The sequence below is a fragment of the Gorilla gorilla genome, chromosome 11 (assembly GCF_029281585.2).
Source record: "Gorilla gorilla gorilla isolate KB3781 chromosome 11, NHGRI_mGorGor1-v2.1_pri, whole genome shotgun sequence".
NCBI classification, from domain to species: Eukaryota; Metazoa; Chordata; class Mammalia; order Primates; family Hominidae; genus Gorilla; species Gorilla gorilla.
This window is the reverse complement of record NC_073235.2, coordinates 121,684,544-121,752,854: the sequence shown is the minus strand read 5'-3', so window position 1 is coordinate 121,752,854 and position 68,311 is coordinate 121,684,544. Positions and strand designations below refer to the sequence as shown.

At 53.1% G+C, this 68,311-nt stretch overlaps 3 protein-coding genes and 1 non-coding gene across 8 annotated transcripts in view; all 4 read left to right on the top strand.

Moving 5' to 3' along the window:
* IHH (Indian hedgehog signaling molecule) overlaps window positions 1-1,895 on the top strand; it is a 6,602-nt gene extending 4,707 nt beyond the window's left edge. Inside the window, exon 3 of the mRNA XM_031008417.2 lies at window positions 456-1,895. Within this exon, the coding sequence (XP_030864277.2) occupies window positions 456-1,114 (659 nt within the window). The 3' untranslated portion in view covers window positions 1,115-1,895. The remainder of the gene's footprint in view (window positions 1-455) is intronic.
* Window positions 1,896-14,771: 12,876 nt separating this feature from the next.
* Window positions 14,772-54,218, top strand: CFAP65 (cilia and flagella associated protein 65). 4 transcript variants are annotated; one of them, XM_019021625.4, is made up of 34 exons: window positions 14,772-14,822; window positions 15,749-15,794; window positions 17,714-17,917; window positions 20,620-20,804; window positions 23,702-23,804; window positions 24,614-24,783; window positions 24,968-25,167; window positions 25,438-25,583; window positions 26,063-26,285; window positions 26,603-26,868; window positions 27,870-28,070; window positions 28,262-28,621; window positions 30,117-30,254; window positions 32,004-32,249; window positions 32,833-33,057; window positions 33,935-34,093; window positions 34,334-34,484; window positions 34,984-35,112; window positions 36,542-36,755; window positions 37,082-37,210; window positions 43,100-43,276; window positions 43,559-43,625; window positions 43,775-43,885; window positions 46,160-46,351; window positions 46,452-46,610; window positions 47,071-47,214; window positions 47,612-47,725; window positions 47,918-48,025; window positions 50,559-50,603; window positions 50,846-51,048; window positions 51,507-51,635; window positions 52,610-53,113; window positions 53,792-53,929; window positions 54,043-54,218. In XM_019021625.4, exons 3-34 carry the CDS (start codon window positions 17,759-17,761, stop codon window positions 54,125-54,127), a joined length of 5,580 nt encoding a protein of 1,859 aa, XP_018877170.3. In that variant the 5' UTR covers window positions 14,772-14,822; window positions 15,749-15,794; window positions 17,714-17,758; the 3' UTR covers window positions 54,128-54,218. The 4 variants fall into 4 exon arrangements, with proteins under 4 accessions (XP_018877170.3, XP_018877171.3, XP_018877168.3 ...); XM_019021623.4 differs by lacking the exons at window positions 14,772-14,822; window positions 15,749-15,794 and adding an exon at window positions 15,990-17,396 and having other exon boundaries at window positions 47,612-47,716; XM_063695222.1 differs by lacking the exons at window positions 14,772-14,822; window positions 15,749-15,794; window positions 17,714-17,917; ... (3 more) ...; window positions 24,968-25,167; window positions 25,438-25,583 and adding an exon at window positions 25,621-25,723.
* Window positions 54,219-55,322: 1,104 nt separating this feature from the next.
* On the top strand, window positions 55,323-55,434 carry MIR375 (microRNA mir-375). Its single transcript, NR_106402.1, has one exon. It is a non-coding gene; the product is annotated as a microRNA mir-375 (primary transcript).
* A 7,560-nt stretch (window positions 55,435-62,994) lies between these two features.
* Window positions 62,995-66,887, top strand: CRYBA2 (crystallin beta A2). Of its 2 annotated transcripts, none has more exons than XM_004033236.5 (5): window positions 62,995-63,702; window positions 63,897-64,061; window positions 64,834-64,975; window positions 66,083-66,225; window positions 66,678-66,887. In XM_004033236.5, exons 2-5 carry the CDS (start codon window positions 63,901-63,903, stop codon window positions 66,823-66,825), a joined length of 594 nt encoding a protein of 197 aa, XP_004033284.1. In that variant the 5' UTR covers window positions 62,995-63,702; window positions 63,897-63,900; the 3' UTR covers window positions 66,826-66,887. The 2 variants fall into 2 exon arrangements, with proteins under 2 accessions (XP_004033284.1, XP_055235581.1); XM_055379606.2 differs by having other exon boundaries at window positions 63,288-63,624; window positions 66,678-66,882.
* Window positions 66,888-68,311: the final 1,424 nt, after the last annotated feature.

Below are 68,311 nucleotides of genomic sequence, written 5' to 3'. Positions count from 1 at the left end.
GGGCTCCTCTCACATCCCTACATTCAAAGGTCCAGCTCTGTTACAGAACCTGGGGAGTCAGCCTGAGAGGGCAATTTTTGGGAAGTGTCTGAGCAAGGGGTGAGAAATAACAGAACATCTAGGCCTCGGAGGAGCTAAGCAACCTCCCCCCTCCATGAGGTAGCCCTTTCCTTCTCATCCGCTGGGTCTTGGAGCCCCACTATGCTCCTCTCGTTGGCAAAGTATTAGGCTGGGGAGGGGAGTCACAGAAGATCACATTGGAGTAAGGGGATGGGGGCAGTGAAGTATGGGTTCAAGCCTGCATAGGAAGTGGGGGGCAGGAGCCAGGATATGGTGACGGGGGCTCTCTGGGAGCAAGAGGAGCTCTGGCTGGCTGGGGTGGCCAAGGGAGGGTCGTTGTGACCAGGAGGCTGAGCTGCACAGCAGTAACACCTTCATGTCCCTTTCTCCCACAGAGCACTCGGCCGCAGCCAAGACGGGCGGCTGCTTCCCTGCCGGAGCCCAGGTACGCCTGGAGAGTGGGGCGCGTGTGGCCTTGTCAGCCGTGAGGCCGGGAGACCGTGTGCTGGCCATGGGGGAGGATGGGAGCACCACCTTCAGCGATGTGCTCATTTTCCTGGACCGCGAGCCCCACAGGCTGAGAGCCTTCCAGGTCATCGAGACTCAGGACCCCCCACGCCGCCTGGCACTCACACCCGCTCACCTGCTCTTTACGGCTGACAATCACACGGAGCCGGCAGCCCGCTTCCGGGCCACATTTGCCAGCCAAGTGCAGCCTGGCCAGTACGTGCTGGTGGCTGGAGTGCCAGGCCTGCAGCCTGCCCGCGTGGCAGCTGTCTCTACACACGTGGCCCTCGGGGCCTACGCCCCGCTCACAAGGCATGGGACACTGGTGGTGGAGGATGTGGTGGCATCCTGCTTCGCGGCCGTGGCTGACCACCACCTGGCTCAGTTGGCCTTCTGGCCCCTGAGACTCTTTCACAGCTTGGCATGGGGCAGCTGGACCCCGGGGGAGGGTGTGCATTGGTACCCCCAGCTGCTCTACCGCCTGGGGCGTCTCCTGCTAGAAGAGGGCAGCTTCCACCCACTGGGCATGTCTGGGGCAGGGAGCTGAAAGGACTCCACCGCTGCCCTCCTGGAACTGCTGTACTGGGTCCAGAAGCCTCTCAGCCAGGAGGGAGCTGGCCCTGGAAGGGACCTGAGCTGGGGGCACTGGCTCCTGCATCTCCTCTGCCATGAAGATACACCATTGAGACTTGACTGGGCAACACCAGCGTCCCCCACCCCCGTCGTGGTGTAGTCATAGAGCTGCAAGCTGAGCTGGCGAGGGGATGGTTGTTGACCCCTCTCTCCTAGAGACCGTGAGGCTGGCACGGCGACTCCCAACTCAGCCTGCTCTCACTACGAGTTTTCATACTCTGCCTCCCCCATTGGGGAGGGCCCATTCCATCTGTCTTAGGCCCCTTTGGGTGGGCTTGCGCCTCAGTTGATGCTGCTAAATTCCCTGGGAGCCAGCATGGAGCTGGCTGGACCCGATGCTGTCCAGAACTGGGAAGGCCACAGGGGTGGGGCAGCCATCCTGGCCATTCTGAGGTATGACATTCCTCCCCGGCCACACTCCTCAAGACACATCCAGAGACTGTTGCTGTCTGTGGGCAGAGTTCTGTGTTCTGGCCAATGTGACCGTAGTGCTGGGGACTGGGGGAGGTGGGTTGGATGTGCTTGCCACCCCCCCGGCTAAGCTCCCCCTTCTGCTGAACCATGATCCCCACCCCCTCCGCCGGTCAGTCTCCCATACCTTATTTATTGGAGTGGAGGGGGAAGCCCATGGGAGAATTTTGGGGATGTTTTGGTCTTTTCTTCCTTTTGTAATAAAAATTATTTAAGTTGTTAGAGCACAGAGTCCAGGATGCTCACAGATAGTTTGGAGCCCTGGAAGGTTGTGTCCAGGGTTTTCTCCCCTCCTCGGAGAGGCCTGGCTCACCTTCCTCCAAGGACAAAAACTCCAGGCCTCCCACCCTCACTGCAGGTCCATTCCCACCCAGTAGCTCTGCAAAGCCCCTACAGAGAGCTGTGCTCTGCACAGGGCAGGGCCTTCCCACATTGACCTCACCATTTACCCCAAACAAGGATGGACCCAAGAGAGAACAGAGGTGACTAGTCCATGGTCACCTTACTCATCTATAACCATGCCCTTGTGCTCTCAGGGCCTGGGCTTCTGACTCTTCCCTGTTGGTAAAAGACCACAGTGTGAAAAGATTCTGTAAAATTCACATTTTCTTGTGGGCTATTCTGACTTCTCGGACAGGTCAGAGATCCCTAATCTAGCAGTTCTCAAATGTCAGGATCACCTGGGAAGCTTGTTTAAAGATGATTCCTGGCCCCACTTCCAGGATTCCACTTTTTTTTTTTTTCTTTAAGACAGAGTCTTACTCTATTGGCCAGGTTGGAGTGCAGTAGCGCAATCTTGGCTCACTGCAAGCTCTGCCTCCTGGGTTCACACCATTCTCCTGCCTCAGCCTCCTGAGTAGGTGAGACTACAGGCACAAGCCACCATGCCTGGCTAATTTTTATTTGTATTTTTACGGGAGACGGGGTTTCACCGTGTTAGCCAGGATGGTCTCGATCTCCTGTCCTCGTGATCCACCCACCTCAGCCTCCCAAAGTGCTGGGATTACAGGCAGGAGCCACCACGCCCGGCCCAGGATTCCACTTTAATAGATCCAGTGCAAAGCCCAGGAGCTTAGTTTTGCAAACACCCCAAACATGGCAGATGCTCCATGAGCCACACTCAAGAACTGCTGCTTAGTCCAGAGGAGGCCTGGTTTACTGCCAAGACAGCATGACCCCCTTCTTTACTTTCCCTCCATCTCTCCATCCCAAGGCAAGTTTTTCTATACTCGCTACAGATAAGCTGAGATTCTAGGTCCAGTGGTACAAAATTTTCAGGAGTTTTGTGAGTCAGTTGAAATAGGCACAGTGGCCATAGAACTCTGGAAACTGGCAGAGACTACCAATTAGGGTTTCCCCCCACCTTGGGGAGCCAGTTGTTGAAGTGTGCCACTGCCCAGTCTCTGCCCTTTTACACAGATGACTGTGTTGAAAGTGGTGGGGATGACTGTTCAGACTCTTAGTTTACCCTGTCCTCACATCCACTGAAGAAAATGCCAGAGAAAACCATTATTCTGGGGTCTGTGTCATCTGGAGAAATAGGGCCCCACTGGCTGTACTGATAACTGCTATCATTTTTGATGACTAACCATTGCTAGGCATTATTCTAGATCTTTACACTCAGTAGGCCACTTAGTGCTCATAATGACCCTATGTGGTGTGTACTTTATTTAATATTACCACTTTCCAGGAAAGAACACAGAGGCACAGGGAGGTTAAGAAACTTGCCCAAGATTACACGACAAGCGACAGAAGCAGAATTTGAATCTTTCCAGACTGGCTCTTGGGTCCATTGTTTTTATCCCCAAGCTTTTCCCCTGGGGAACTCAGGTTCTCTCTGGAAGGTCGCAATCAGCATTTGAGGTCTGGAAATCTGCTTTGTCAACACATCTAGAGTGGACTCATCTCTCTGTGGCAGACTCTTACTGACCAGGCTCACAGGGACCAAAATGTTCATGAACTCATTCACAGTAAGAAATAACAGGCCAAGGTCAAGATGTTCTTGTCCATTCATTCACACATTCTCTCCCTGTAGATATTCTACATGGGAGATCAGATTGCAACGACAAGTTGTTGGTGAGTGTGGATGCATGCAGTAGATGACTCTCCAGCTCATGGAGGAAGGAATGGAACCTCTCCTGCTGGGGTTGGGCACATGTGGTCCAGCAGACACAGAGCCATTTGGTGTCCTTAGACCTTTCTGTTCTAGATGGGCCTCCTCAGGGAATAAATTCATTCTTCAGACGAAGATTGCAAAGATTCAGCAAAGAACTTTGTAGGAATTCAGGCCCTCAAAAGAACAAATTTGGGGTGGGAGTGAGACCCTACAGCTTTTCCTGGAATTCTGGGCCCAGATATGAAGAAACAAGGAGACAGTCTGGAGATCATCTTTCACGTCTGCAGTGTGGTGGCCCAAATCTCTCCCATCCTCTGTACAGTGCTGAGACCCAGAGGAGGGTCATTTGCACCACCCAGACCCAGGCAGTGCAGATCCAATGCCTGCTTCTCCACTTGGGCCTAAGCTTAGCCCCCAAGGCTGCTGCATCCAGAACTGTGATGTTCGCTCATAGTCAATGCTTATTTTATTTTATTTTATTTTATTTTATTTTATTTTATTTTATTTTATTTATTTTTTGAGACAGGGTCTCATTCTGTCACCCAGGCTGGAGGGCAGCGGCATGATCTCGGCTCACTGCAGCCTCTGCCTTAGGTTCAAGCAATTCTCCTGCCTCAGCCTCCCGAGTAGCTGGGATTACAGGCGTGTGCCATACCAAACCCAGTTAATTTTTTGTATTTTTAGTAGAGATGGGGTTTTGCCATGTTGGCCAGGCTGGTCTCAAATTCCTGGCCTCAAATGATCTGCCAACCTCAGCCTCCCAAAGCGCTGAGATTACAGATGTGAGCCACCGCGGCCGGCCAATCTCATAGCCAATGTTAATGGATGCCACTCCATGTCAGGCACTGTGCCTGAGTTGGGGGAAAGAGGCAGTGCCTGCCCTCAGTAAACTCCTAAGTTGGGAGAGAGAAGTGTGGGAGACAGGGATATCCACATGGTGCACTAACTGCTGTGGCTGACATCCTCACAGTGGCTACTGAAGCACCATGGAGTGGCTGGTGACTAGGAAGACTTCCTGAAGATGAGGATGCTACAACATGGGGCAAGAAGGAGTTTTCCTGGCAGGCATGTGGCAGAGATCCAGGCTAAGGACATAGTTAAATCAAAGGTTTGGGGGCTTGAGGGCTTAGAGGAACCACCATTAGGCCAGCATGGTAAAGCTATGTGGGTCACGTGGGCTTGGCAAAAGCCAAAGTGGAGAGGTAGGCAGGAGGCAGATGACACAGAGCCTGTGTTGAACGCAATAGGACTCAATCCCAGGGGCCCTCAAACAGGGGAAGCTCATGACTAGGTTGCTTCCAAAAGCTCATCTGGCTACAGTATGGAGGGCAGACCAGAGAGGACAATCATGGAAGCACTACTGGGGAGTTGGTGTCCTAGACCAGGGAAGTGGCTCTAGGGTCATAAAGAAGGTGATGGATTGTAGATACTTAGGCAATAGAATGGCCAGGATGGAAGCCAGGGTTGGATGAGCGAGGGGGATGAGAAAAGGGCCCAAGTCAACTTCGGGGGTTTTAAGTAGGAAATCCAGCTCCCCCACCACCAGCATCCTTGACCTTGAACCTTGGTCTTCTTTGGCTTTAGTGGCTGCACCTGTAAGGGTGATGTCCAGGGCTTTCCTGTATAGATATACTCTCTCCCTGTCATCCAAGGGTCTACTGGGGTTCAAGGGACCCTCCAGGCACCTGTTCTGTCTGCCTGCCTCTCTGCTCTATCTTGGAAATGCATGGGAAAGAAATTCAGAGTAGCCTCTGCTATCCCAGTCCAGGCAAAATGCAAGAACTATGCCTAAGTCCACAGGTCCCTGGGAGGACCTGGAGTGTCAGGGTCCAGGAGTCACAGTGGGGGAACTTCCTGGCTGCGAGGCATCTGGAGCTGCCTGGGCCAGTTACCTTCTATAGAAGCTCACTGCACCCTGGTTCCCCTATCTGGCTGTGCTGGGGCCTCTCCGTAAGTACCCTTCCTCAAGCTAGCCTTACAGCCTTCTCTCTTTTGTTTGGAAAGCCCCACTCACTGCTGGCATGGCTCTTTGGAAGCCCTGCAGGCCTGCACTCAGCCATCTTCCCTAAGAGACACAGGTCTCAGGGTGGAATGGCTTCTGACAGTGAGTGGTCCTGTGTTGGAAAGGGCTGAACCCAATGCACACGTCCTTTAGGCAGCAGAGCCTGCTGCTAGCACCTATGCCACCTGTGTGGGAACTGGAAATAGGAGCCCTCCATTGAAATATTTAGTAAGAAGTGCCCCCTCAGGGATACTTAACTAGAAAAGGCAGCTCTCCTGGTCTGGTGCCAGGAGCAGGAAGTCCATTTAGAAGAGACTCTAGCGCAGGGTATATGCTGGGGCTTTCAGAGCGTGTCTGGATTTCAGTCCCCCTGCTCCCTCAGCCTAGAGCCCTTGTGCAGTGTACAACTTTTACAACCATCAATTCTGGTCCTGGTGGGCCTGGGCTTCTGCCAGGCTCAGCAGATTCTGCCAGGGATGAAGATTCAGAGAGAAGCTACATACAGTGTGACGCCAGAGGAAGTGCAGAGCGATTAGACAGGACTGGGGGCAGGATGCACAATGCTCAGAGACTTCCTGGGGTTGGTGTTGGCCTGGGTCTTCAGGGGTATGAGTGACTTGGGCAAGGACAGGTGGGTGGATCATCAGGAGCAGATGTACAGAGGGGAAGTTCAGGGCATGCCCAGGGACTGGGAGCCAGTGTAGTTGGGGCTAGAAGTTTGATGAGGGGAGACTTCAAAATGGGAGGTAGGGGAGGGAAATGCTGTATCCCATGGCAAGAGTGGAGTTGAGGGCCTGGAGGGAAATGCCCCAGCGGGTAGTGCCCCAAAGAGGGCTGGGCTCCAGCAATGGAGGCCTTCTCTGGAGAACATAGACCCAGCTTCCCACCTGGAGGGGCGCCCCTTCAGGGCAAACCTCCTTGGCAGGGTAGGTGGTGGCAGCTCCCCAGCCTGTGCCCTCTGGCCCCTGGGTGGTTGTGCCTTCTGAGGCTCGGCCCCACCTCCCACACCTCAGCCTGGTTCTCAAAGCCTCTTTGTTTTATGGGGCCAAGTGGTGGCGAGCCCGGATCTGATAAGGCTCAGTTGGGTAGATATAGCCCCTCCCTGAGTGCCTCACCGGCCTGAGTCACACCTGCTGCCTGGCACGCATGCACATCCCATCTACCCCAGCTGGGCCTACTGCCCAGCTGGGCCAGGGTTTGACCTCTGGGCTGGCCTTCCCTGCAGCCTATTCAAGAGCTCTCTCATCCGTATGGGGAAGCAGAATAGGGGAATTATTACCCGCATTTCAGAGATAAGTAAAGCAAGGCCCCAAGAGGGAAAATGCCTTGCCCACAGCCATTTCTCCCATAATCTACTATGCACCTACTATCGATTAGGTGCACTACGTGTGGAATTTACATGATCTTTTCTCATCCTAACAGTGTGTGACATGAGGTTGTTCCTAATTCCTACTTTGCAGTTGAAGAAACAGAGGCCCAGAGAGGTGAAGTCATTTTCTTAAAATCAAACATTAGCAGACCAGAACCCGGGTCTCCTGCAGCAGCAAACCAAGGGGATGGGAGGGACATACTCCTCACCTCAGCCTAAAGGACTGATGAGCCTGGGAGTAACCAGAACCCTGTTAGAGAAGGGAGTCCTGGAGGAATAATGTTCTAAGTGCTGTGAGGAGATCTAGGATAGGGTTGGGTGGCAGGGGTGGTGGGGGGGACGGTCAAAATATGTCCACAAATTCTTTGACACTTCTCCTGTAGAGATGCCGGTTCTACCTCAAATCTGGTCTGAGGCTAGGTCAGAAAGGCCATGCAGCTTCTGCCTGATTCTACACTAAGAGCGCCATGCTGGAGAGTGTGTGCACCTAACCTGTAGAGAGATGTTCCAGTCCGTGGTCCAGCTGACATCCCAGCTAACAGCCAGAGCCAATTATCAGCCATGGAAGTGTGCCATATTGGACATTCAGCCCAGTTGGGCCTTCAGATGGCTGCAGCCCTGGCCAACCTCTGAATGCAACCGCATGAGAGACCCCAAGCTAGAGCTACATGGCCAAGCTGCTTCCGAATTCCTGATTCACAAAACCACAAAATAAAATGGCTGTTTGGAACCTTGACATTTTGGAGTAATTCCTTACACAGCAATAGTAACCAGGACAAAGGGCAAAGAGGGAATGTGGACTAATGAAGGCATCTCCTGAGGCTTTCCAGAGCCTCAAAACACAGTTTGGCACAAAGGCTTTTTAAAATGGAGATTGCATGAGCCTGGAGGAGGTGTGGCCTAATGCTTTGTCATCTGAAGGGGCATCACAAGAAAACTCTGAAATGGAATAAACTTGGGGCAGATGGAGGTGGTGACAAAGGGGAGGATTGGATGAGCACATCTCTCCATATTCAGTTGATTGAAAAAATCAACTGTACGTCTGCTCTTCTGGCAGGACCTCCGCAGAAGCGAGGAGCTTTGCAGTGATTCTAGAAGGAAGGAAGCTCATGGATACAAGCTTGTGATTAGCAAGAAGTTATACATGGCTGATTTGAGAGAAATGCGATTAGAGATTTTTAAAACCCAAACGTCAAATGTTGAAGAAAGTGCTCAAGGGTTGCAGACAGAGCTGGGAATGGGGTTGGACATGCCTGTGGTCCATTGCTGGCCACATTTGCTCAGAATGTCCCTGCAAGCAGAAAATGCAGGACCTCAGCAAGAAGGTTCAGAAAGTACCCTGTTCCCCTAACAAACTCCAGGTGCATCTGCATCTGGCTTCTGCACACACTTCTGAATGGCCAACTTGGAAAAACTCAGAGGAAAGGAACCAGGTAGATGATAAGGAATGGGTGTGGCTTGGGAGAGTGGGAGTGTAGGGGTGGAAAGGATAGTGTGAGGACAGGGTTCTTGGTTTCAACCTATTAATCCTAGAGAAGCAAAAGATGGGGATGACCAAAATCTAAAAAGAGAGAGAAATAGCAACTTTACAGTGGAGAATCCCAGCAGATACCACTTTAGCCAAGTTATCAAGTTAGCATCACTGATAATACATATCAACACTATGATATAGTGCTCTGAGAAGGTAATATCACCTCTGTGTTATCCTCACTCTAATCATAAGAAATCATGACACAAACCCAGAATGAACCTTTTACAAAATAACTGACAGTATTCTTGAAAAGAGTTAAGTCATGAAAGGCAAAGAAAGACTCAGGATACAGTGAAGGATACTAAGTAGGCATGAAAACGAACTGCCAGATGGGATCCTCAGTTAGCTACTGGAAAAGGAATAGAACACTAATGGACAAACTTGAGAAATCTAAATGCCATACTTTTGTTAATAGCGTTTGTGTATCAACATATCAAGGTTAATTTCCTGGTTTTGTTCTATGGTAATGTAAGATGTTAATGTAAGGGAAAGGTGGGAGAAGTGTTTATGAAAACTGTCTGTACTATTTTCGTGACTCTTTGGTACATCTAAAATTAACTCCGCAGGAGCGGTGGCTCACTCCTGTAATCCCAGCACTTTGAGAGGCCGAGACAAGAAGATCACTTGAGCCCAGGAGTTGAAGACCAGCCTGGGGAACATGGCGAAACTCCATCTCCACAACAAAAGTCCAAAAAAAAAAAAATTAGTCTGGCATGTTGGCGCGCACCTGTAGTCCCAGCTACTGGTGGTGGCAGATTGGGTGGGGGTTAGGGGGTGATGAAGGAGGATCGCTTGAGCCCAGGAGGTCAAGGCTGCAGTGAGCCATGATTGTGCCGCTGTACTCCAGCCTGGGCAACAGAAGAAGACCCTATCTTGGTAACAATAATAATAATTTTAAAAAGAAAAATAATAAAATGAACTTGAAATTTTTAAAATGCAAAAATAACTAACAAACACAGAATCTCATGGACCAGTCAAAGGTGGGCTCTCTTGCCATACCTGAGTCCAGGCTGACTTCCACACTGAGGAAGGCCAGCCACACTGAGCCGGTGAGATGGCTCTAGTCAGAAGTGGACTGGAAAAACGTTTGAGGAATTAAGTAAGATGGAAAGTCACAGAATAATAGTGTTCTTCATTTACTCAGAACCTGTAATGGACCAGGCACTGTGCTAAGTTTCTTAATTCTTTTGTCTCCCATAAACCTCATAACCTTTGAGGTAGCAGTTATAGGTTTGCCTGTTTACAGATAAGGAACCTGGTTCTTATAGAAATGAAGGAAAAGATTATATAGTTGATAGCTGATGGTGTTGGGATTAAAATTCCAGTCTTCTTGGCTCCAGAGTCTTTTTCCTAGCCACTCCACTGTACTGTCTCCTCAGGGGTGTTCTCATTCAGTTCAGACCTCGGGATTTCTGCATTAGGGTAAGTGGAGAAAGAGGCGATAGAAGGTTGGAGGAAGGAGGAAAGGGGATGGCCTGGCCAGCGGGAGCTGTCCGTGGTGCTGGTCATAGAGCCAGCTGGAGACTGCGTAAGTGAAGGCAGCAGAGAGAGCTACCACAGAAAAGGAGCAATGCTTAGACCAGAAGAAAACAAGCAGTTAGCTGTGCTCACAGTTCCTCCCCCAGTGAGGAGGATCAAGAAGGGGAAAGACTTCCAGTTGAAATAACCGTGTATGCAGTAGCTAATAAGGTAGGGATTTACCCCTAAGTCTGACTTGCACCCAGTACAGTATGGCTATACTGGTTGTTTATATCTGGAAATACGTCGGTGCCAGTTGGCACGCAGTCACTTACTGAGCCCTACATTGCCCTGGACGCTCTTCCAGTCCCCTCCCTAAACTACTCATGCTTCCTTATGACCCTGGCACAATGTGGGCTTCCAGGACCCTGGCTCTGGCTCTAAGGCCAGCTGGTGTCCAGCTCACAGGTCCATTCTCATGCTCATAGGTGCACACACCTTCCCAATTGTTAAGTATTTTGATTACACTCCTGTTTGTTCCCATTTTACAGATGAGGAAAGTCAGGTTTAGGGAGGTTTAACCATTTTCCTGACATTGCTCAGTTATTAAAAGCTGGAACCAGGATTTGAACTTGAGTTTTCTGAGATTAGACTTCATGTCATTTTTCCTCCTTCCCCCTACTATTAGCTTGTATGTCATTCTACCCTGTGGTGGAGACAATGAATAGAGGGAGAAAGTTATCTATGGAGCCTGGTTTGCATAGGAGAGTTAGAAAATCCTGGCCGGGCACAGTGGCTCACGCCTGTAATCCCAGCACTTTGGGAGGCCGAGGCGGGCGGATCACGAGGTCAGGAGATGGAGACCATCCTGGCTAACATGGTGAAACCCCGTCTCTACTAAAAATACAAAAAAAAAAAAAAATTAGCTGGGCGTGGTGGCGGGTGCCTGTAGTCCCAGCTACTGGGGAGGCTGAGGCAGGAGAATGGCGTGAATCTGGGAGGCAGAGCTTGCAGTGAGCCGAGATTGCGCCACTGCACTCCAGCCTGGGCGACAGAGCGAGACTCCAACTCAAAAAAAAAAAAAAAAAGAAAGAAAGAAAGAAAGAAAAGAAAATCCCGTAGGGGTCCCAGGCAGAAAGGAATGCTTTCCTTTAAATTTTCTTTCCATTTGGCAGTCTATCCCCAAACCCTGACAGTTTTGGGTCCTGGCAGCCCTTTCAGGCTGGAGTTGCAACCAGTGTCTTAACACCCTCCGATACAGTAGCTGCAGGGGACCATGACCCTCTAATGCAGAGAATGTCCTCTGTCTGCTCCTAGATCCAGCCCTAAACTACCCAGTGGCCCTCTTAGCTACAGCCTTTTCTCACTCTCTATCCCCCACCCTAGACTGGGCTGAGAACACTCACCTCACTCATTGCTGAGGACGGGAGCTTCTGTGGGAGGGCCTACCTTCTCTTTTTCTGTTTTTCTTTAAAGGTATATCTTTACATTTTATTTTATTTTATTTATTTTTTATTATACTTTAAGTACTAGGGTACATGCGCACAACGTGCAGGTTTGTTACATAGGTATACATGTGCCATGTTGGTTTGCTGCACCCATCAACTCATCATTTACATTAGGTATTTCTCCTAATGCTATCCCTCCTCCAGCCCCCCACCCCCTGACCGGCCCCAGTGTGTGATGTTCCCCCCACTGTGTCCATGTGTTCTCATTGTTCACCTCCCACCTATGAGTGAGAACGTGAAGTGTTTGGTTTTCTGTCCTTGTGATAGTTTGCTTATAATGATGGTTTCCAGCTTCATCCATGTCCCTGCAAAGGACATGAACTCATCTTTTTTTGTGGGGAGAGCCCGCTTTTTCACCTCCATCCCTCAAGTACAACTTGAATGCAAACTGATTCCAGAACCAACACTCAAAATGGAGTCAGAATCTCAGGATGGAGAAAGGCAAGAGAGGGCTTTCTAAGTGCTGGATCTGGGTGACTTGTAACTGGATAGCCAGGCACCCTGGTGTCTCCTTTTGTCTTTTTCCACCCAGAGCAGCAAGGTAGGCTCCTTCTTGGAGAAACAAAGGAGGAGGACATGGAGATGGCAAAAACTTCCCACTTCTCCAGCATGCAGCCAAGAGGCTGGATGCTTGTAGGAGGCGCAGGTGTGCAGAAGGCTGAGTGGCTTACTTACAGAGACCTCCCATTTAGTGAATATTCTGTGTGTGTGTGTGTGTGTGTGTGTATGTGTGTATGTGTGTGTGTGAGAAAGAGAGAGAGGTTTTGTTGATTGCCTACCATGTGTCAAGTACTTTACACATACCTTATCACCCAATTTTCCCACCTGCCTTTTGAGAATTATCCCCAGGTAACAGATGAGGAAACTGAAGCTCAGAGAGGTCATGTGACTTGCCTAAGGTCACACAGGCAGTTAGTAATAGAGTTGGGATTAATCTTAGGTCTGCCTGATTTCCCAGCCCTGGGTCTTCTCTATATGATGGGGGGCATAGAGGTGTGGGAAGATATCTGGGAAAAAGAAGCTTAGAAAACATATTTGTATGTGTGTCGAAGTTCAAATCATGGAGTGTGCTTTTACCTTTATTATTCCTCATACCAGCTTCCAGGCCAGGAGGATCTGAGGCCGTCTCCCTTCCAGCCTTCCTCCCTTCTCCTATATCCTGATAATCAATTTTCTGTATTGTCACCTAGCCTTGAACCAAACAGCAAACCCTCCCCAATGATTTTTTTTTTTTTTTTTTTAGATAGAGTTTCGCTCTGTCACCCAGGCTGGAGTACAGTGGTGCGATCTCAGCTTACTGCGACCTCCGCCTCCCAGGTTCGAGCAACTATCTTGCCTCAGCCTCTCGAGTAACTGGGATTACAGGCATGAGCCACCATGCCTGACTAATGTTTATGTTTTTAGTAGAGGCAGGGTTTCACTCTGTTGGTCAGGCTGGTCTTGAACTCCTGACCAAACTCCTGATCCACTAGCCTCCACCTCCCAAAGAGTGGGCATTACAGGTGTGAGCCACCGCACTTGGCCGCCTCTCCCATGATCTATTTTTGGGTCCAGGGAAAATATGATCAACAGGTCCCAGGACCCATTATTCCACTGGTTCTAGGCTCCTGGAAAGGGAGAGTTTCAAAGCAAACTCAGCTTCCTCTTTTCCCTCCTCAGGCTCAATCCCCTGTGAAGCCTCTTTCCATGTGTGTGCCTCCCTGGGCAAAGTCCAGCACACAGGCTTCTCCCTGGGAGTCCACTGATGTCAGCTGTGGTCACTAGGCATCAGGGCTTCTAGGAGGCAGCTAGATGCCTACAGAAGCAGAGGCTACAGGGGCCCTGCTAAGAGGAGGAACCATTCCCTTTAATTTTTCCAAACCCAGAATCCACCATTGAGCAGGCAAGAGCTCAGGAAGGAGACTCCCCGGTGAAGAGGCACGAGGACACCTTTAGCATGAGCTGTTCTTCCTCCTTGGGGTTTTCCCACTGAGATTCCTGGGGCCAACACCAAACCCTGCCCCCAAAGTCCCTATTTCATTTTTGCCTAAGAATGAACCAGTTCCTTTCCTTGTCCCTAAGGTCCAGCTGAGTCAGGCTGACCATTTCAAAAAGAATTTGGGGAAAAACAAAAAGGAAATAATTATAGAAACTACAAACAGCATAAAAGTCGTCATGTCCAAAGTGCAGGTTTCAGATTCTGAGAATCCTGTTAAATCCAGGGAAAAGCTCACTGAGTTCCACATTCTTTGATTCCCGGAAAACTCCTGATCCTGCTGGCGTAATTTACCAGGCACCCTGCCTGCCCCTTCCCTCCAGCCCTGCCAGTCTCTGGCCATGTGATCTCCCAGGCCAGCTCAGGCCACTTTGCCATCTCAGTCCATCTTTCACCTTTCACAAGTCAACTCCAACTCTCCCAAAATGATAGCTTATTTTCTGTGTTTACCCCTAGACTCACTAAGCTCTCTCCCCCTAGTCACATCCCCCCTTCCATCTGAAAGGAAATAGGGTCACTGTCTTGAGGAGCAAAACATCCTTAGTTACCCAAGAGTGAACTTTGAGACTTTCAGCTTCACCTACTAAGGAGTCTTCACAAAATAGGACCCTTCCTCCAACACACATACCAACAAATGAACCAATGGGCTTCCGAAAGTCTACATTATGTATAATAATTCCTTTATACGTTAACCTTCCGATACCTTCAAAAGAGTTATTTTTCTTGTTGCTGACCAAGAAGAACTGCCGGGAGAAAACGCAGAGGACGCATTCCCTCTCATCAGCAAAAGGGATCTATTTGCAAAGCAATATTCAAATAAGAAATAACTGCGGGCTGCTTTTAAGTTAACAATTGCAATCACAGAGAATGAGCTTCTGTCTCTATGCATGTCAGAGTGCCAAGCCCACAGAGTAGCTTCCTGTGAATTTGGTCGTCAATTAAAGTCATGATTGCTGGAACGTCACGACAACTAGGAGGCTCTACATTACCATGTCGCGACAGGTAGAAGCCCACAGTTACTACCAGCAGGAAAAGTCAGGGAATCAAAACTGAATATAGGAAATAAAATTGGGCGGCGCATTCGCCTTCTACGAATCTTGACTCACTCGGGCTGCCGTCGTTGCCCTGGGATATCTGAAGACGCCGTTTCCTGCGCGTCCTGTATCTATGGAGACGGCAATATGGAGGCGATGTAAGTTCTGAGCGTTAGTCCCAAGGTCCCAGGGTCCCAGGGAGCGGCGCGAGTGGCCAGGGAAGGTATCTTTCCCGGGAGACCCTATCTTTCGGGAAATCGTGGCCAGAGGTCCCCTCTATGCCCTTCAGAGAGCCCCATGGGACTGAGTCTTGGGCGAGCTCAATCAGACTAAGGATCCCGAAGAGAAAGAAGAAACAGCTCTAAGTATATTTTGTCCCCCTTTGTTTCATCTATTTCTTTCTCCCTCGACTCTATACGACGACCTGCCACTTTTTCTAGTGGTCATCTTGGAGATTTTTAGATCAGCAATTAGGCAAATAAAGGAAGCTCATGATATATATATTTTTAAAGTCCTCGAAATTGGAAACTTCAATTTAAAACAAAACAAATCCAAAACAAAACAAAAAACTTTGCTTGCCCAGTCTCTTCACAACGACTGCAGTTGTGTGAGTCTTTTGGAAGAATAGTGCAGGCTAGTGGGAAAGTTATGGTTGTTAATTACTATAACATGGGTTTGTTTAGTGCTTTTTGAAATCCTCTGTTTCATTCGAGCTGCACACCAACTTTGTGAAATCGTCAGGATAACCCACATTTTACAGGCGAGGAGGCTGAGGCTCCGGGAGATGGAGAAATTTGCCTATCCCCGTAGAGTCTGAGAAGATGCTGGCACCCAGCGTCCCTTGCTCTGGGGCCACTTCCCTAGCCCTATGACCTGTGTTGGACCAGCTTTCTACCCCATCATCTCTCATCTCTTCCATGCACTCTCTGGAATAGTTTCATGTGTTGAGTGGAGACTTTTTCAGAGCTCTGAGGCAGGAGCTGTCTGTACAGTCCCCTGAGGTCAGAGGCATTAATGAGTCAGGACAGGGCTGCAAGACCATCCCGTGGCAGAAAAGTAATGGACTCTCTCTGTGTCTCCTCAGCTTACATTTCTTTGATTTCATCTGAACGTCCAGTTCACAATTGGAGGTAGGAGCCTTGCCTGCCTTGTCTGGTGCCTAGCACAGTACCTGGTACATAATAGTAAGTGCTTTGTGAATGAACGAACGACTGAATCTAGATAGTCCCCTCCAGGAGGTTTAGACATGTTGCCAACTAGGAAAACCAGGGTCAACAGAATCTTCCGCTTTGGAAGGGTGTTGGTGGGTGGTGGGGGAGGGATAAGAGAGTGTCTGACGGAACTGTATAAATTGCTAAAGGGTGATCATGAAATTGTTTGCTAAATCTGAACACATTAAAATAAGGAACTGAACGACAAACTTGAAAAAGGATCATTTTAGGCCAAATAAATGGTCAAGTCACACGTAATCATAAACTGTTGTAAGAATTAAAATACCTGTAAGGGAGAATTGCTTGAACCTGGGAGGTGGAGGTTGCAGTGAGCCAAGATCTTGCCACTGCACTCCAGCCTGGACAACAGAGTGAGAGTCTGTCTTAAATAAATAAATAAATAAATAAATAAATAAATAAATAAAATCCCTCTAAGGACTTTACAACACTGCCTGGCACATGGATTCTCAGTACATGTTAATAGACATTATTATTTTTGAGATTGTTATTTGAAGAAGTGAGGGAGGATACTGAGTAGTCTGAAAAATAAACATATGTTCAAAAAAGGTATTAAAGTGATGCTGTCCAATGTGGTAGCCAATAGCCATATGTAGCTATTCAGCACTGAAAATATGGGTAGTCCAAGTTGAGATGTGCTGTAAATGTAAAATGCACACCCGATTTCAAAGTCTTAATACAAAATAAGAAAGTAAAGTACCTCAATAATTTCATATCGATTACATATTCAATGTAGTATTTTTGATATGATGGGTTAAATAAAATATATCATTATAATTAATTTTACCTGTGTCTTTTTACTTTTTTAATGTGGCTACCAGAAAGTTTTAAAGTACACATGTGGATTGCATTATATTTTGGGGGGCAGTGCCATGTTCTATGATTTCGTGCATGATGGCTTCATGTCAAGTGTAAAGGGAAATCAGAGATGAACCATTTGAGGTAAGTCATAGGGATCTGCAAACCACTTCCACACGTGCCTGAGTGGGGCTGGCTTAGTCTTGGTGTGTGAGTGTGAAAATTGCTGTCCTTTTGTCGAGGTAACAAAGTCACACTTGAGTGTGTGTGCTAAAGGAAGCCAGCTAAAGGAAGAGGGGATTCGAGGTGATGGAGCCAGAGCTAGTCTGAGATACTTTGTGTCCCTTAGATCGAGGTCAAGCATCCTCTTGAGCATTTGGTGAAAACTGTGGCCATTCCTCCTGGAAAACAGACATGTATGCATACATAGCATCTGGCATATATACAAATATATGTGTCACATATATTTGCATATGATTTCAGCTACAGTCATCGAGGATCCCTCTGCTCTAGAGATGGATTGACTTATGCTTTGATTGATTTATTTCAGTGATGTTTACCTTAACCGGTTGTAGACTGGTGGAGAAAACCCAGAAGGTAGAGAATCCATCAGTCTCATTTGCCTCTTCTTTCCCCCTTATTCCTCTTCTCACAAGAGGCAAGAGTGTTCAGAAGAAACAAGCAGAGAGTAAAACCCAGATAAAGGTAATGCACACACTTCAGTAACTCCCACTGGAGCTTGCTGAGCAGTGCCAAGTGTGGCCATGGAGGGGCACAGTGGGGTGGGCCTTGTCCCCAAGTCCCTCTTTGGAGTGCCTTTCCTGATGGTGAGTCCCTAGGCTCCCAGGCAAAGCCCTGGATCTTGTGTACAGCCTCATTCCTCATGGTGCCAGGTAGCACCTGTTGCCAGAGCTGGGAAGCAGACCCTCTCCTCCATGACAAGGATGGCCGTGAGAGTCTCCTCCCTCAGCCTCTCTTTCTCATGTCACTCCTGTCTCCCCTCCCCTCTGCTCTCTTCCAAGCTCCATACTCAGAGTGCTCCCTTTGGACTGTGTCCCAAGGGCCTGATGCTCACCCAGGCTCCAAGCTCCATCGTGAGGTCCAGGAACAGCAGGAACCACACCATGAACTCTGGTGGATCCTGCCTGAGTGCCAGCACAGTGGCCATCCCTGCCATCAACGACAACAGTGCAGCCATGAGTGCCTGCAGCACCATCAGCGCCCAGGTAAGGATACAGCCAGGGCAGGCAGAGCAGGGTGTGGCAGGGCCAGGGCGGGGCGTGGGTGGCCGGGCAGTGGGGTGGGAATCTGAGAGGCCCTGACTCTTCCCTCTGCATCTTAGCACTAGACCTTGTCTAGACTTTCCTTGTCACCTTTCTTCCATGAGTCACTCAGAAAAGAAAATACTATATTGGCCATCGAACACACTCAGTAAATATTGAAACTGAGAATGTAAGCTCCAAGGGAAAAGGGATTTGTCAGTCCTGTTCACCATTGTTATCACCAAGCACACTGGAGTGCTGGGAGCAGTGAGTGCCCGAGAGGCCATGGGGTAGGAGAGTGCCAGGGAGGAACGAGTCAGAGGCTGGTTGGATAGCCAGGATTTCTCTTTCCTCAGGAAGTTCTTCCGGCCTTGACCCCTAGGACTTTGTGTTTGACCAATAATGTATGGAGACTGTTTACTTTTTGCAGCTCTTTGTAGTTCTATGTGATGATGCAGCTGTCCAGGGGTTTGACTATGGGTATGGCTTTGTGTATGATGCAGTGTGTGTCTGTGTTGTGTGGTGTACGGTGCCCAGCTCCTTAGATGTGCTGCCCTTGCCTCCCTGTGGACTGAGGGTCATGTTTTAAAAGACATCTCTGTCCTCTGTGCCATTCTGGGCCTGTTTGCCCTTGGATTCACTCACTGCCCTTCCCTGCTCTGCTCTGAGCTAGGAGGAGATTGGAAGATGGGATGAAGGGAGAAGCCAGGGCATTTCTCTCCTCTTCCTCTCTCTGTTGTTCACAGTGTCTCTGTCAGCAGCTGCATTTCCCCTGTGGCTCCAGTTCCCACCAGACAGGCCTCAAGGCTGTATTGACCCCACCACTTCTAACCTAGGTGTGGTGGCAGTTTCTTGTTGCCAACTCCCAGGTTCCTTCACTACTCATGGTTATGCAGTAAATTTCCTTGTTGTTTGTTTGTTTGTTTTTCTTTTTTTGAGACGGAGTCTCGCACTGTCACCAGGGCTGGAGTGCAATGGTGCAATCTCAGCTCACTGCAACCTCCGCCTCCGGGGTTTAAGCGATTCTGCTGCCTCAGCCTCCCAAGTAGCTGGGATTACAGGCGCCTGCTACCATGCCCGGCTAATTTTTTGTATTTTTAGTAGAGACGGGGGTTTCACCATATTGGCCAGGCTGGTCTCGAACTCCTGACTTCGTGATTCACCCACCTCAGCCTCCCAAAATGCTGGGATTACAGGCGTGAGCCACTGCACCCGGCCACAGTAAATTCCCTATTTTAAACATTCAGAGTGGCTTCCGTTTTCCTGCCTAGACACTGACTGATGCACCAACTGATATTATAGTAAATTACCTCCCATCATGCATGTCACCTTTCTTCCATAGGTGACTCAGGAAAGAAAATAGTATATTGGCCATCAGACACACTCGGTAAATATTGAAACTGAGAATGTAAGCTCCAAGAGAAAAGGGATTTGTCAGTCCTGTTCACCATTGTAGTCCCAGCACCTAGCACAGTGTCCGGTGCATGATAGGTACTCAAAAAATATTTGTTGAATGAATGACTATATCCTTATATTATGCAACAATATAAAAGCAATACTTGGTCAAAGATAAAATAAAATGCTGGCCGGGCATGATGGCTCACACCTGTAATCCCAGCACTTTGGGAGGCCAAGGTGGGTGGATCACCTGAGGTCAGGAGTTCAAGACCTGCCTGACCAACATGGTGAAACCCTGTCTCTACAGAAATACAAAAATCAGCCAGGCATGATGGCGGGTGCCTGTAATCCCAGCTACTCGGGAAGCTAAGGCGAGAAAATCACTTGAACCTGGGAGGCAGAGGTTGCAGTGAGCCGAGATTGTGCCATTATACTGCAGCCTGGGCGATAAAGCGAGACTCTTACAATTAAAAAAAAAAAAAAGATAAAATGCCAATGAGTTGAGTGCTCATGGCAGTGACTGTGGTAGAAGGAGGCATCCAGTTCATCCTCCCTCCACCTTACTGCCCCAGGGGGGTTTCCATGCCCCCTCCTTCTTCATCTAGAAAGGGGTGATGGATAAGCAAGCCTATGGAAAGATTTTCCATTATAGATGGAAACGCCGCACATGGCAGCACTAGCATCAATCACCAGGAGCAGCACTTGGAGTGGCCCCAGAAGGCAGGGGATGGGTGGGGTGAACAGCAAGCAAATTGGCTCCTCCTCTGCCCCACCAGCCAATTGAGGAATGGGAGAGGGAATGGTGCAGAGGGAAATGTGGTCTGGAAAAGGGCCTGGGATAGACTGCTCTAGCTAGGAGAGGCATGTGTAGCAAGGGGCAGGACTGGGAGGAGGAAGAGGGGAGGAGGCACCTGATGGGGTGGTATCTGAGGGTGCACTGAGGAACAGAACAGAAGCCTGCATTTGTGTGTTTGCACAGAGTGGCTGATGGAGCCTCCCAGGGAAGGCTTCAGGGGCAGGGGCTCTAGTTGCAAAACAGTTCCAGTCTTGGAAGAGGTGATGTCTGACTTCAGGGCCTACCTGCCTCTCACCATCTGTCTCCAGACCATCCCCAAGGGGTGAGGGGTGGTGTCAATCATCGTTTTTCTGTCTTGTCTTTTATTTTCTTGGTGGTGGAGGAGGAGGACCTTCACCTGTTCTCTAGGTCTTGGCATCCCACCCTGCTGATACATCCTTTCTGCTCCCCCTTCTCCCTGCCACCTGAACAGCCTGCAAGCTCCATGGACACTCAGATGCACTCCCCAAAGAAGCAGGAGAGAGTGAAAAAGAGGGTCATCTGGGGCATTGAGGTGGCTGAGGAGCTGCATTGGAAAGGCTGGAAGCTAGGAAAGGAGACCACAAGGAATCTGGTTCTGAAAAATCGATCCTTGAAACTCCAGAAGATGGAGTACAGGTACCAGTATAAGGGATCAAGGACCCAGTGCCACAGCCTTGAGCCCTGAAAGCAGGCTCTCTTCAAAACAAAACAAAACAAACAAAAAAACCTTTAACATGCCATATAAAAGCCAGTGAGTGTTTACAACACGTGCAGTATGAATAATTATGCAGCTATAATCCATTATTTTTCATTGTGGTATAGTGTCCCAATGTGTGCCTGTACCATAATGTATTCATCCAGAATGAAGGAAGTTTGGGCTGTTTCTATTTGGGACTGTTACCAACATTCGTGTATATGTGTCCAGTTACATAAGTACAAGAGTTTTTCTGGGGAATACCAGGTACTATGAAGGCTCACGTGATTTTGGAGTCTTATGAAGGTTTTTTTTTTTTTTTTTTTTTTTTTCTGAGTAGTTGTTAAATTGGTGACCTTGCGGGATGGAACCTTCTATTCCACAACCTTGCTCCACCTTCTGTCTTTTCTGGGGAATAGATGCAGGAGTAGAATTGCGGAGGCTTGGGCCATGTACCTGTTCACTTGCTATAGATAAACCAAACTATTTCCCAAAGTGCATGGATTTCTTTAGACACCCACCAGCAGCATTAGAGAGTTCCCATTCCTCCACATCCTTACCAATAACTGCTATTGTCAGAATTTAAAATTTTTGGTAACTTGTGGTTTTAATTTGCATTTCCCTGATTACTAATGAATGAGGATGAGTGTCTTTTTGTAGGTTATTGACACTTTGCATTTCTTCATGTGTGAAATTTATGATCAAGTGTGTGGCCATTTTTCTCTTACATTATCTTGTCTTTTTTCTTTTTGGTATAAGTTCTTATCCCAGTTACAAACTCTTTGCCAGTTATGTGTTGTGGATATCTTCTCTGATCTTATGATTTGTCTTTACTCCCTTTATTGTGTCTTTTGAAGAATAAAAGTTCAAAGTTGAATTTTAAAGGTATCAACTTTATCAGTCTTTTTATTTTATGATTGGTGCTTTTTTATGCTTCTCCTAAGAAGTCCTTCTCTACCCCTAGGTCATTAAGATATTTTCCTCTAGTATCTTCTAAAGACTTTATATTTTTGCCTTTTATATTTGTCTTTTGTCTATATGGAATTGATTTTTATGAATAGTAAGTCTTGATAGCTGGTAGTATACGTCCTCCTACTTAATTCTTCTTCAAGATTGTCTTGGCTATTCTTGGCCCTCCCTTTGATCTTTTATTTAAATATTCAAATCAGCTTATCACACATGCACATAAAACACTTCTTGAGATTTTGATTGGGATTTAATTGGACCTATAGATGAATATGAGGAGAAATGATATCATTATAATATTGAGTCTTTTAATCCATGAACATGGGCCATTTCTGTATTCATTAGGTTATCTTTCCTGTCTCTCAATAGAGTGTAAAGTTTTCTCCATAGACATTTAGCACATCCTTAGTTAGATTTATTCATAAGTATTTTATATTTTTGCTGTTGTTATATATGACATATTTTTTAGTTGTTTTATTTCTGTTTGTTGCTAGTTTTTAAAATGTCATTTTTATATAGGTATTATGTTCAGTGATCTTGGCAAATCCTCTTATTCTAATAATTTATTTGTTAATATTCTTGTTTTTTCATGCACACATTTGTATTTTAAATGGAAAATGACATTATTTTTTTCTTTCTAGTCCTTACACCTTTTGTCTTTCCTTACTGCATTGTCAAATAGAAAAGTGTTGAACAGAAGTGGTTATAGAGCCATCTTTGTTTTGTTTATCATCTCAGAGTAAAGGACTGCAATGTTTCACTATTAAGCTGTCTGGTAGGATTGATTTTCTGTAGGGTTTCTGTAAAAGTGTACACCTTGTCAGATTATGGGAATATTCTTCTATTCCTGCTTTGCTGAGAGTTTTTCTCATAAACACGCATTAAAGTTTATCTAATTTCTTCTTTCTTTTTTTTCTTTCTTTTCATCCTCTCTCTCTTTCTTTCTCTTTCTTTTCTTTCTTGTTTTTTTGAGACAGGGTCTCACTCCCTTGCCCAGGCTGGAGTATAGTGGCATTAACATGGCTAACTGTAGCCATGACCTCCTAGGCTCAAGCAATCCTCCTACCTCAGCCTCTCAGGTAGCTGGGACTATAGGCATGCACCACCATGCCTGGCTAATTTTAAAAAGAAATTTTGGTATAGACAGCGTCTTGCCATGTTGCCCAGGGTGGTCTCAAACACCTGGGTCAAATGATACTCCCGCCTTAGCCTCTCAAAGTGCTGGGATTCCAGATGTGAGGCACTGTGCCTGGCCTGTGGAAAGATTGTTGACCACTCATTCCATTTCTTTGGTGTTTTTAGGCAGAGCAGCCATAATATTTGTTGTACAATTCTTGGGTCAGTTTTGGTAAATTATATTTTATAGCAATTTTTTTTCATCTAAATTTAAACATTTGTTGGTGTAAAGTTGCTGACAATGTCATTGTCTTATTAATGTTTTGAAAGTCTGCAGCAACTGTGGTTCTGACCCACTGTGGGATGCTACAGCTCTGCTGAGGTCCCTGGAAAGGCATCCCCGGTCCCACCCTCCTCAGCCTTGGTTCCCCCACCTCAGTGCTTGCGGACTCTTTAAAATCTGGGTAACCCTTCACTGTCCCTGTCCCTCTCAGGCCTCCATGCTCATCAGAGGTACAAACACTACTCCCCTTTTGTTCAGAGTGAAGATCTCTGAGAATAGGAGGGGGAGGAGGAGGGTGGCTCCTCTTGTGACCAACCCCTGAGTTTCCATCTCCATGTGCTCATCTCCTGATCTCTTTCTCTGTGGTCCCAGGGACTCAAGCTCCCTTGGCTGCAGGGCTTCCCTCGTTTCCTGCCTCTTCCAGTTGTTCTGAGCCCTGATCTGAGGTGCTCCCCCCCCGGCTCTCTCCTGCAGGCCCCCCAAGACCAAGTTCTTCTTCACGGTCATCCCTCAGCCCATCTTCCTGAGCCCAGGCATAACCCTCACGCTCCCCATCGTCTTCCGGCCTCTGGAGGCGGTAAGGTCTGCCACAGCGAGTGAGGGCAGGGAGGTACCTGGGAGCAGTGACCTCAGAACAGAAAACAGGACAGAGCAACCAGGAGCTCCCCGGCACACACACATGCTGCCCGCTCCAGCAGCAATCCAGCTTGGGAGGCCCCGTCAAGGGCTTAGCCCCTCATCTCATTAGACAGAGGGCATTCCCCAGGAGATGCTGGGGGTAAAGGCTGCGATATTATATTGGCCATCAGAAAGTCCTACATTCCGTGGCCGGGGACGGTGACTCACTTCTGGAATCTCAGCGCTTTGGGAGGCCGAGGCAGGCAGGTCACTTGAGGCTAGGAGTTCGAGACCAGCCTGGCCGACATGGCGAAACCCCACCTCTACTAAAAAATACAAAAGTTAACCAGGCATGGTGGCACATGCCTGTAGTCCCAGCTACTTGGGAGGCTGAGGCAGGAGAATCACTTGAACCGGGAGGTGGCTGTTGCAGTGAGCTGAGATCTCACCACTGCACTCCAGCCTGGGTGACAGAGCGAGACTCAAAAAAAAAAAAAAAAAGAAAAGAAAAGAAACCCCTTCTACATTCCTTGGCCTCTTCCTGCCACTCCCCACCCACATTTCCTCAAAATACTTTTTCCACAAAAGAGGCTCTAATCTTTGAGACCAAGACAACATAGGTGCCCAGCTCCCCTCAGAGTCTGACGTGGGTGCCACGGCCTGGCCCTCCCCTCAGCGGTTGTGTTGGGGATGGCTGAGGATGGGCGGGATGTGCAGTCCCTGAATGCCACTGATGGGTGACTGCCCCTGCCCCGCCTCACACTGCAGAAGGAGTACATGGACCAGCTGTGGTTTGAGAAAGCGGAGGGGATGTTCTGTGTGGGCCTACGGGCCACCCTGCCCTGCCACAGGCTGATCTGCCGCCCACCATCCCTGCAGCTGCCCATGTGTGCTGTGGGAGATACGACTGAGGCCTCGTTCTGCCTGGATAATGTGGGGTGAGGAAGAGGCTGAGGTGTGGGGGGGGAGAGCAAGAGCTGTGAGGAGGGTGTCTGGAAGCAGGAGAGACAGGCATACCCTTGTGGGGGTAGGGTAGTCTGAGGTTCTGCCCAGCATCCCTGACTTGCTACTGCAGGAGCAGGGGCCGGGAGCCCAGTGCCCTGACCTGCCCCCCACCCCCAGGGACCTGCCTACCTTCTTCACCTGGGAGTTCTCCAGCCCATTCCAGATGCTGCCCGCCACGGGGCTCCTGGAGCCAGGCCAGGCCTCTCAGATCAAGGTGACCTTTCAGCCCCTTACAGCCGTCATCTACGAGGTGCAGGCCACGTGCTGGTACGGGGCGGGCAGCCGGCAGAGGAGCAGCATCCAGCTGCAGGCTGTGGGTGAGGCCCAACCTCCCACCATCCCCAGACTGGCCCCTCCTGCACCTTCTGGGTCCTCCAGGCCTCAGTGTCCCCCACTCCCATCTGGCCTGGCCCCCGCCTCCACTGGCCTCCTGCCCTCCCCCAAGCCCCGAAGGCTTTGCCTTTTGTCTTCCATGATGTTACAGGCTAAATTTTCCCTGGGGCCACCTGCCTTCTTCGAGGGGCTGTTCAGCTGGGGCCACAGAGGCCCTGGTGGGTTCCCCCAAGACTCCCCCATCTCTGCCCCAGCCAAGTGCTCCCAGCTGCTGGTGAGCATAAAGCACAAGTGCCCGGAGGACCAGGATGCCGAGGGCTTCCAGAAGCTGTTGTACTTTGGCTCTGTTGCTGTGGGCTGCACCTCGGAGAGGCAGATCAGGCTACACAACCCGTCGGCGGTAGGCACCAGGCAGGAGGGGCGGCAGGACTCACGCCCCCAGGATTGGAGTTTCCTAAAATCACCGCCTTGCAGAATGCCCCCCTTTCTCTCTACGCCTTTGGCCCCAAGCCTCATGTAACCCATGTCAGCTGTCAACAGGTGTGTCCTTCTCCTCAGCTGGGGGCTGGGCTGGGGTATACCCTGGCTCCCCAGAGCCACGAGCAGCTCTAAGACTGTCCTGACTCCAGGACCACAATTAGCTGTGATGGTACCCTGGGGAGAATTAAAAGGTGTCCCCTTTGGGCAGGCCCAGCGCAGGGCACATGACTCGGTCCCTTCTCTCCTCCTGGTGGAGGCAGTCTGGCCAGTGGGGCACAGGCTGGATGCCAGCTGCCCCCACCCCCTTGGCTGGGCACGCCAGTACAATGCGTAGACTGTCCCATCATACAGTGCTCCGCTCTGTGACCTGACCCTTTGTCCTTCTGCCTGGCCCCACAGGTAAATGCCCCCTTCAGGATTGAAATTTGCCCGGATGAACTGGCTGAAGACCAGGCCTTCTCATGCCCCACGGCCCATGGCATCGTGCTTCCGGGAGAGAAGAAATGTGTGTCGGTGTTCTTCCACCCCAAGACTCTGGACACCAGAACTGTGGACTACTGCTCCATCATGCCTTCTGGCTGTGCCTCCAAGACCCTGCTTAAAGTCGTTGGTTTCTGTAGAGGTACCGGTGACCCCAGGGGCCTCCCCTGGGGACAGGAGCAGCCCATGCTGAGGATTCTGAAGAACTCCTTCCCTGCTCCTAGGAGGCGGGGCCACCTTGCCTCAGCCTGGGTGTCTGCTGCCCCCTGGTGGCCCCATGGGGAATCATCTGTGACTACCTGGAGATCCCAGTCCCACCGGCATCCAGTGATGCTGGAGTTCTGCTCAGGCTGCCAGGGCTCTGGGCCTGTAGCCTGGCCCTGAGAGTACCACCTCCCTTCAGTGGGACTTTGTCTAAGACATCCTCGGGGAAGCTGATACCCCATCTCCTGTGTCCAGGCCCTGCCGTGTCCCTGCAGCACTACTGTGTCAACTTTAGCTGGGTCAACCTTGGGGAGCGCTCCGAGCAGCCCCTGTGGATTGAGAACCAATCGGACTGCACGGCCCACTTCCAGTTTGCCATCGACTGCTTGGAGAGTGTCTTTAGCATCAGGCCTGCATTTGGGACCCTGGTGGGCAAGGCCCGTATGACCCTGCACTGTGCCTTCCAGCCCACTCACCCCATCATCTGCTTTCGGCGTGTGGCCTGTCTCATCCACCACCAGGTGAGTCGTGGGGAGGGCATGAGGCTGAGGGAAGAAGGGCTCCCCTGGGGCCCACTGATGATGACAAGGCTTGGAGGGCACTCCCCTGTATTCTGGAACTTCTAGGGCTGTCTGCCTGGTGGTCTCCCACTCCTGGGCCCCAGCCCTGGCTTTTGGAGCCAGTGTGCAGCCTGGGCACAGGGCAGATCACTCTGTGCCAGTCTTGCCCTGCTACCAGGCCAGGCGCTTTGCTGCTGCTGTGCTCATGGGCTGGGAGAGGGAGGCTTGGACTCGCAGCCTCCCACCCTCCCGCTGAGCCCTGCAGGCTTTGCCTTTTCTTTGCCTTCCATGACTTCACAGACTAATTCTTCCCTGGAGCCACCCCACATAGCATGCATAGGGCAGAGAGCTTTCAAGTTAGACCCCAACCCTAGGCCCCTGGGCATGATCAGACACATTGTGCCCTGACCAGCAGGTGCCTGGCCAAGATGGCAAACGGGGCTGAAATGTAACCCCATGATCCCTCCCTGAGCTGGTGCCCAGGCTTGGGCTGTGTCTGTGTACCTGGAGGAATGGGTGCCTTTCTCTAATTCTTGTGACAGTTTAGTATGGGCTGGGGGAGGCCTTGGAAATGGAGGAAAGAACAGAAGCCCAGAGGGAGGCCTGATGAGGCAGCCCCCATATTCTCCTCCCTTGGGAGGGCCTGAATTCTAGTTTGGCAGGCCTCTGGGCTGGCAGTAGGGTGGGTGGGAGAATGCCCAGGGGCAATGGCAGAGAGGAAGGGTGGGTAATGGCTGAGTGTCCTAAGGACCGGGGTGCTCTCTCCTGACCTTCCCTGGACTCCTGCTGTGCCCTGGCTGAGCCAGACCACTGCTGAGTGCTCGCTCACTGGCCACCTGGAGCTTCTGCCCCACTGCCTCTCTTATCCTGTCTGCCCAGCTTCTGTCCTCAGTTCAACCCCCAGCATGCCCCTTGCCCTACCACCCCTCCCATGCCCCATCACACACAGACAAATGTCACAGGACCCGCTGTTCCTGGACCTGATGGGGACCTGCCACTCGGACAGCACCAAGCCAGCCATCCTGAAGCCTCAGCACCTCACCCGGTACCGCATACACCTGGCCCGGGGCCTGACGCTTTACCCCCCTGACATCCTGGATGCCATGCTGAAGGAGAAGAAGCTGGCACAGGACCAGAACGGGGCTCTCATGATTCCCATCCAGGTACAGTGCCCTCCCCAGCTGCATATCCCTTCTCTAGTGATTCTTGGGCAATCCCACGCCCCCAGGGTCCCATGGGCACCATTAGTAGTCAGGGCGACTGGTGCAGCCTTTCTAGACAGGAGTGTGCCCAGGAGGGGCAACAGCAAGAGGAATGGCAGTTGAGCCCTATCCACCTGTCTTTCCCCATGCAGGATCTGGAGGACATGCCGGCCCCGCAGTACCCTTATATCCCCCCCATGACCGAGTTCTTCTTCGACGGCACCAGCGACATAACCATCTTCCCCCCGCCTGTCAGTATAGAGCCTGTCGAGGTAGACTTCGGTGCCTGCCCAGGGCCTGAGGCCCCCAACCCTGTACCCCTGTGCCTGATGAACCACACTAAGGGCAAGATCATGGTGGTCTGGACGCGAAGGTCTGACTGCCCCTTCTGGGTGACTCCAGAGAGCTGTGACGTGCCCCCACTCAAGTCCATGGCCATGCGCCTGCACTTCCAGCCGCCTCACCCCAACTGCCTTTACGCGGTGGAGCTCGAAGCCTTCGCCATCTATAAGGTGTGTGCACGCAACGAGAGGGAGGAATGCGGGGTCTCTGCTAGGAGCCTGAGTGGCTGGGTGGGGTGGCAGGAAGTGACCGAGGGCAGCTTCAGGCTCCATCCTCTGCATGCCAGGCTTTCTCTTGGCTGGACAGTGACCCCTATGGGTTTGTCTCCTCCAAAGCTCCTGGCCTAGCTCGGCCCATCTGATTTTCTCATTCTTATGTAAGTCTCCCCTCCCCTCCAAGGGAGAACTCAGCTGAGATAAAGCTGTTTGGGAAAATTGGGTGCACAGGGAGATACTCCCTGGGGCTCCTGGCTAGGAGGTCTCCTAGCTTCTCTACTAGTCCTTGAATTAAGAAGTGGTCACTCTAAAGGAGCTTTGAGCGGGCAGGAAGCTGGGCCTAGAGACAAAGTCAGCAGCACCAGATAATTGTGATGGAAAGGGCTTCTGACTCAGCTTCCCTGGGTCGGGAACTCCGAGTGCCGGCTGTCCCCAGCCCTGCTGTTCTGGCCCCAGATGCGTGGTGCCCCCTCCTCATCCTTTAGTCCTGCCCATCCCTTCCTTCTTGACTCTGCCCACCCCACTGCCCTTGCCCAGTGGCCAAGGTCTTGGGGCCCAGAGAAAAGTAGGGCTGTGAGGTCAAGATCAGGGTCACTTACCAGCTATGTGACCTTGGGCAAGTTCCTTAATGTCTCTGAGTCCTGATCTTTTCATCTGTAAACTTGGGACCACGTCCGATCTTTTGAGGAGGCTTTCCAAAGTGGAGGCTTTAGTTGCCCCCGTCCTAATGCCTTGGCAGTGGGGTGATGTCGAGGTTTGTAGGAATAAGGTTGTAGATGCCTGGCTCTGCTGAGGCTGAGCCTGTCAGATATTTAGGTTACAGGCTCTAGACCTGCACAGTCCAGTACAGCCACTGACAGCCACACGTGGCTACTGAGCTTTTAATATGTGGCTGGCTGGTCCCAATTGAGACGTGCCGTGAGTGTAAAATGCACTCTGGATTTCAAAGACTTAGTATGAAAAGAATGTAAAATATCTTGTTACTAATTTTATGTTGGTTATATGTTAAAGTGATAAGATTTTAGGTCTATTGGGTTAAATAAAATATACTATTAACATTAACTTCACGTGTTTTACTTTTTTAATGTGGCTACTGAACATTTAAAATGACATTTGCGGCTGGCGTTTGTGGCTCACATGATATTTCTATTGGCCAGCGCTTCTCTAGGCTCATTCCTACAGAATGAATGGTGCTTTCACATCCCAGCCCCACCCTCCTCCGGGGTTGTGAGGACTAAAGAGAGCATTGCTATATGGATGCAGGGCCTAGCTCCCCTCAGGAGGGGCTGGGTTGGGATTCTTGTTCTCTGCACTGTCTTCCCAGGGAGGCCCTCCTGTCTGTGTCCAATGTCGGACTCCTGCAGCACAAGGGCAAAGAGGGGCAAAATGGGGTGCCCCACAGGGCAGACACAGGACTCTGAGCTTTTCCGTGGGTCTGGCCCCCCTGCAGGTCCTGCAGAGCTACAGTAATATTGAGGAGGACTGCACCATGTGCCCATCCTGGTGCCTGACGGTGCGGGCACGAGGCCACAGCTATTTCACTGGCTTTGAGCACCACATCCCCCAGTATTCCCTAGATGTCCCCAAGGTAAGCGTGGCCCCAACAGCAGTGGGAGGGAGACAGGGGAGCCCTAGCTTCTGCCTTGGCCTGCAGATCCCTCTCCCATTCTCTGATGGCCTCAGAAACACATCTTTGCACCCTCCCTGGCTGTCCCCACGTCTGCTGTGCCAATTCTGGGTATCTGGGCCGGCTGAGGACTTGCTCCTGGGCCCCAACACTGGGACTGGGGAGAGTCTGGAGCCTGGACAGCTGGCCCCTTGCTGCTCCATTGGAAATACTCACTGGCTCCTGTGACTCTCAGGTTCAAAACCCTCCAGCTCCTGCATTTGTTTGTGTCCTGTTTACTGAATGCCTGGGTGCCCCAAGTCCTGGGCTCGGGCCCAGGGATATGACAGCCGCACCAGCAGCCCCTGCCTTTGGGAAGCACCTTGCCCTATGAGAGGGAGAGCCAGCCCCATCCTCAGGAGATCATAATTCCCAGGCCACCCCAAGGCCCTTAGAAGCCCTGCCTGACCTGACAAGCAAGAGGACATAGGGCTGAAAAGCACAGAGCCTGGGGCCAGACCGCCGGCTTCCAATCCAGTTTCACCTTTGATGTCTCCTCCAGTCTCCATCGCCTGGAGGTTTTGCATTAGACTTCTGGTTGCTGGAAAAGCACCACTTTGGGACAATGTGCTTTGGGTTGATTCTGCTCCCCTCACCACCTACACTTCTGCCCTCCTATCCCAAACCTATACCACCCCAAGATTCAGCTTGGAGGCAGCTGCTTCCCAAAGGCCTTCCTGCCTCACAGAGTCCCCCTCGATGTCTCCCTCGGCCCCCTTCCCTTGGCAGCTCCTCCTGGTGGGTTGTGGCCTTTATGCAGCCCAGAAGATCTGGCGTCACTCCCTCACCGGCTCACACACAGGCACTGTCACCCCAGCTTGATGGGGACCTCTGGTCAGGGATTGCAGGTTTTGTGTTTTGCAGCCTGCTCAGCTCTCAGCTGGTGCTGGCCACACCCTGGATACCTGAAGAGTGTTGGGAGCTGAGATTATCTGGGCCAGTTTCCATCAGTTACCTGCATGAGAATCATCTAGAAGGGGTTACTTACTTTTTTATTTTGTATTTTCTGATATAGAATTTCGCTCTGTCACCCAGGCTGGAGTGCAGTGGTGTGATCTTGGCTCACTGCAACCTCTGCCTCCTGGGTTCAAGCGATTCTGTAGCCTCAGCCTCCCAGGTAGCTGAGATTACAGATGCACGCCACTACAACTGGCTAATTTTGGTACTTTTAGTAGAGATGGGGCTTCACCATATTGGCCAGGCTGGTCTTGAACTCCTGCCACAAGTGATCCGCCTGCCTCAGCCTCCCAGAGTGCTGGGATTACAGGCAGGAGCCACCACACCCAGCCCGAAGTGGTTACTTACTGCAGCCCCAGAGCTTCTGGACCAGGCTCTCTGAAAATGAGTTCTCCAAAGAGTGATGCAAAGACACCCTAAAATGAAACAACTTCTACTTTATCCTTGAGGAGCGGCCTTGGAGGCCTGAGTTTACCAGGGGCCTGTGGCCACCCCCCGTCTCCCTGTCTGGAGGTCTCTGGAGAACAAAAGCATTCTTTGGTGTCAGCTCGTGGCCTCCTTCAATTCCCCGTTCCCAGGGCGTTGACTGGGCTGCAGGGCAGCACCTCAGATCTCCTTGGAGACAGCTCCTCCCAAGCCCCCATAGGGCCCTGAGTGTGTGTCCCAGGGTGGAGCTCTGAGCAGGGGGCCGCTTTCCTCCTCTCCCACCCCCAGCTATTTCCAGCAGTGTCCTCCGGTGAGCCCACCTACCGCAGCCTGCTCCTGGTCAACAAAGACTGCATGCTGCTGACCTTCAGCCTGGCCCCCCAGAGAGGCTCAGACGTCGTCCTTCGGCCCACTTCGGGCCTTGTGGCACCCGGGGCCCACCAGATCATCCTCATCTGCACCTACCCTGAGGGCAGCTCCTGGAAGCAGCACACTTTCTATCTGCAGTGCAATGCTTCCCCCCAGTATCTCAAGGTAGGAGGCAGAGGGAGGGGACCTGGGTCCTTGGGAATGGGCCATAATCTTGAACCACCCTTTTCAAGGCCATATTCTGGGGTTGGCCCCTAAGGTTTCCAGGGGGCCACTTCTCCTCCAGGAAGTAGCATAGTAGGGAAAGAACCTGCTTGACCACTTCTGTGAACAACTCTCCCACCCCTCAGGGCCTTGCCTGTCCCCCTTATGGGGTCTGAGGCCAAGAAAGAGGGTGCGGAGAACCCAGAGGAAGGATCTGGGGGAGGCAAAAGACACCTGCAGGTGGTAGAGGGATATTTGGGTCCAGACCAGCAATAGACTCTGAGATGATAGGCCCATGTCTGGCCCCGTGAAATCGTCTATAGATCCTCTCTCAGTCCCTGAGTTCTTTTCAAGAATTATCTCCTGGGCCAGTCACCATTGACTCTGCTTTTGACAGAAACTGCCGGTACACGGGCTGGCAGAGGGCCTTTGACTGCCCGCTCCGAGTGGGGAAAGCTGCCTAGCCATGGCTTCCTGGACATGTTGGGGGGCGCTGGGACTGCAGAGTGAGGTCAGGGCACTGCCCTTCTTCCTCTGGCTCTAGGAGGTGAGCATGTACAGCCGGGAGGAGCCACTGCAGCTGAAGCTGGACACCCACAAAAGCCTCTACTTCAAGCCCACCTGGGTGGGCTGCTCCTCCACCAGCCCCTTCACCTTCCGCAACCCCTCGCGTCTGCCCCTGCAATTCGAGTGGAGGGTCTCTGAGCAGCATCGAAAGCTGCTGGCTGTCCAGCCCTCCAGGGGGCTAATCCAGCCCAATGAGAGACTTGTGAGTGGCTCCCCTCCTGCCGAGTGATGGCAACCTTCACTTCTGTCATCTCTTATTTGTGCCTATCATAGCCCAGACTTGCCATGTGCAGCCCCCAATTCCATCCACAGTAACTTCCCCCACCTGGCGATGAGGTGTTATTATTACTCTCACCATCCCCCCACCATTTTACGAATAATTGAGGCTTGAGAAGGGGAAGCCATTTACTAAGATCATAAGTTAGGCCGTGCAGGGCTGGGACTGGAACCAGTGTTTCTGATGCCAGGCCCGAGAGGCATGTCACCTCCCCATCCATGGTCCCCAAAGCTGGGAGGTCATTGGGAGGGTGGGTTGCAGCAGCTGGATTTGGGCCCAAATGGCCAGCCACCAGTGAGGGTGAGGAAAGGGACTGTAGTCACAGTGGCGGTGCTGGCTGGGATTCAAAATAGCAGACCCCTGTCCCTAGTCTAGAGCCTTACCGACGGGTTGGGGAGGCCAAACTTGGGACAAGAAGCACCAGCACAGGCATCTGTAAGAGCCAAGGGGACAGTCCCTTGGGGGCACAAGAGGCCTCATAGCCTGTGGAGTTGGCCTGGAATGTTGACATCCCGCTCCCACCCTCACTACTGTCTGACCCTGGGCAAGGGACCCCCCTTCTCTGAACTTTCAGTTTCTCATCAGAAAATGAGGCATGGAAATAATACTACTGACCCCGTGGGGATATAGGATTGAGGGGCTTGGGGAGACTCCATACATGTGCCATGTACAATGCCTGGCACAGGGTAGATTCTGAGAAAGGGCTAATGTAGCATGACGCCCTGCCATGGGGCCTCGGATGGCCAGGTACCTGTGGAGGGGCTTCCAAAGGCCACTGCAGGGATCATTTCTGTGACCCCAGACGCTGACGTGGACCTTCAGCCCTTTGGAGGAGACCAAGTACCTGTTCCAAGTGGGGATGTGGGTCTGGGAAGCCGGCCTGTCTCCAAATGCCAACCCCGCTGCCACCACCCACTACATGCTCCGGCTGGTGGGCGTGGGGCTCACCAGCAGCCTCTCTGTGAGTGGGAGGGCTCTGGCAGGAGGGGGCTGGGGGAGAGGCCCGGACAGGTGGGAGGGAAGGCCCCAAGGAACCTCCCAAGGTGGGAGGGAAAGCCAAGAGGGCAGAGGATAGGAGCCCTCTGCCCCGGACACCCCAAACTTGCCCTTCCTTGGCGGATGCTCTGAAAATGGGGCTGGGAGAGTGGGGCTGTGGGCCTGGAGGAGCTCCCACTCCCGGCTGGCTGACTGTGGCCTCCAGGCAAAGGAAAAGGAGCTGGCCTTTGGGAATGTGCTGGTGAACAGCAAGCAGTCCAGGTTCCTTGTCCTCCTGAATGACGGCAACTGCACCCTCTATTACCGCCTCTACCTGGAGCAGGGCAGCCCTGAGGCCGTTGACAACCACCCCCTCGGTACTTGGGCCTGAGCTGGGACTGGGGCCAGGGGAGGTGGGAGGAGGTACTGGTTAAGACCAGTTAACCTGCTGGGCACACTGGCATGCGCCTGTAGTCCCAGCTCTTCAAGAAGCTGAGGTAGGAGTATTGCTTGAGCCCAGGAGTTCCACGCTGCAGTGCACTATGATCACAACTGTGAAGAGCCACTGCCCTCTAGCCTGGGCAACATAGCGAGACCCCACCTCTGAGCCTCAGCTTCCTCATCTGTTAAAAGGGGCACCAGGTGGCACCTACCTCACAGGGCTGCTAGGTGGGGAAAAGTGCTTAGCAGGTGCCAATGACACAAAGTTAGGTGTGGTCCTTCTGACCCAGGCTGGGAGGAGGGGCTCCACTCCCTCTTTCCTGCCTCAGGGCCTGCTGTCCTCCCCTGGTGCCCAGGGAAGGGTATCTACAAAGGAGCAGGAGGAATGGCTGGGCCTCCTCTACCCACTGACCCTCCGGCATCATCCCTGAGCAGCTCTGCAGCTGGACCGAACAGAGGGGAGCATGCCACCCCGGTCCCAGGACACCATCTGCCTGACTGCCTGTCCCAAGCACCGGTCCCAGTACTCCTGGACCATCAGCTACTCTCTCCTTTCCCACAGAGGTACCTAGACTGCCTGACATAGAGAGTCGGGGCCGGGGAAATGCAGGATGAAGGGGGAGGGCTGTGTGAGGCAGTGGATGCCGAGCGTCAGGCAGAGCTGGCAGGGTGAGTGGGGTGTGCTGAGGTGTGCCTTTGGTGTCTGGCATAAATGCCACACACCAGACATGTCTGTCCAGATGAGTGTCCATATGTGCATGTGCCCAGTGCAAAGAGTTAGGAGCTGTGCTGACTTATTGTGAAATCTTAGCCCCCAAGCCTCGCTGGGCCTCATCTTCCTTCTCCGTAAAATGGAGTACTTACTAACCTGCCCCAGGCAGGTTGGAAGGAGTCCAGGGCAGCACAGAGAGGAAATTAAGAGTGTGGACTGGGGCCAGAGGCTCTGGAACTGGATCCTGGCTCCAGCACTTGTAACCTTAACAAGTTGCTTCACCTCCCTGTGCTCAGTTCCCACATGTCTCAAATGGGGATAATAAGCTGGGCATGGTGGCTCACACCTGTAATCTCAGCACTTTGGGAAGCTGAGGTGGGAAGATTGGTTGAGGCCAGGAGTTTGAGACCAGCCTGGGCAACATAGCGAGACCCCATCTCTACAAAAATAAAAGTATTAGCTGGGTGTGGTAGCATGCACCTGTAGTCCTAGCTACTTGGGAGGCTGAGGCAAGAGGATTGCTTGAGCCCAAGAGGGAAAGGTTGCAGTGAATAAGCTGTGATTGTGTCGCTGCTCTCCAGCCTGGCAACGCAGTGAGACCCTATCTCAAAAATGAAATGAAATTAATTAAATAAATAAAAATGGGGATCATAATGTCACACAGGCCAGAAAAGGGAAGTGAAGTCAATACCTGCCACCACTTGCATGAATCTTGAAAACATTACGCTAAGTGAAAGAGGCCAGTCACAAAAAGCCACATATTGAATAATTTCATTTATATGAAATGTCCAGGATAGGCAGAGAGAGACAGAAAGTAGATTAGCGGTTGCCTGGGGAGGGTGAATGGGGAGGGATGGCTAATTGGTACTAGGCTTCTATTTGGGATGATGAAAATTTTCTAAAATTAGATAGTGGTGATGGTTGCACAACTCTGTGAATATACAAAAAAAAAAACTGATTTGTATGTGTTAAAAGGGTAAATTACCCAGTATATAATGGTGTCTCAATAAAGCTGTTATTAAAAATTAGTTTGAAACCAAATCACGGTACACATTAAGTGCAGGCATGTGTATAAGGCACTGAGGACAATGCCCAGTACACAGAAAGTGTCAGACAAGGGCTGGCTGTTTTGGAAATGCCCTACAGCCCGAGAGGGGTCCACTGCTCCTGATGAGGGTCCTGGGGCCAACTGCCCAGGACTCCTGCGCCTTTGGCCTGCATGCCCCCTCCAGGGAAGGTAGGAGGCAAGCCCACTTCTCTCTTCCTCACCCCCCTCCCCAGATAACAAGGCTGGGGAGAAGCAGGAGCTGTGCTGCATCTCCCTGGTGGCCGTGTACCCCTTGCTTTCCATCCTGGATGTCAGCTCCATGGGCAGTGCTGAGGGTATCACCCGGAAGCACCTGTGGCGCCTCTTCTCTCTGGAACTGCTTAACAGTTACTTGGAGCGTGACCCCACCCCCTGTGAGCTCACCTACAAGGTGCCCACCCGGCACAGGTGAGCTGAGCCTGGAGTGGGGGTGGGGGCGGGGGGCAGGGCCTATCTAGGGATGTTCATCGAGCTTTCTGCCCAGACTCCCAGAACAAGGAAGCTGTTTCCCATCTCTTTGAGGGAATAGCTCCCCAGTTCTCGCCCATCCCTGGAGGGGCCCAGGGAAGGGAGGAATTGGCTTGAGGTCTGAAGAGCCAGCCCACCCTTGCCCCTGAGTCCCAGATTCTCCAGTTCCCACTTGGAGGGAGTGGAGTGCCCAAGCCAGCCATCCCTGGGAGGGCCCTGCCCTGGCCCCATCCCCATCTCTGAACCCCTTTCTCTGTTCCTCACAGCATGAGCCAGATCCCCCCCGTCCTCACCCCTTTAAGGCTTGACTTCAATTTCGGGGCCGCACCATTCAAGGCCCCACCTTCTGTGGTATTCCTGGGCCTGAAGAACAGCGGAGTGGTGTCCCTGGACTGGTATGGCTTGAAGGGGGCCACTGGGGGGCCTGGGAGACAAGTGCCTAGAGGCTGAAGGAGAACAAGAGCTGCACTCTCTTGCCCGTGGTGGCCTGGCTGCTTGCTGTCTGTGAAGAGTGGACCTCACATTGATGGCTGTGGAGGCCACGGTGGAACTGGGGTTGCCAGCAGGACTCAGGGCCTGTCACCAGCTGAGACACGGTGATAGGCTCAGAAGCGGTGGGACTGCCCTGATGGAGCCTGGGCATAGTGGCCTTAATAACTTAACAAATGAGACACATTCACTGGGCATCTGCTGCATGCCAGGACCTGTGCTTTACAAGCCTTTTCTCCTCCAATCCTGTGGGAAACTCCTCCTCTCTAGACTCTTTCATGGACAGGGAGGCTGAGGGTCAGCAAGGTTAAGGACTCAGCGAAGACCATTCAGCCATGAATGGACAGATCCAGGTTCAAAGCTGAATTTGTCCAGTCCAGAGCCCTTGCCTACTCCCAGTTAGTCAGCAAGAAGACTGAGTTGCTTCTACATAGTACGCACTGCCTCGTTGCTGGAGCCCGCCTGACGGAGCCCCAGCTTAGTGGAGGCTGGGCCTGAATGGGGGCAAGTTGAGGGTCTCTGGTGGGGAAGGACAGGGACCTGCTGCCAGGGACAGAGCTGCCCCCGAGGGTCCTGGCTGAGGGGCTTTTCTCCCCCAGAGGCTCAGAACTTGTGCCCAGCAAACATCCTGCTTCCATCCATGGACTTTTCCTCCCTCCACCATGTGCCTTTGTTTCCTAGTAAACTCCTTTTGATGACTTCCAACTTTGCTTGGCTAAAGAGAGGTGGAAAAAAAAGTGTCCCCATCTGGGTCAGACTTAGGAGAGGGATCCAGGGGTCTGGCCAGGGCATGGCAGTGAGTGGGGGAGAATGAAAATATGCAGGTGGGGGCTTCTGTGATCAGGAACTCGCTGGCCTGAGCAGAGAGAGCCTTGGGGAATGTGGAGTGAGAGGGGTGGGGTCTGCATCATCAGATGGGCACTAGCAGCCCCTCACTCTCTGACTGTCCCCTTTCTCCTCCATGGTGGAGGAAGATGGGGAAACTGGCTCTTTAGGGGGCTCCTGTCTGAGAAGGGCCAGAACTGTGAGTAACTGAGGGCTTCTAGCTCTGAATGACTGGGAACCTTGGCAGAGCTGCCAGCCTGGTGGGGAAGGCCAGGGCCTGCCTTGAGCTCCAGACCTGCCATTCACTGGGCTCTTTGAGTGGGCCCGGAGCCAGGCCCTACAGGGCTCCAGGGAGAGGGGTGGGGGCAGAAAAAGCGGTGTTGGCCTGTGTCCTGGCGTGGACTGCGCGCTGGTGTTTGGGTAGGAGCAACCAGCTCACACTCTCTGTGGAGAGGGTCCAGGCTGCTGGAAACAGAGGCGGGGGAAACCCAGGCAGCATGCCCGGCCAGCCGGGCCCATCCATCAGGAGATCATCTGAGGTGCAGGAAGGCAGTCCGTGCCTCTTCCAGGATTCTAAGCAGATTGACTCTCCTGTGCTTTTTTGTTGTTGTATTTCCTTTCAATTTCTTAGAAGGCTATTTTTGAAAATTCTAGTCCGTCTCTACTGAGCTCATAAAGAACAGACGGAGGGTTTTAATCCTGCCAAGGCCTGTCAGAGAGGGCCAGGAGGCAGCAGCAGGCAGGAACCCCAAGTGGGAGGGGGAGCTCCAGGGGAAGCAGGGAACCGTGCAGCTGCCCCACTCCCTCCACGCCTTCTCGCCTTCGCGCCTCTGCTTTACCTGGCCCTGGCCTTCGTAGGGTCTTGCATTTAAGGGGAGATTCTTTTCAGATGTCAAATATGCTGGTTAACATCATTTGTTCATTCATCCAGTCTTTAATTCATTGGCCACACCTTTACTGGGTGCTTCCTAGATGCTGGCTCTGGGCTGGTCTTCAGGATAGAAATGTGGATGGGCCCAGTCCCTTCCCTCGAGGCGCTGCAGACTAGCCTCCTGTTGCGGGGTCATATGTGCTGTGAAGGAGGTGTGTGCAGCATTTCAGAAGGGCTTCCTGGAGAAAGCTACAACTAAGCTAGACCTACAGCCTCGCGGGGAAAGGCAGAAAGGTTGTGAAGCGCCTTCCAGACAGAGGGCCTGCTGTGTACACCGCGTGGCTGGAGCAGCGGGTGGAGAGTCTCAGATGAGGCTGAGGAGGCAGGCAGGGGCCAGGACATACAGGGCCTTAGAATCCTTCTTCAGACAGTTTGGACTTCTTCCTGAGGACATCATGGGATGGGCATCGGGAGTTAGGAGCAAAGACAGGATCAGCTTTCAAGACCTGTCACACTGGTCTCTGGAGGAGAATGGGTTAGCAGCTTGAGGCAAGGGGACATGTTGGGAGGCCGTTGTGGTCCTCCAGATAGAGGGGTGCAAGATGGCATAGAAGCCCACACTAGAGGACTGGAAGGGAAAGGGGTTGGAATTATTTACAAGGGAGACTGGGCCAGGCCTGGTGGCTCATGCCTGTAATCTCAGCACTTTGGGAGGCCGAGGTGGGAAGATCACTTGAGGTCAGGAGTTTGAGACCAGCCTGGCCAACATGGTGAAACTCTGTCTCTACTAAAAATACAAAAATTAGCCAGATGTGGTGGTGCACACCTGTAATCCCAGCTACTCAGGAGGCTGAGGCAGGAGAATTGCTTAAACCTGGAAGGTGGAGGTTGCAGTGAGCCGAGATTGCACCACTGCACTCTAGCCTGGGTGACAGAGTGAGACTGTCTCAAAAAAAAAAAAAAAAGAAAAAAAAAAAGGAGGGAGACTGGACTGGGGCAGAAGGCAGTGAGGACAAAGGAGAGGCTGAAATATTAAAGGACCCCAAACTAGCAAGGTCTCCAATTTTGCCACTGCTGAATATCCCCAATAAAATGACAACAGTGGTTTACTCACTTGTAACAAGTCAGACAACATAGGAGCTATGGGGAAAAAGTAAGAAGCTCCGCAGCCCCCTCTCCAAGTCCAGCTGCTAGGGTGATGAGGATTCGGAATGTGCCTTTCACACTCAGCATTTGCACAACATACAGACACGCACACATTTACAGAGCGGTTCTCTTTCTTTTTTTTACAGTAATGGCCCAATACTATATCTGTTACTTTCAGGAATAATGATGCTTTCACTCAGCATTGTATCAATAACATCTCCTTTAGATCAATACATATATCTAACGCATTCTTTCAAATAGCTGTATAATATGCCACAATATGGATGGACTTTAAATCGTTAAATCACTCCTTTATTGGAAACTCCAATTGTTCCCAGCTGCTTTTTTTTCATGACCACTACAAAGTGGTGATAGACATCCACACAAAGGTGTGCGTTGCATGCACATATGCATGCACACATATGTGCTTTTATTCCTATGAATTGGTTTCCCAAATAGACACTTCTGGGTCAAAGGGCATATGCTGCCAAAATTCTGTCCAAGAGGTTGAGCAGTTCCCTCTCCATCCACCTATGTTTGAGTCTGTTCTTTCTGAACTTACCAGTGTTGAATGTTACTATTCTTCATGCTTCAGATGTGAAAAAAGTTAAGACTGGTTCCTTCTGAGGGTTTGGACTTAGGCCTCCCTGACTCCTACTGAGGCTTCCAGGCGCGTGTTGCACGCTTTCTCTCAGGTGTGCGTTGTGTGCTTTCTCTCAGGTGTGTGTTGCGTGCCTTCTTTCAGGTGCGTGTTGCACACTTCCCGTTAGGTGTGTGCTGCGTGCATTCTCCTCAGGTGTGTGTTGTGCACTTCCTCTCAGGTGCGTGATGCGCGCATTCTCCTCAGGTGTGTGTTGGGCGATTTCTCTCAGGTGTGTGTTGTGTGCTTTCTCTCAAGTGTGTGTTGCATGCATTCTCCTCAGGTGTGTGTTGTGCACTTTCTCTCAGGTGTGTGTTGTGCGCTTTCTCTCAGGTGCGTGTTGCACGCTTTCTCTCAGGTGTGTGTTGTGCGCATTCTCCTCAGGTGCGTATTGCGGGCTTTCTCTCAGGTGTGCGTTGCACGCTTTCTCTCAGGTGTGTGTTGCGCACATTCTCTTCAGGTGTGTGTTGTGCACTTCCTCTCAGGTGTGTGTTGTGTGCTTTCTCTCAGGTGTGTGTTGTGTGCATTCTCCTCAGGTGTGTGTTGCGCACATTCTCCTCAGGTGTGTTGCGCACTTCCTCTCAAGTGTGTGTCGCATGCTTTCTCTCAGGTGTGTGTTGTGTGCATTCTCCTCAGGTGTGTGTTGTGTGTTTTCTCTCAGGTGTGTGTTGCATGCATTCTACTCAGGTGTGTGTTGTGCACTTTCTCTCAGGTGTGTGTTGTGCGCTTTCTCTCGGGTGCGTGTTGCACGCTTTCTCTCAGGTGTGTGTTGTGCGCATTCTCCTCACGTGTGTGTTGCGGGCTTTCTGTCAGGTGTGCGTTACGCGCTTTCTCTCAGGTGTGCATTGCACGCTTTCTCTCAGGTGTGTGTTGTGCACATTCTCCTCAGGTGTGTGTTGTGCACTTCCTCTCAGGTGTGTGTTGCATGCTTTCTCTCAGGTGTGTGTTGCACGCTTTCTCAGGTGTGTGTTGCACGCTTTCTCTCAGGTGTGTGTTGCACACATTCTCCTCAGGTGTGTGTTGCACGCGTTCTCCTCAGGTGTGTGTTGCACACGTTCTCCTCAGGTGTGTGTTGCACGCGTTCTCCTCAGGTGTGTGTTGTGCACTTCCTCTCAAGTGTGTGTTGTGTGCATTCTCCTCAAGTGTGTGTTGCGTGCATTCTCCTCAGGTGTGTGTTGCGTGCATTCTCCTCAGGTGTGTGTTGCACGCTTCCTCTCAGGTGTGTGTTGCGTGCATTCTCTTCAGGTGTGTGTTGTGCATTTTCTCTCAGGTTGCTTTGTGCACTTTCTCTCAGGCATCTGTTGCATGCATTCTCCTCAGATGTGTGTTGTGTGCTTTCTCTCAGGTGTGCATTGTGCACTCTCTCAGGTGTGTGTTGCGCACATTCTCCTCAGGTGTGTGTTGCATGCTTTCTCTCAGGTGTGTGTTGCGTGCTTTCTCTCAGGTGTGTGTTGTGTGCTTTCAGGTGTGTGTTGCACGCATTCTCCTCAGGTGTGCGCTGCACGCTTCCTCTCAGGTGTGCATCGCATGCTTTCTCTCAGGTGTGCTTTGCGTGCTTTCTCTCAGGTGCACGTTGTGTGCTTTCTCTCAGGTGTGCATTGTGCACTTTCTCTCAGGTGTGTGTTGTGCGCTTTCTTTTCCTTTTCTGGATGCTCCCTATCGTATCCTCCACACGGTTTGCAGCTGGAACCAGTTCTGTGCCATCTCCGAGAGTGAAATGGGTTCTCCTTTCAGATTGTGACCTCAGGACCCTTTGTCACTAGTTTTGTCGGCTACTTAAGGTGCATTATCTACTTTACCGCAGTCCTAGGCATGTCAGGGGCATTAACTCTGTGCACAGCCTTGCTTCTGTTTCAAGAGTGCCAGCCCTGCTGGGGCATCTGTTCTCCACCCTGTGCCCAAGTTGGCCTGGACACCCCACTCCCTGGGGCTGCTGGTTGGTGCTGCCAGCCTTCCTAGGTGTCCCAAATGGCCCTTTCCCAAGAGCTTTGTCACAGAAGGGTTCATGGCCAGCTCAAAGTGGCCCCCATATTCAAGCAACACCTTGATTCCTGGCATCCACAGTGGGAGCCCCACTCTTCACTTCTTGAGTCGCCGTGGCCCAGAGTCTGTTCCTGGGTTTTGGGGCCGTTATGAAACGAGAATCCACAACAGCCACATTTGCTCAGGCACACATGGGACAGTTTGCCAAATGGGGGCATGAAGTGTGGGAGTCATGGAAGAAGCCTCCACCTGCCCATCAGGGTCTCAGAGCCCCTGCCTCTCTGTTCTGCCTGACCAGTTTCTTTGTATGGCTTTGCACCCCTCTCCAAGGGCCTTCCTCTTTCCAAGTGACCAGCGGATTGACGTGGAGCTCTGGGCAGAGCAAGCAGAGTTGAATTCCACTGAGCTCCACCAGATGCGCGTGCAGGACAATTGCATCTTCTCCATCAGCCCCAAGGCTGGGAGCCTGAGTCCCGGGCAGGAGCAGATGGTGGAGTTAAAATACAGGTGTTCCCCACCCCCCAAACCCCCTGCACTTCCAGTCATAGAGACCCCTACCCCTGGCATTTCATTGTATGACTCCAGGGCACCCCAAATGGCCATTCCCTGGGAAGACCACCTTCTCACCTGCAGAGGAGGTCTAATTTCCTTCTTGCCCCATCCCAACTCAAGGGCGAGTTGCTCCCAGGGGCTGGCCAGCTCAAAGCCACAGAAATGTCATGTCCATTTGCTCTCCTACTTGTACCAGGGCTCCAGAACTCACTCCCAGACTTATCTGTTTCTTTCTAGCCACCTGTTCATCGGTACTGATCACCTCCCAGTGCTCTTCAAGGTGTCCCATGGCCGGGAGATCCTGGTGAGGCCCCAGCACACTGGCCCTGCCCTAGTTTCAGGCTGGAGGAGGGGGCTGGCTGGACAGGAGCAGGGAGCTATGTTCTCCTGGGGAACTGGGGTCCAGATCTCCGCTGGCTGTGTCAGTTCCTCCGGGGGAACTTTTATTTCCAGCTAAATTTCATAGGTGTGACAGTGAAGCCGGAGCAGAAGTATGTGCACTTCACCTCTACTACCCACCAGTTCATCCCCATTCCCATTGGTGACACGCTACCCCCACGGCAGGTCAGTGGTCCACATTGTCCTGTTGACCAAGAAGGCCTAAGTGTTGATCTCTAGGTATGAGTGTCAGCCCTTGAGAGGGTGACAAAGACATGGCCCTCTGGAAGCATTGAGGGGCTGGGCCAGCAGGTTGAACCCCCAGACTGGGCAACTGGGAGAGACTTGAAGGGAGAGGCTGCAGTGTCCTAGTGCCTGGTGCTAAGCCCTTTGCCAGGCCCAGTTCCAATTAAAAAATGAGGATTTTTTTTTTCCTTTAGCAAAATGTTCTTCAAACTTCTTTGACCATGAGCCATACTAATATATTTGATGTTATATATGCTTACACCCCAGTATATGCATAAACATACAACCAAAGTAGAATTACCGCAAATTGATAATTATACTACTACATGCAAAGTATACTGATATTTTCTTTTTTGTTCTATTCTGTCCAATTTTTTAAATGCTGGGCATGACCCACAACATTGATTTAGATCTGCTCACCAGTAGGTCTTAGCCACAATTTGAAAATCACTGCTCCAAAAAGGATGTCCTTCTGGAATGTGAAGAACTAGAATGTGAATTCTTGGGAAGCTTTAGACCTTTCTTTCTTTACTGATTGAAGGCAATACAGTTTCCTTGCTCTGGAAATGTAGATTGGTAATCTCCAAGAGGGGGACATAATATTTTCCCAAACATTTCACAGCTGTGCAATTTCTAATCATTTAGAAGCCCATGTGTTTCTGAGCAGGGGCTTCCAGCCATTCACCCTAGAGGCCAAGGAATGGGCTTCCTGGATCTAGAGGGGAGTCTCCTATCCCCAACTCTGTTCACTTCCATACACACCCGCTACCCCTCTGCCTTCCCAGCAGCCCCACTAGGGTCTGTGACAGTGAAGCTGGTTTGAGCTACTGGGAATACATAGTGCCATTTGCTAAAAGGAGATAAACTGGGAGCAGGAATAGGCTTTAGAATGAAGAGTTTGGTTCTGGCCAAGTTTGAGATGCTAATGAGACAACCAAGAGGGCTTGTCAGGTAGAAGGTGGACACCAAGTGTCTTAGTCCATTCTGGCTGCTAAAACAAGTTACCATAGATTGGGTGGCTTATAAAGACCACAAATTTATTATAATTTATTGTAATTTAATTTATTATAATTTATCTTAATTAAAAAGGCTGGGAAGCCCAAGATCAAGACATGGGCAGGTTTGGTGTTTGGTGGGGGCCCACTTCCTGGTTCAGTGGCTTCTTGCTGTGTCCTCACATGGTGGACGGAGCAAATGAGCTTCCACAGGCCTCTTTTATAAGGGCACTAATCCCACTTGTGAGGGCTCCGCCCTTGTGGCCGAATCACCTCCTGATCATCTCTTAATACTATTGTATTGAGGATTAGGTTTCAACATATGGATTTTGTGGGGACACAAGCATTTAACCCATAGTACCAGGTCTGGAGCTCAAAGGGTGGTCCAGGCTAGAGAAATACAGTCAGCATGCTCAGGAGTGAGTGCTCAGAAAGGGGAAAAGGGGCTGGGACTGAATCCAGATGGACTCTATTCTCTCTGGCTTCAATTTTCTCATCTCTAAAAGGAAGGATTGGATCAGAAGATCTCTGGTTTCTTCTAGGACATTCTATGATTCCCAACCTTTGGAGTTGGTCTTTAGTCCCTCAGACCTTTCTGCCCCCTTACTTGCCTTTAAGCAGAACTCCCTCGGCCAGGCGCAGTGGCTCAAGCCTGTAATCCCAGTAATATGGGAGGCCAAGGTGGGAGGATTGCTTGAGGCCACGAGTTCAAGATCAGCCTGGCCAACACAGTGAGACCCCCATCTCTAAAAAATATATATATTTTTGAAGCAGCTGTGTGTGGTAGTGCATGCCTGTGGTCCTAGCTACTTGGCAGGCTGAGGTAGAAAGATTGCTTGAGCCCAGGAGGTCGAGGCGGCAGTGAGCCATGATTATGCCACTGTATTCCAGCCTGGGTGACAAAGTGAGACCTTGTCTCAAAAAAAAAAAAAAAAAAAAAGAAAGAGAGAAAAAGAAAAAAAAACTTGATGAAGTTAAATTGAAGACAAATAAAATAAGCTACTCCTTTAGAAATAAGATTACAGATTATCCTAAAATATCACCGGCTGACCATACAGTTACATACTTCTCGGGTGATCAAGCCACACGGGAGCTCACAGACTCAAAGGGTGACATCATGGAGATCAGCCTGCCCTCCCACAGTGGGCACAGCATCCCAGGCTTTCTGATTTGCAGTGCTGAGCTGATGTGGCAATTTTCCTATTCCTGCCCCCTGCAGATTTATGAGCTGTATAATGGTGGCTCAGTGCCCGTGACATATGAGATCCAGACCGATGTCCTGTCACAGGTTCAGGAAAAAAATTTTGATCACCCCATCTTTTGCTGCCTCAACCCCAAAGGGGAGATCCAGCCAGGCAGCACTGCGCGGGTCTTGTGGATCTTCTCACCTATCGAGGCCAAGACCTACACGGTGAGCAGCAACCTGGATGACGTGGGAGGCGGGGTGGTGCTGCCTTCCTCAGCAGGCCTCCCTCTGACCAGTCCCTACCCCCACCCTCCTAACTCCCCAGGTGGACGTGCCCATACACATCCTGGGATGGAACTCGGCCCTCATCCACTTCCAGGGAGTGGGCTACGACCCCCATATGATGGGGGACGCAGCCCCATTCCACAACATCTCCTCGTGGGACAACAGTTCCATACACTCTAGGCTGGTGGTGCCTGGACAGGTGGGGAAAGGGGAGCTAGGAAGGCCTGAGGCCTTGGGGGAGAGCCTCAGAGCCCAGGGTGGCCAGAGAGAAGGATGGGGAGGCTGGGAGGGACATGAAATGTAGTTGAGGAGGGACAGAGGCAGAGATGAGACCTTGGAACTCACCCTCCTCCAGATTCAGGAGGCGGCACCAGCTCCATGAGAGGTCTACCCTGCCACCTAGTGCCCACAGGTGTTCCTGCTCAAGCCGCTCCACCTGCCTCAGGGCCCTCCATCCCACCCTCTTCACTGGGATGAGGATGTTAAGAGATGGCATAGGAGTGGGGGTGTTGAAAGGTGTCAAAAGGGCCAGGCACAGTGGTCTCGATTTTCTGACCTCGTGATCCTCCCACCTTGGCCTCCCAAAGTGCTGGGATTACAGGCGTGAGCCACCATGCCTGGCCGGTTCTTATTTCTTTACCTCCGCTCTCCACCCACAGAATGTCTTCCTGTCCCAGTCTCATATTTCCCTGGGAAACATACCTGTGCAGAGCAAGTGCAGCCGCCTGCTCTTCCTCAACAACATCTCCAAGAACGAGGAAATTGCCTTCTCCTGGCAGCCAAGTCCTCTAGATTTTGGGGAGGTGAGAGTCCCCTGAGCCCTGGAACCTCCATCAGAGCTCCAGACCCATCCAACCCCACCTGACCCCATCCCATACCACCCCACTCCATTCCATCCCACCCCACAAAACCCCATCCCATCCCATCCCACCCCACTCCATCCCATCCCATCCCACCCCATCCCATTCTACTCCATCCCACCCCACTCCATCCCATCCCACCCCACCCCACCCCACCCCACCCCATCCCATCCTATCCCATCCCACCCCATCCCATCCCATCTTGTCCCATCCCATCCCATCCCATCCCATTTTGTTTCATCTCATCTTATCCTGTCCCATCTCACCCCATCCTATTCTGTGCCATCCTATCCAATTCCATCCCTGTGAATCTCCAGAGACTCCTTCCCCAAATCAACAGGTGTCTGTGAGTCCCATGATAGGGGTGGTGGCTCCTGAAGAGACGGTCCCATTTGTGGTGACCTTGAGGGCCTCTGTGCATGCCAGCTTCTACAGTGCAGACCTGGTATGCAAGGTAGAAACCAGCCCCAGGGATAAAGTGGGATGGAGGCATGGCTCCCAATGCTGGGGTGGGGTGCGATGGGCTGTGAGATCCCCAGACCGCAGCAAAAGGCAGAAGTCAGCCCTTGGAAGGGAGAGGGCTCACAGCATAGGCCCCGGGCAAGCTCCAGACCTTGGCCTTCTCTCTCTCTGTCCTGGGCCATAGCTGTACTCGCAGCAGCTCATGAGGCAGTATCACAAGGAGCTGCAGGAGTGGAAGGACGAGAAGGCACGGCAGGAAGTGGAGTTTACCATCACCGACAGGAAAGTGAAGGTGAGGAGGGCTGAGTAGATCTCAAAACACCCAGATCTTTCTGACTGGCCTTACCAGAGGGGACAGAGGTAGTGGGCCAAGGTGGCCCTCCAGGCCAAACCAGCCAGCCTGCCCTAAGATATTACATTTCATTCACTGGACTCAGCTTAGCATCTCCACAGCCATCCGGAGAGGCTCTCTGGGTAGAGAAGGCTGGCTGTCCATTCCCTGCCTCGTGTAGCCAGCATTTAATGAGTGGCTACTGTGTGCTGCACACTGGAGATTTAGGGGAGACAAGCAGAGCTCACCTTTTATTTTTATTTATTTATTTATTTTTTGAGACAGAGTCTCACTCGGTCACCCAGGCTAGAGTGCAGTGGCTTACTGTAACCTCCACCTCCCAGGTTCAAGCAATTCTCCGGCCTCAGCCTCCTGAGTAGCTGGGACTACAGGTGCCCACCACTATACCTGACTAATTTTTGTATTTTTAGTAGAGATGGGGTTTCACCATGTTGGCCAGGCTGGTCTCGAACTCCTGACCTTAGGTGATCTGACCACCTCGGCCTCCCAAAGTGCTGAAATTACAGGCGTGAGCCACTGTGTCCAGCCTAGAGTTCACCTTCTGATGGAAGACACTGTGGCTTCAGGGGCAGGCTCTGGAGACAGATTGCCCAGGTTTCATTCCTGGAGTTAATGATTTCTAGCTCTGTGATCTCAGTCAACCTATGTAACATCTCAGTTCCTTCAGCTGTAAGAAGTGGGGGTGGGTACTGTGACATCTGGGATTTGCTTCAGTATAATCCAGAGGTGGGGCACAGCTGGGACCAGACTGGCTATGAGGTGCTAGTTGTTGAAGCTGGGCAATGGGCAACGGAGAGTTCTTTGTAGCATCCCCTCCACTTTTGTATACGTTTGAAATTTTCCATATTAAAAAGGTTAAAGATAAAAGTCTAGGCTGGGCATGGTGGCTCACACCTGTAATCCCAGCACTTTGGGAGGCCAAGGCGGGTAGATCACTTGAGGTCAGGAGTTCAAGTCCAGCCTGTCCAACATGGTGAAACCCCGTCTCTACTAAAAATACAAAAATTAGCCGGCCATGATGGCGGGTTCCTGTAATCCCAGCTACTTGGGAGGCTGAGGCATGAGAATCACTTGAACCCGGGAGGCGGAGGTTGCAGTGAGCGGAGATCATACCACTGCACTCCAGCCTGGGCGACAGAGCGAGCGAGACTCTGTCTCAAAAAAAAAAAAAAAAAGATAAAAGTCTAAAAATATTTTTTAATGTGAGTGAGATATCTGCTTTGTAACGTTGTGAGGATCAAGTGAGTTAATACCGGTGAAGTGCCTAGAACAGTGCCTGGCGCCCAGGAAGCGCTCACTGAATGGGAGCTATTAGTATGTGTTTTGGGAGGGGGAGGGTCTGATAATAAACACGAGACAACACTTCCATCTTGGTTCCTCCCCCAATTTCACAACCTTCCTACGCTGGTGTTCTTGCTCCTCAGTCACCTTGGTGTCTGCCACACTGAACCCCCAGAGACTCACTGCTCCCCTCTGAAGCTGTGGCCCAACTGTGGATACAAATTACTTCCTAAGGCCAGGCGCGGTGGCTCACACCTGTAATCCTAGTGCTTTGGGTGGCCAAGGCATGAGGATTGCTTGAGCCTAGGAGATCAAAACCAGCCTTGGACAACATAGTGAGACTCTGCCACTACAGAAATAAAATTTTAAAAACTGGCTGGGTGTGGTGGCTCACACCTGTAGTCCCAGCTACTTGGGAGGCTGAGTTGGGAGAATCACTTGAGTGCAGGAGTTTGAGGCTGCAGTGAGCTATGATGGGGTCACTCCACTCCAACCTGCGTGACAGAGTGAGACCCTGTCTAAAAAAAACAAAAACAAAAACAACAACAACAAAAAAACTCTTCTTGGGTACATGAGGGAAGGAATTTCTGAATTAAATCTTAATGAGGGAGACTGATTTCTCATCTCACTGAACCACAAAGCTCCAGGGCACCAGGGCAAGCTCCCTTGGAGCTGCCCTCCTACATTTGATGGCATTTCCTTCACTCAGGAAACCAGAATTTCCTGGTCTGCAGGCAGCACTTCTCTAGGGAAGGTTCTAGAGGAAAATGTGACTAGGAATTGGGCAGGACCAAGAGGGCAGCGAGAGGATCAAAATGGGGGAGTCTCTTTAGGCCTCTCACATCCTTTTTTTTTTTTTTTTTTTTTTGAGACAGAGTCTCGCTGTGTCGCCCAGGCTGGAGTGCAGTGGCGCCATCTTGGCTCACTGCAACCTCCACCTCCTAGGTTCAAGCGATTCTCCAGCCTCAGCCTCCTGAGCAGCTGAGACTACAGGCATGTGCTACCGCATCTGGCTAATTTTTGTATTTTTAGTAGAGACGGGCTTTCGCCATGTTGGCCAGGCAGGTCTCGAACTTCTGATCTCAGGTGATCTGCCTGCCTTGGCCTCCCAAAGTGCTGGGATTACAGGCATGAGGCACCACCCCCGGCTGGGACTCTTGTATCTTAAGCAAGGATCTCTCTTCTTCCACAGAAGAGAACATGCTGCACAGCCTGTGAACCTGCGAGGAAGTACAAGGTGAGGCGGCGAGCCCCAGGCCCATCTTCTTGGGACAACTTGGGAGGGTCCTTGCTTGCTCCCAGAGAGACCTCCAACCCCTGGACCAGCCTCCCAGAAAGGAGGGATGAAAGTGCCAATGAGTGGGGTCACACGCTTATGTGGCCCAAAGAGCCTGATGGGGGAACTAGGTCAAGGGACCCCATTGGTGATGTGAGTGTGGTGCCCAAACCCTTGTCATCCATGTCCCTCCCTTCCCAAAGACACTGCCTCCCATCAAGAACCAGCAGTCTGTCAGCCGGCCTGCCAGCTGGAAACTGCAGACCCCAAAGGAGGAGGTGTCCTGGCCCTGCCCCCAGCCACCCTCGCCAGGCATGCTCTGCCTGGGCCTTACCGCCCGGGCCCATGCCACCGACTACTTTCTGGCTAACTTCTTCTCAGAGTTTCCCTGCCACTTTTTGCACCGGTAAGCTCTTGGGAAGGCAGGGGTCACCTTCCTCTTCTCTCTGTCCCCTCTTCCACTCCAGAGCAGGGGCTGCCCAGACCCAACCCATGGTGAGGGGTGGAGCATGGGCAGCAGCAGTGGGGCTCATTGAGCGCCTCTGGGCCCAGGATGCCCCATTACTGCTTAGGCCCTTTTAGGAGGGGGACAAAGCAGCCAGAGCCCCCTGGGGAACACACCTAGGCAGCCCCTACCCCTCTTTGTTCCTTCTTTTTCCAACTGGGAGTCTCTCTAGCTCCCGTGCTAACTCTGAGGGTTTGAGCTTGGTTCTCTGAACCCAGTAGCACTACATTTGGGTTAAGGCTGGGAGTGCCTCAAACTCACCTGTGTCCTCATCACTGGGCAGCTACCACCACTGCTTGTGCCCCCAACCCCAGCATGGTGGCTTGCCCAGGCCACTCAGAATGTCATGGCTGCCACAGGGAGCTGCCAAAGAGGAAGGCCCCCAGGGAAGAGTCAGAGACTTCTGAGGAAAAATCCCCTAACAAGTGGGGCCCTGTTTCCAAGCAGAAGAAGCAGCTCCTGGTTGACATTCTCACCACCATAATCAGGTACCAGCTCACACCCTGGGCCCTCATTGCCACCTTTGCATCCCTCCAGCTCATTCAGCCAGAGCCCCTTACATTCCAGCACTCTTCCTTTCTTGAGAAATAGAACTTGGTGGGGCATGGAGGTTCTTGCCTGTAATTCCAACACTTTGGGAGGCAGAAGTGGGAGGGTGGCTTGAGGCCAGGAGTTTGAGACCAGCCTGGGCAACATAGCAAGACCCCATCTCTACAAAAAATACAAAAATTAGCTGGACATGGTGGTGCATGCCTGTAGTCCCAGTTACTTGGGAGGCTGAGGTGCGAGGATTGCTTGAGACCATTAATTAGCTTAATTAACTGGGAGGTTGAGGCTGCTGTGAGCCATGATCACACCACTGTACTCCAGCCTGGGAGACAGAGCGAGACCTTGTCTCAAAAAAAGAAAAGAAAAGAGAAAGAAAGAAAGAGACAAAGACAGAAAGAGAGAAAGAAAAAGAGAAAGAGAAAGAAAGAAAGAAAAAAGAGGAGAGAAAGAGAGAGAAAGAAAGAGAGAAATAGAGAGAGAGAGAAAAGAAAAAAAGAAACAGAACTTCTTTGCAAGATCCCACCACGGTCCCTCCCCCGGCCCGCCCACCCCAGGACAGTGGGGCTCTGATGGAGCTGGCTGGAGGGATTCTCAGGTCTGGATCCTGAGTTCTGCCCCATTCCAGGGCTGGCAGATGAGTCTGGAGCCAGTCCACTATCTCCCCAGGGTTCCTGCCCATCATGTGTGTGAATCTGACCTGCCCTGCCTCCAGCATACCATGTTCGCTTCTAAAAATCCATGAGGCTCAAAGATGTCTTCCTTGAAAGAAGGGACAGGAGGAACAACTGACCAAGGGCTCCCCTCTCCCCACCTAGCAGCCCCTTTCCCACCTAGCACCTAGCTCTGAAGCCAGGGCTCCCCAGGGGCTTCAGGGCCCCTCAGCAAGGGCCTTCTCCTTCTCCCTGCCACCTAGGGGCCTGCTGGAAGACAAGAACTTCCATGAGGCTGTGGACCAAAGCCTGGTGGAGCAGGTGCCGTACTTCCGCCAATTCTGGAATGAGCAGTCAACTAAGTTCATGGACCAGAAAAACAGCCTGTACTTAATGCCAATCCTACCTGTACCCTCCAGCATCTGGGAGGATGGGAAGGGCAAGCAGCCGAAGGAAAACAGACCAGAGCACTATCCAGGGTTGGGAAAGAAGGAAGAGGGGGAGGAGGAGAAGGGTGAAGAGGAAGAAGAAGAGTTGGAGGAGGAAGAGGAGGAAGAAGAGGAGACAGAAGAGGAGGAGTTGGGCAAGGAGCAGATAGAGGAGAAGGAGGAGGAGAGGGATGAGAAGGAAGAGAAAGTGAGCTGGGCGGGCATCGGGCCCACACCACAGCCTGAGTCCCAGGAGTCCATGCAATGGCAGTGGCAACAGCAGCTGAAAGTCATGGTGAAGGAGGAGCAAGAACAGGACGAGAAGGAGGCCATCAGAAGGTGAGCAGCCAGGCCCCAGTGAGGACGGGAGGGAGGCGAAGTGCAGAAGGTTCCTAGGAGGCAGTGGGATGCCAAGGATGGCTGCTGCCTGTATGCACATCTCATCTTAATTCAGTGCTTAGTGAGGTCATGTTGGTAGCTTAAGGCCTCTGTGGGAGTATCCGCCCGGCACCAACACTGAACTTTATTCTTTTTTCTCTGAGAACTGGTTGTTGACATTTACCAACTTACCAGGAGAATCGTTATAGTCTGCAAAGTCTTGTAAATGGGCTTCTAGAGCCAGAAAAGGACCACCTGTCTTGCAGGTGGGACTTCCCACCGGGGCTGCCCTACAGATGATTTATGTCATTGTAGGGATTCCCTAGGCCCCACCCAGTCCCTTCTGCGCCCTCTCATCACTTCCCTACTTTTCTCTAAACTTGGCCCTGAGATGCCTACTACATCGCCTGGGTTTGAATCCCACCCCTTAAACCAGCAGCATATTTGGCAACTTGGAATCTTTTAGCCACACTTGGAACGTCCGTAACATTGAAACAAGAATGCCCCGTAGTGTAGTGGTTGAGGGGAGTCGAATGGGAATCTCCGTAGAGCTCGCGGCACACTGTACCGCACGGACAGGCGAGCGAGGAGGCGTGCGGGCACTGCGGCCGCTCTCATGCTAGCCCCGCCCCCTCGCAGGCTCCCGGCCTTCGCCAACCTGCAGGAGGCGCTGCTGGAGAACATGATCCAGAACATCCTGGTGGAGGCGAGCCGCGGGGAGGTGGTACTCACCTCGCGGCCACGCGTCATCGCCCTGCCGCCGTTCTGCGTGCCCAGGTAGGGGCGCCGGGGCCAGCGGCCGCGCAGACCGCGCGAGAGGGGCCACGGGGGCAGCCAGGCTCTGCCCGAAGCCTCGCCCCCACGCCTACCTGGGACTTTTTGTCTTCCAGGAGTCTGACCCCGGACACGCTGCTGCCGACGCAGCAAGCAGAGGTACTCCACCCGGTGGTGCCACTTCCTACCGACCTTCCGTAAATGCTCGCGCCCAGCCTCTCCGACATGCCGCCCTAGGTCACGCCTGGCCCCCTCTCCACCGCCAGTAAAAGCATCTAGTCTTTTTTCTACATCTACCTTGACTTTATTTCCCCGACGAGGGGGAACGCGCGCGCGAGCTCTGAGAGGGAAGGATGGCAGGGAGCAGCCCGGGCGGACTGCAGAGGCGCGGCGGGAACTTAGGGCCCGGGAGGATGCACCTCTCCGCCCACACTGCAGCTGGACTGAGACCTGGCCGCTAGCTGCCGGCCGCTGGACCGGGTCTGGCCAGTGGAGGGCGCTCCGGGCGGGGCCTGGCTGGCCTTTGCCCCAGCGCACCTTGGTGCACAGTAACTGAGTGCCAGGCCTGGCCAGCGAAGCAGGTGTCCACTGGGCAGGGCGGCCACCCCTCACCTTTCCGCGCCGCGCCTGCTCGGAGGCTTAGCACCCCCAGGGCCAGCCCCTTAGCATTTGCCGAGCTCCGAGTGCCCAAGAGGCTGGGGAGGAAGAACTGAGGCACGCCGCGGAGGGCCAGGAACTAGGCTGGGGCAGGTCGAGGTCACCACTGGATTTCGGGCCACAGACCCTGCTAAGCGACTCCCACTGTGAATCAGTCCTCAGACGAGGATGGATACCCACCTCTCGGTTCTTTCTAACCCCCGCCCGGGAGCTTCTGTCCTCTGCTTCTCGGCTCCTCCCTCCCAGAGGCAGGTGGGTGGAAAAGTGACATCTGGTGTTGTTCCAGAGGCGCCCAGGTCCCCAGCACCCTCCCCTCCGCCCCCGCCACCAAGGCCTCGGAGAAGCTCCGGTCTCAGAGCCCGGGCGGGGGAGGGGGGGCGCTCCGCCTCCATGAGTCAATATTTGCCCCGAGCAAACGGGCGCCTGGACAGGTGTGAGTGTGTGTGTCTGGGGGCGGGGACTGAACAGGCAGTATAAGAGCACACGGAGCCCGGGCTCCGGGACAAGCTCCAAGGCGTGGGCTGGGGACGAAGCCAAGCTAGGCTGGGCCGGGCGGAGGGGCCAGGAAAGCCGGGCGGAGGGTGGCTGGGAAAGGAGGGGCGGGCCAGGTGCGCACCTGCGGTGGCCGCCGCGGCCGCCGACGTGTCAGCCGCAGATGCGTTCAGGTGAGGGCGGAGGCTAGCGGGGCGCTGTGCAGCACTGAGCTCGCGGAAGACCAGGACCAGGAGATCACCGAGGGCGACCGCCAGGCCCCGGGCCCTCCGCTCCCGCCCCGCGACGAGCCCCTCGCACAAACCGGACCTGAGCGTTTTGTTCGTTCGGCTCGCGTGAGGCAGGGGCGGCCTCTCAGCACCAGCCCGGGGGCCGGCCTGATCGCCACGCAGGCACCTGCCGCCGCCACCGCCACCGCCACCGCCACCGCCATCTCAACCATACGGGTGGGAGAGGCTGTGCGCCGCTCCAGTGGAGATCCGGCTCCCATCCGGCCCCACCCGCCCTGCCTTGCCCTGCCCGAAGCTTCTGGGCTGCCAGGCTCCATTCTGCGTCGTAATACGGGCTGAGCTGGCTCCAGCGGGTGGCGAAGGGGGCCGTGGCCCAGAACAGAAACCCTTCTGGAGGTGGAAACCCGGATTCTAGTCCGCCTCTGTCCCCGCGACTTCTATGGCCTTGGGCAAGTCATTTCCCGGCCTCTTGGTTTTCCCATTTGCTCAGTGAACGGTTGGTCTGGCCTCCCGCAGGGGCTAGGGCCTCCCCAGCCTCCTGTCCCGGTTCCTGGGCTCCTGGTCATGCCGGGGAAGATGCAGGCCCTCACGGAGTTGGAGCCAAGGCTGAGGTGTGGAAAATCTGGGCGGGGGAAGCTGAGGGCCGCCATGGAGCCTCAATTCCACTCCTCGGATCTCTTTGGTGCTGCTGACATCCTGAGATGTCACTCCCTGACACTCCCTTGTTCCCTCTTTCAGTCTAACCACGTCTGAGACAGTCAGACTGACTTTTAAAAGGACAAGCCCCCAGGCACAGCGGTTCACGACCTTCCTCAAACCTCAGAATCCCACATCCTCGCTTCCATCAGCTGGGGTGGGGTAGGTAGGTAGCCCTCAGCTCAGGCAGAGGCAGCCCCGGGAGATGGGAACCAGGGTCAGAAGTCCCTCCAAATTGCATGTTCCTGCAGGTGCTGGATTGTCCCCTCCACCACCACCCGCTCTAGTGCCCCTATGTCACCCAACTACCCAGAGGCCCCAAAGGATCTGCTGAGCCCGAGTCCGTGGCACAGAGAGAGAAGGGGGAGGGGCGAGATGGCGTTGGACAGATCCCAGGCAGGTTTGGGGAGAGGGTGGACTACAGCAGGGCTCTTCATGGAGCAGCCCCAGGGGCAGGGGAAGGTCCTTGGGTCCTGGGCTAGGGTGTGTGCAGCCCTCTCTTGGCCCCCTTGACCAGGCTCTGTCCTGGGCCAGCCCTTTACTCTGCCTGGCACTGAAAGATTTGCCTGTCAGGGGCCTGGCATGGTCCTGGTGCACCTTCCCTGTGTCTTTGAGGGCTTCCCCTTCCCTCCCCAACCATGACAGGGGCCAGGATTCCACATCCTGGGTCTGCACAACAAAGAGCTCTCTGCCTGGAATGACCCCCTCCCAAACACACACACACACACACACACACAGCCTTGAGGGGAGGGTGGTGAGAAGGAGGCAGCCACCCAGTGGGCGGGGATCTTTCCTGGTGACTGAGAATTACTGTCCCTTCACCTCAGGGCCTAATTTTCCCAGTCCCCCACCCACTATCCATCCCTAAGACTGCAGTTGCTGGCCATTACCAGGGATCTGGCCTCTCATCCAGGTCCCTCCTCCGCTGCTCCGCTGCCACAGGGCGGAGTCTCCCAGTGCCGGGCAGGCCTGCAGGTGCGGGGCTGCATGTGGAGGGGGGCACTCAGCAGCTGCTGTGCGAGGCAGGCCCCCTCCCCCTCCTGCTCAAAGCTGGAGCCTGCTTCCTGTCGTCCCTGTCAGCACCCTGGGTGGGGGAGGGACCAGGTAGTGGGGGAAGTGGAAAAGGGATTGAGCGGTTGGAGGGCAGCAGCTGAGAAACAGCAGGAGAGAAATGGAGAAGGATGAGAAAGAGACCAAGAGCATAGGCTGAAGGACAGAGGGGTGTGAGAACACAGGGGAGATCCCAGGGGCTGCAGAGGCTGCAGACCCTAGACTGTGAGAGCGAGACCAGAGGCAGAGATGACCAGAGAGAAACCAGGGAAGAGGAACAGAGAGAGACACATGGAGACAATTCAAGATAACACGAGATGTACACTGAGAGAGATTGGGGATGTGGATTCATGGGGCTAGGGCTCAGGGGACCAGAGGCGGGAGGCATCGTGTGTATGGAGAAAGGGGGAAGCTGCAAAACAGCCCCATCCCACCCCAAACTAGGGTGGGAATGAGCCCCAGCAAAGGATAAAGAGGTAATTTCTAGGTGGCAGACAGGTTTGGAGGTGGGGGGAGGGTGATACCCTTATCTTGGAAGCCCATCTCCTCCCATTAAAGGACAGAATGTGAGGGAGGGGCAAGGCCCAGGCCGTGGCTGGACACCAGGGGCCAGTGAGGGGCACAGATCTGACTCCATCTCTCTGAGTTTCCCTCTTGGCCACAGATGGACAAGCCAACAGCTATGGCAGCTGCCCTGCCCCCACCCACCCCAATTATTCTGGCCTAGCCTTGGAATTTCTGGGCTTAGAGGCCGCCCAGGGTCTGTGTGACAGTGGAGGGACCTGGGAGTGGAGGCACTGGCTGGCAGGGGGGAGGCTCACACCCAGGTGCTAATCCCCATCCGGCCAAGGCAGTACCAGAGCCTCACTGACCTTCTTGGAGATTAGTCCCCATGGAGACCGTGGCAACTCGCCCCCTCATTCTGGCTAGGCCAGATGGGTGGGTGGGTGGGGCAGGCATACGCTGGATAGGGAGAGGAAGGAACCTTCCAGAGGCATCACAGGAGTCAAGGCTGGGAGGCCCCTCCAGGACCCACAGCCAGCTTAGTTTATAGGTAAAAAACAGAGGCCTTAAGAGGGGACTGACTGACCAAAATCCCCAAATGGCGCCAGGACAAGCACCAACACCAGAAGCCAGGTCCTCGGCTCGGTTCCCAAGCATTTTTTCCTAGAGAGCAGAGGCCTGAGCAAGAACAAAGGAAATTGGCACACTCCTCTCTGACCCTCCCAACCTTCCCAAACTGAGGTCATGAACTGAGGAGTGGTTCAAATAGGGTGAGGCAGGAAGGCGCTCCGTCCTGAGCACTAGGCTGGCTTCTGCCAGGAACCAGGGTGAGAAGGAGGATACAGCTCCCAGAGCCATGCTTGCAGCCTGACAACCCACCAACCAGGCCAGCCCCAGGGGTGGTGGGAAGCAGGTGCGTCAGAGCCAGTTATAACCACAACCACAGCAACAGCGGCGGCGGACATTTATTGGGTGGACACTGCAGGCCTGTTCTGTTTTACATGCATTTAAATAATCACAACAGCCTCTTAACCCACTCTCTTCACCCTTCAGTGTCTGTGTGACCTTGCGTGGGTGGCTGAGCTGATGCCTTCCTGGGTGACTGTGAAGTGGGTATGTGCACATGTGAAAGTGATGGGGCATATTCGTGTGTGAGTCCAGTGCCCAGTACAGTCCGTGGCACATAGTACATCGTATTAAATCTTTGAGGAATAAGTGAGTGACCAAGTGTCTGGCCATACATGAATATGACATTGAGGTTTCTATGGAATCCTAGAATGAGACTATTCACATGCGAAGCTTGAGGGATCACATCTATGTGCCTGGAACTGTGGATGATTCTGTCTCCATCTGACTGAACATGTGTCTGTGTGTGCCCTCTCCCTGTAGCCCTGTGTCACCCCTGTGGCTTTGTGTCTGGATGTGTGAGTGATGGTGAAAGCTGCCTGCCAGCTCCTGGATGGTGGCCAGTTCTCTAACCCCACTGAGGGGCAGAGGAGAGGGGCTCTGTTTCTAGTGGGATAGAACAATGGGTCTGTGTGGGTGGGACTCCTAACTGGCCCAAACTGGGCTGGTCTCTGTACCCGTTATCTCTGTCTCCCAGGAGACCAGTCCTGCACAGCCCCAGGGAAGGTGCTCATCTGCTGATTCTGGGCTCCAGACTGGGGGTGGGGGCGGGGGCCAGAGAAGCAGGGGTGGAAAGGAGGGGCTGGTGATGGTGGCAGGGTGAGGAGGGAAGGCACCCTTCCCTGAATTTGCATCTTCAGTACCCAACCCCTGGATGATTTCCCAGTAAAATGAGGGGGGAGGGCTGGGAGGCGACCCGCTCGAGGAGGGGACATTGGCCACCAGCCCCTCTCCGCTGCCCAGCAGTACTGAGCAGTCAGGCTGTTCCTGGGGTGGGGCTGTAGGTGAGAGAGATGCCACTTCTTTGGGATTCTCAGGGCCTTTGCCTAGGATGGAGATTGGGCAGGAGCTTAGGAGTGGGTTTGAGGGCTTCCTTGCGGGATCTATGTGTCCCCACATGGGATGGGAGTCCGGGTGGGATGTGAGGGCCTCATGGAGGGGACTTAGGCTCAAAGGATTCTCTGAGGGATCTTATGGGTCTGTATGGGATGGGGGTTTCGGTGAAATCAGAGGGCAGGAGATGGTGGCTAGGGATGGGGTGAGGTCCTGAGGATTTCCTTGTGGGACTCAAAGGTCCCAGTGTGAGATGGAGAACTGAATGAGGTCAGGGTGGGGGCCCTGAGGGTGATAAGATCTCTGTGAGATTTTGAGGGCTCTGTGAAGTGTCGACTGGGGTTTCTGGTTTTTGTCTACCTAATTCCCCGCTCCATGCCCCAAGGCCAGGCTGTGGATGTGGAGGGGGTAGGGGTGACTGTGCTGAGCTGGCAAACAAAGCCACCTGGGCACCCATCCTTCAGGAAGCTCTGGGCGCAACTGATCTGGGAAAACAAACAGGAACAGCTGCTAGGGGTGGGGGAGGGGGGCAAGGCAGCTGGGGAGAGGAGCAGAGCTGGACCAGCCTGGTAGGGAAAGGAGGAGACCAGTAGGGGGTCCGTGGTACCCAAGGGGGGTTATCGATCCCAGAGTCCTCTCCTGGCAGAGTAGGCAGGGCTGCCTCGAAGCCCCTTCCCCTCAGTGGTTCTTCTCTTTGGCGATAACTGTGAGGCCTAAAGTCAGGAGGGGCCTGAGGGCGTTGGGGAACCCTGAGCTGTTTAGAGGTCTTCAGGGCCAGTGACTATGGGCGGCGGTGGTGGGTATGCCCATTTCTGAGAGAGCTGGTCGCAGGTACTAGAACTAGAAGTCATGGGTGAGGGGGTGGGGGGGGTACCTCCATACCATTTCCACGCGGAGGGACAAGGTAGAGAAGGGGAGAGGCTGGCTGCCGCCAAGACCAGAGTTTCACACTGGAGGAGGAGTAGGGGCCCTTCTCACACACGGGGCCCACTCCCCAACTCCAAGCGGGACTCCTAATTCTAACCTGGACCTCGGCTGGACGGCCTCCCCGCTTTTCCTCCTCCCCTAACCCTGGAAAAGGCGCGACGCACCACTCCTGCAGAATGCCGCCGTGGGACCCACACGTGGAGCCCGACCCTCGAGAGTACGCCCAGCCCCCAGCCCCGCTCGGTGCACAGTGTCCAGTCTCCGACAGACACCCCCACACCCTCTGACCAACACTTGGAGCCCGCGTCAGGGACAGCGCAGACGCACAGCCTGACGCACTAGACACCCGCGCCCGCGGCCCCTCCCGACCTGGACCTCCCCTTCCACCCCGCCCTCCGCGCCAGCTTTCGGGCCAGCGCGGCCTGCTCCTGCCCTCTGGTGGCCGAATCCAGAATTGTCGGATAGAGATGGGGGAAGGAGGGAAGGCGAGATCTGATTCTTCACCCCTCACCCCTGCCCGGGCTGGTAACTCTGAAGGCAAAGACTGGGACACCAAGGGTCCAGAACTGGCTCGTGCCCCACTCTGTAGTTTGTATTCCCTCCTTGAGGTTTGTGTTTGTTCAAACCCCGCTAGGTAGGGAATCAGGACACTGTTCTGACCTCACCCCCAGTCAAATCTGCCTGAGGTTGTCCCATCTCTGACCCATATCCTCCTCACTCGGACTCTACCGCCATGCCCAGTTCTAGGGCCCTGTACTGTTGGCACCCATCTTCACACACTGCGAGCTCCAACAGTAACTCCTCACCAGGGAAAAGAGAGCCCAAGGGATCCTCTGTCTGCCCCCAGCGCCTGCTCTCAGCAACCCAGAACTTCAGACGTGGGAGAGCAAGCTGCCAAGACACCCCCCCCCCCCCACCCAACTTCCATTGGAGAATTTTCTCTACATCCCTTTTCCCGTGGACATTTGGCCCACGCCTGACCACCTTGTTCATTCACTCGTTCAAGAAGTTTTATTGAGGGCCTACTATGCATCCAGCACTGTGCTAGGTTTGAGGATAACAACTGAGAACAAGACACAGTCCCTGCCCCTTCAAATGGAGCTTACACTCTGGTAAGGGAGATGCTGCTACACCCATAAACACAAGATGAAAAAGATAACTTTACAGCGTGATAAATGCTAGAAAGAAAAAGGCTGATGTGAGGGATGGAAGGGTGCCTGGAACAGCATCACCGAGGAGGTGACACAGGAGCCAGCCACACCACGATCTTGTGACCAAGACACTCCAGGTAGCTGGAACAACAAATGCAAAGGCTCTGAGATGGGCTGAGCATGGAACACTGGGAAGAAGGCTTAGAAGGCAGGCTGGTGTGGCAAGGCTTCTGGGAGCTGGGGTGTCCGCAGCTGGCCTGTGAGCACTTTTTGGCACGGGAGCTTCAATGGACAGTGGCGGAGCACAGGCTTTGGCTTCCAAAGGTCTGAGCTCGATTCTTGCTCTGAAACTGGCTAGCCATGTGAGTTTGGACAAGGCCCTGCACCTCTTTGACCCTCCGCTTCCATATCCTTACACACAAACCTAACTCGCTGGGCTGTTGTGAGGACCCATAAGGGAAGCATGTGACTCGTGGAAGCAACAAAATATTAGTTCCCTTCTCACTCGCCCCTCTCACCTCTGCTGGAATATCCCCACCCGCACCCACCACCATTAAGGAAAACCTACAATTTTGCAAGAAGCCTTTGTGTCTTATTTGCTGTGGTTAGAAAATTCCAGTGCAAGTGGTGAGGAAATTTCCTACCTGGAGCTACCCCTTGGGACTCCCAACCCTTTTGGAGCTCCCAACCTTTTCCTCTTCCCCCTCTACCTCCCCTTTTCTCTACACCCCCCACCCCCACCCCCACCGCCGCCTTTTCCCAGCTCACTCTGTCGCCCAGACTGGAGTGCAGTGGCTTGATTTCAGCTCACTGCAACCTCCACCTCCTGGGCTCAAGCAATTCTCCCATCTCAGGCTCTCAAGTAGCTGGGACTACAGGCGCATGCCAACACGCCCGGCTAATTTTTGTTTGTTTGTTTTTGCAGAGACGGGGTTTCACCATGTCGCCCAGGCTGGTCTCAAATTCCTGGGTTCAAGAGATCCTCCCACCTGGGCCTCCCAAAGTGCTGGGATCACAGGCGTGAACCACTGCGCCCGGCCCTGGGAGATTTCTTAGCTGTGACCCCTGCACCACATTCCAAAGCCCTCTGGGCCTCCACTTCTTCATCTGCGAAATGCAGGACAATAACAGTATCTTCCTAGCAGGTCAGTGTTAGAATTGATGGCGTTCACGCACCCGAAAGCCTGAGGAGAGAACTCGGCCTGAACTAAGCTCTTCATCCTCAGCTGCTAACTCTCAGGCAGACGTCGAGGCTGGAACCCTTAGAGCCTGGAGCTTTGTGGGAGACCCGCAGCGGCACCGGTTGAGCCGAGCTAAAGCCCAACATTCTTCCTACCTCCCGCGGCGAGCCACTCCCTGGGTGGCTATTATGCCTAAACTCTGAGTAAACCGCGCGGCCCTCGGGCGGTCGTTTCCAGCGCCCGGCGCCGCCGCGTGGCGAGTCCTGACCACCGCCTCCTTTCCTTCCCGGGCCCGAGGACACCCCGGGGGCGCGGCGCAGGATCTGGGAACGCACGCTTGGGAGGAAAGGGGCCGCGATGGACCGATCCCCCAGGAAAAAGAGGACTGAGCACATGAAGCGAATCCTTTGGGCAGAGCCTTCTCTACCTCCGCCTTAGCATCGCCCAAAAGAGAGGCCTGGACTAGGGCCGAGGAAGGGTGGCGATTAGACTCTGGGAAGAACTTCCGCTCAGCGAGTCAGCAGCGCGGTCTTAGCCCGAGGCCCCGGGGAGGCCAGGTCCCTTCGTCCCCGAGGGCCGGGACAGGGAGGGCGCGTTCTGCCCCGAGGCCTGGCGTGCCCTGCCTGGCTCAGGCTGGAAAGAAAGAAAGCGCGGAGTCAGCCTGGGCTGCGGCGGGCGCGGGGTGCGCGCCTCAGCACTTTCTGTTGTCTTCCCCGCGGGCTGGGGCCACAGCGGCGGCTGCGGGAGAGGCCTCGGCTCCCCAGCGGAGACCAGAGCCGACCGCAGCCTGCCTGCTGACTCAGCGACCCCACCCCCGAGGGAAAGGGTGCGGACAGGGGGACAAGGCCCAGGTATAAAGCTCGGCCCGCCCGGCCGCGCGCAGCCTCGCAGCCCGTCCATTTCCCTCGCGTGCCGCGCTCACCCACCCGGTGAATGCCCGCTGCTGGGGTGGGGAAGGGACGGGAGCGCGGGAAGACTGCGAGCCCCTGGCAGCCGGGTCCAGAGCTAGGCCGGGTCCAGCCCCCGGGTTCTTCATCCGCTACCCAGGTTGGGCAGGCTGTGTGTGGCTCGAAACGGGGCTCTTGAGACGCTGAGCGCGTGGTTCCACCCTTCCTGTCCGCAGCGGCATGAGCAGCGCCCCCGCGCCGGGCCCGGCGCCCGCCAGCCTCACGCTCTGGGACGAGGAGGACTTCCAGGGCCGTCGCTGTCGGCTGCTAAGCGACTGTGCGAACGTCTGCGAGCGCGGAGGCCTGCCCAGGGTGCGCTCGGTCAAGGTGGAAAACGGCGTGTGAGTGATTGCCTGGCCGCGGCTGGGCTGGGTTGAGGGGCGCTGGGTTCCACCGGCCTAGGCTCAGAGCCTCAGCCCCCTGTCCTGTGAGCCCTGGAGAGACCTGCCAACATGGGAAACCCCATAGCCTTCCCAAAATTCCCCACCCATCGCAAGATAAATCATGGGAAACTGTGTATTTTTGTGCTAGCTAAAGAGACACAGGCGAGAAGCGACCCCTTGAGGGTCCCTATGGGACCCCACCGTGAAGGGGTTTCTAGTGTACTTACACCCTTCCCAGAGTTTTTCTCTGTGCAAAATTAGAAAGCTCTGCACTTGGCTTAACAAAAGAAACCCAATCCCTTTCCCTGGCCCCACCCTGGTCTCCCAGCGCCCAGCTTTTCCCACCCTGCCGCCCCCTACCCCTGCCCCAGCTGAGGTCCCAGTTTCTGCTATGATATTCGGGAGGGGTCCTCCAATGTGTCCCCATGCAAAGGCCTAAACCCTTGAGGCAGGAGCACTGTGTCGGGAGACCTTCATAACCAGGAAAACTCTTTCCCAACCTGGGGTCCTTGAGGGGGAGGCCTGGGCGCCTCAAACCCCAGAAAGCAGCAGGTTTTGAACCTTTAGTTCCGAGAGGGGCTGGATTGCCATACAATGGGGGTGTCAGGGGAAGGGTTTGGGGTTGGAGAAAAACATTGTGCTTCTCAGTCTTTTCAATCATGGCCGGCAAGGGGGAGGGCAGAGAGGGTGCGGCTGGGGCAGATACCTCCCAGCTCTTCTCCTTTTCCAGTTGGGTGGCCTTTGAGTACCCCGACTTCCAGGGACAGCAGTTCATTCTGGAGAAGGGAGACTATCCTCGCTGGAGCGCCTGGAGTGGCAGCAGCAGCCACAACAGCAACCAGCTGCTGTCCTTCCGGCCAGTACTCTGCGCGGTGAGCACAGCCCACTTCTCCTCCCCTGCCTCCTAGCTCCAGGCCCCGGCCTCACCATGGCACCTAGAAAGGCTGTTCAAGCCCTGCATGGGGGGTGTGTAAACAAACTCCGAGATGGGTGGTAGTAGCATTATTTCTCAGAATCAGAAGGGTGTCTCCAAGAAAGTTGGGATTGTGGGCGTAGGCCCGGAGCCCAGAAATCATCACCACGGACAGCGCTGAGGCCATCCCAGTCCTGAGCGCCCAGGGTTCCCCCACATTCCATCGTCCACACGTGTGAGTGAGTGCCTCTGTCGTCACACAGCCATGTGAGGTCAGGGTGACTGCTGTTAGCCCCATACACAGGTGTGGAAATGGGGCTCAAAGGGACAAAGTGGCTTGCCCAGGGTCACTGAAAAGAGTCAGTCTCAGTGTGTTTGTGTGTGTGTTATTGTGTGTGTAAGCGTGTTGTTAATGAATCAAATACACCGAAAGAGAGGACCTCGTTTTCCATTCGTGCCGACCTGGTTACTAGTAGGGCTGGGAAGTGGAGAGCAGAGGACCCAGCCCAGGCCAGCCCAATTCTTCTGTTCCAAGAGGCTGAAGAACCCTGCAGTGGGAAGGCCGGAGCCAAGATGCAATCAGTATTGATGCCCTGACATGTCTATTCTGATTCTGCCACCCAGTACCTCTTAGCTGGGCACTAATCTGTGAGAGGCTGTGCGAAGGGGCTGGGCAAGGGATTGGGTAGTTAGTCAATGAGGACCTCAGGGAACTGTCTTGGTGAATGGGACAGATTTCTCTAAGGACCTCTGATTTTGCTCCTGCAAAATGGGCCCATGTCACAAGATGCTCTCTAGTCCTGACCTGAAAGGGTCTCTAGAAATCCTATCCCCCAATCACCTCCTTATCTCAAAGTCATGGGAGGGGCCAGGTTTGGGGGAGCCTCTGAGCGATCCATTTCCCAGACTGCCAGGGAGCTGATGGGGTGAGCTCTGGGAGTGCCTGTGGGTCCTAGACAGCTTCACAGCTTGTGTGGTGCAGTGGGTGGGGGAAGTGAGGAAGAGGATGTATCCGTTAACCCTTTGGAAGCACTGATCTTTCTGTGCTGACCTTGCTGTGCCTCAGAACCACAGTGACAGCCATGTGACACTGTTTGAGGGGGACAACTTCCAAGGCTGCAAGTTTGACCTCGTTGATGACTACCCATCCCTGCCCTCCATGGGCTGGGCCAGCAAGGATGTGGGTTCCCTCAAAGTCAGCTCCGGAGCGTGAGTCCTGGAACTGGAACCAGGGAGACAGAAGAGCAGGGAGGCAATGGGGACCAAGGAAGAGGGTGGAGAAAAGCAATGTGGGGAGGGTGCTAAGAGAGATATTGGGGACTTGGAGGCAAGGGGAGGTGAGATGATGGAGTCAGACTGGAAGGGAGGAAATGAGGAGGTCCTAGGAGAATGGGGGGCAGCGGGCAATATGGGCACAGATGAAGGGCTGGAGAACATGAGGGGGTGGAGGAAATAGGGGGTGGATATAGAAGACTGGATGAGAACGGTAATAGAAAGACTGGAAGCAGTGGGCAGGGGAGGGAGAGAGCCATGTAGGGAAAGTTGAAGCAATGATTTTGGAACTGGGGTTGGGAGCTACAAAAGGGGGGCTGCTGGTGGAGAACATAGGGTGGGGGTGGGGGCAGAGCTTACTCCCCGCCTCTGTACCCTCACTGGCCTAGGTGGGTGGCCTACCAGTACCCAGGCTACCGAGGCTACCAGTATGTGTTGGAGCGGGACCGGCACAGCGGAGAGTTCTGTACTTACAGTGAGCTCGGCACACAAGCCCACACTGGGCAGCTGCAGTCCATCCGGAGAGTCCAGCACTAGGCTCCATGGCCCCAGACACCTTCCCTGAGGACACTCAATAAAGGTTCCTGAATCTTCCTGCCCCTCTTGCCTCCTTGGTGTCTTGCTTTGTGATCTCCATCCTCATCTTTCTGAAGGTCCCTCCCTGCCAAGCTGACCCTTCCCACAGTCTCCAGCATCCTTGGCTACGAAGCGTAAGCTGGCTGAGGTTGTGTGTGGGTAGGCTCTGGTGGGGCTGACAGCAAAGTGCTGGTAAGAATCTTAGCAATTCTGGCTGGGCGCAGTGGCTCATTCCTGCAATCCCAGCACTTTGGGAGGCCGAGACAGGTGGCTCACAAGGTCAAGAGATTGAAACCATCCTGGTCAACATGGTGAAACCCCGTCTCTACTAAAAATACCAAAATTAGCTGGGTGTGGTGGTGCACACCTGTAATCCCAGCTACTTGGGAGGCTGAGGCAGGAGAATTGCTTGAACTTGGGAGGCGGAGGCTGCAGTGAGCCGAGATCGTGCCACTGCACTCCAGCCTGGCGACAGAGCAAGACTCCGAAACAAACAAACAAACAAACAAACAAAAACAACAACAACAAAAAAACCTTAGCAATTCTGTTAAATGGCACCAGTCCCAAACCTCTCCTTGGTAAGGTCCACCACTATGGGCCCAGGGTACTGCTAGCTCAGATGGCACCTTTGCCACCTTGTGGGTGGGATGAACACACCCCAACAACAGGGCTCATAGCTGGATTGCAGCTTCCACACATCTCCTGGTCCAGGTACCATCATGCAGGGCAGAACTTCCTTACCATGCACTGAAGTTCTGGGCTTCCTCTGTAACCCCAGAGCATTTTCAACCTTTATCTTCACCCAGTTCCCTGCCCAGTCAGGGAAGCCTGAGCCTCCTGCGTTGTCCCATTTCCTCCATTCGCAGGAGGTGAGTTAGTGGGAAACCCCACTGCTTCCCAGGGCCTTCAAAGGGGGGACTTCCACCCTCTGAGCCCAGCCCCCAGACCCTTTGAACAATGACAATTCCTTGCAGTGGTGTTGAACTCCAGCATTTACAAAGCATCTTCATATCCCCCCTCTCAGCTGCTCCATACCACCCCCTCTTCACTCTTCCTTTCCCTCCCTACCCTTCAGAAAACTGGTGAGCTGTAGAAGTCACCCCTCAGTTGCTAAGCCTGGGTTCTGGGCAAGTGGCAGGTGCCCATAGGCATGGCAGGGCTGAGTATGGTGGGAGCCATTAGAGCCTCTGGCACTAGTATGGGTTTTTTCCCAGTTCCCTCTTCGGTCCAGTTGGTGATGCCCCCCAACCCCCACACAGAGAGAGCCTCTCAAGATTCTTGGGACTGCCTTCATCCTGTCCTTCAGGGATTCTTGTGTTTTCAAGTCCCCAGTGGACCTATCAGTGGGGAAGCGTGGCCCTCTAATTATTGCCCCAGGCAGGGCAGGACAATGCCAGGGAGCAGTCAGACTTGGGCCTGAAATCCCCAGAGGTTCAGCTGTGCAAAG

Bases quoted from the DNA above. Each gene is read 5' to 3' on its own strand.
- CFAP65 (XM_019021623.4), top strand. From the start codon at position 17,244: ATGTTTACCTTAACCGGTTGTAGACTGGTGGAGAAAACCCAGAAGGTA. The intron at 26,286-26,602 runs GTACCGGTGACC...TCCTGTGTCCAG, and splicing joins AGTCGTTGGTTTCTGTAGAG to GCCCTGCCGTGTCCCTGCAG. The intron at 32,250-32,832 runs GTAGGAGGCAGA...CTCTGGCTCTAG, and splicing joins CTTCCCCCCAGTATCTCAAG to GAGGTGAGCATGTACAGCCG.
- CRYBA2 (XM_004033236.5), top strand. From the start codon at position 63,901: ATGAGCAGCGCCCCCGCGCCGGGCCCGGCGCCCGCCAGCCTCACGCTC. The intron at 64,062-64,833 runs GTGAGTGATTGC...CTCCTTTTCCAG, and splicing joins GTCAAGGTGGAAAACGGCGT to TTGGGTGGCCTTTGAGTACC. The intron at 64,976-66,082 runs GTGAGCACAGCC...GCTGTGCCTCAG, and splicing joins TCCGGCCAGTACTCTGCGCG to AACCACAGTGACAGCCATGT.